This window comes from Vitis riparia, chromosome 8, assembly GCF_004353265.1.
Source record: "Vitis riparia cultivar Riparia Gloire de Montpellier isolate 1030 chromosome 8, EGFV_Vit.rip_1.0, whole genome shotgun sequence".
In the NCBI taxonomy this organism is placed as follows: domain Eukaryota; kingdom Viridiplantae; phylum Streptophyta; class Magnoliopsida; order Vitales; family Vitaceae; genus Vitis; species Vitis riparia.
The window spans coordinates 19,267,011-19,330,167 of record NC_048438.1 but is presented as its reverse complement, the minus strand read 5'-3'; the positions used below and the strand labels follow the sequence as shown (position 1 = coordinate 19,330,167).

Genomic DNA, 63,157 nt, shown 5'->3' with positions numbered 1-63,157 from the left:
AAATATATTATGACAAAAGGTGATTTCAACAGGTCGTAAGAATCAATTTCTTGTTTCATAATATTTGAGAATAATTTTTTGCAAAATAAGAGTATTATTGGATAAAAAAGTATGCGTTTGATAAAATTAATCATTTGAAATGATATATAATGAATTATTTGATAAATAATTCTTTTAAAAATCACTTCTAAAAATAAAATAAAAAAATACTCTCAAATGAGCTTAAATTATTCCATGATAAAAAAAATAAAAAATAAAAAATGACTAACAACATTTGTACAAAAATCATTCTGAAAGTCTAAGTCTAACCTGTTTTTATAAATTATATATGAATTAAAAGAATGAAATTAACCCTTACTATTAATTTTAAATGGATCCACTCGCTTAAAGCTCTTCCCCAAACTTAAGCTTAAATGAGTTGCATTTTTTATGTTCCTTTTTAGCTACTATTCCTATAGTTAGAATGGCTAGATTTTGGCATTAATTTATTTAAAAAATGAGTTGTGCATTTTAATCTAATATTCTTTCTCTAAATTCCTTAAATTATACCATAATAGTTCTTGTCCTTAAATGCCCATATTTTTTCATTAATTTATTGCAGAAAAAAGTGTTGTACTTTTTTTGTCTAACAGTTGAAAAAAATAATTAGTAAAATATCATATTTTGGAAAATATTTTTAATTTTAGAAAATATTTTTAAAATTATCATAGTTTTAGCCATATAAAAAAAGTAATACAATAGAATAAATGAGTTTTCCCTTTTCATATCATTTCTTATAAATATATTCTTAAAAGCAAGATAATTTCCAAAAAAAAATTCTACAATTTCCCAAAAAAAAAAAAAAAAATCACAAAAATTATTTCTTTGAAGAGACATTTGCTTCTTAAAATTTAGCTATCCAAAATCTTTTTTTCAAGAGACATTTTCCTCAAAATTTTTTAAGAAAATAAATTTTTTTATTGTTGTAACTAATAATATATTTTTAAAATCATTGAATTATTTGAAACTTGTATATCATGGAATTAATTAATTTTATTTAAATTAGATATTAATTCTACAATTTCCCAAAAAAAAAAATCACAAAAATTATTTCTTTGAAGAGACATTTGCTTCTTAAAATTTAGCTATCCAAAATCTTTTTTTCAAGAGACATTTTCCTCGAATTTTTTTAAGAAAATAATTTTTTTATTGTTGTAACTAATAATATATTTTTATACTTATTGAATTATTTGAAACTTGTATATTATGGAATTAATTAATTTTATTTAAATTCGATATTGATTAAAAAATATTTTAGATGTCTTTAAAATTAATTTAATTAATTATTTCTAAAAAGAAAAACTAATTTAATTTTCTATTATTTTTTTCCTTTTAAAGACAAATAATAAATACCAATTGCTATTAGTTTTATTGAAATTGTAAAAAAATCCAATAAATATAAGAAAAGATTATTAATTCTTTTTGAAGATAAAATTAAATAGGGAAGAAAAAAGTATCCTTTCAATTGAAATTTAATTTTTTTATCTAAAAAATGTTTTTTAATAATGTAAAAAAATAAATAGAAAAATTAAAATACTTAATTGATTTTTAAAATAAAATTTAAAATTAAGTGAATGTTATTATGAAAATTGTTGTATATAGTAAAATTTTACATTTTATTATAAATATATAATTTATAATTATGTACATTTTTTAGAAAATAATTCACATGTTGTATTTTCCCAATAGATATGCAATGTTATCATTTTTAATTAAAAAAAAAATCATTTATAAAACAAATTCAATCTCCAAATTAAGTACCACAAAGTTATAGATTTCATACACGAAAAAAAATACTAGTGCATAGGTAACTCACCAAGACTAATGAAGCCTTTAATTGTGGCTCCCATGAAATTAATAAACCATAATTTCATAATAAATTGATCACTCCACTAAAGTCAATCAATTACACTCCACTAATCAAATATAGCTACATGAAGCCGATAATTATCCCATGACTTACTAATCCTTGTTTTTGTTCCCCATGAACCTAATTTAATTGGCATGTGATATCTACTAACAAATTATATCTTTAACCTTTGAATTATAAATTCACATTTGTCATAATCGATGTCGTTACATCTTAGAAGGATAAAGTATCAATTCCACTAATTAAATGAAATTACCCTATCCAATAATTTACCTTGATAATGCATCTTAGAATTATTCAAAGGGGGTATATTATCTATTATGGTATATTATGATGTCATCTTGATTATAGAGGGGTTACATACTCAGTCATTCAGTAATCACCTAAGATCACAAAAATATATAACCTCTATGTTGGTCTCACTCATATATGATACAAAGTGATCACTAACCCAAACATTAGCTTAAATACCCCTTAAGGTTAGGAACTCTTATAAGACGGTAATTAAGATAACAAGTCACTCATATAGCAATATATTTTTCCTTCCCAATAATTCCTTGATTCGGTAGATTATGGCACTAGCAAAACAATAACATAGATTCAATTTCATCATAAACTTCCTTAACCAAACAACTTCTTTAGCAATTTCATATTTGACTTTCTTTCATTGTGGAGTCAATAACGATTACTTACTCCAACTAAGTGGCAAGGATTTTGAATAATTAGTATTTCACTTTGGCCATTTCACTTAATTAGTATTTGACTTTGCCAAACGTTACCTAAAATTCGAATTTTTCCCTAAATAGGACCTAATTATGCCCACATCATGGCATTAAAACAGTTTTTAAAAATTGCAAAAACAATTTTTTGAAACAAAAAAAATGAAACAGCAAAGCACATGTTTTGATTTAGAAATATGCTTTGCAATTTGCATAAAACAAAACTGTGGCCATGCTTATGTGGTGCCATGACAATGGGGACCCTGTAGACACTGTGGTGCCACGTCAATGTTGTGTCACATGTGGACATCGATTTCATTAATTTGATATTTTAAAAAGTAAAAGAAAATAAATAAAAAGCCTTAAATTTAAACCAACAGAAAAAGGGAAAGTAAAGAAAAAAATAAAAATTATTTATTAATGAAAAAAAAAAAAAAGAGGGATGAAAAGCAGGGAGGTGGATGGTTGGCAAAAGAAGAGAGAGTGATATAAATGCGGAGAGAGAGTGCTATAAATGCGGGGAGCGATAAAAACTAGGTTTACCAACGTAACCGACCATCATCTACAAGGCTGACTTCTTCCCCTTCTCCACCAGCCCGATCCATGCTCCCTCCTGTTGGCTACTCCTTTCTCTCTCTTTCCCTCTCTCCAAACGCCCACCCAAATACCAACAAAACACATACAACCTAACCTCTGTCACCCTCTCTTTCTGTGCGATTTCAGTCTGACCACCTCTTGAGTCGGTTGATGGCGGTGCGTTTCAACATTTTCAGAAATTTGAACAATGCCGACAACCTTTCATCTGGGGATGCGTAAAAAGTTAAGGCGAATAGTGGTTTTTGTTTTGGTTTCGATTTATTGATTGATTGAGAACGGAGGATGGTGATTGGGATTGGCTTAGAGTCCTGTGATACAATTCAAGGGTTGTCCGGGGTGTTATTGTTGTTGGGTTTGTGATAGAGAAAAGGGTTGCTTTTTCAAATGTCTGAATTGGTAGCCCGTACTGGTCGGCATCAGCAGCGCTATGAGGATGGTTGCCGCCTGGTTGCCGGGTAATTTTTTCTTTCTCTTTTTCTTTTTTCTCTTTCCTTCTCAATTTGGACTCCTTTTTTCTTATCAATTAAGATGCAAATGTGATTGTTTATATGTGAGATTTGGGAATGTTGTAGGTTTTTTTTTCCTCTGTAAATGGATCTTTTAAGCAAGCTTTTACATTGATATTCGATTTTGGTTTTTCAGCCTGCGATACCCAACTAAGCACTACCAGCACATATGCTCTTTTTTTTTTTCTTTTTTTTTCCTGTCTGCATTTTCTTAAGAAAATGCTGTTGATATCTTTTGGGTATTCCAAAGGACAAAGACTTCGCCAAAGAAATGAATCAAACGAGCGTAGGGATTAAATTTTGTATGGGTAAATCATAGGTCTCGAATATTTGAATAACAATTGAAATGAATGTGAATCATAATTTAGATGAAAGGTCTAAAGGAAAGATATTGGAAGGATTTTTTTTTGGAGTATTTTACTGAATCTATCTCAATTACTGTAACTTACGAAGTTAAAATTGGAGAAGATTAGTGTTTGGGAAGCTAGAGATGGTTGGTATATGGCATGCCTATATTCCATTATACATGTTGGATGGTTTCACCTCAATTTAAGGCAACCTGACCCCCTAAAAGGGGAATAACCACAACCCATGTTCCTCTCTTTCTGGGAGTTTAGCAACTTATGTATGCCTCCTAGTTTTTATTATATTAGAAAACAAAATTGCCTTGCTTTTGAGAAAGACCAAAGAAAAGAGGGAAAAAAAACTAATTTATGTTTTTTTGAATTGGTTTTGTTATATGTAATCAGAAGAGGCTGTAGTTACTGAGTATTTATTTTAGGTATGTAATTTTTTTCACACAAAACACAACAGAAAATGCAAGCAACGCAAAAAGCACTTTTCATAATCCCTTGATATCATATTTGTTTGTGTCCACAAGCATGCCAAGTAAAATAATCTCTTTTCTGTATCACAGTGACAATGGTATACCCCGTTACTCATCGATAAACTGTAAGGACATCCATGTGCCTCACTTCCCAATATTATTTGGTGTAGAAACTAGCCCTTCTTGGAAAGGTTTTTCAACATGTATGGCACAATGTAAGATAGCATGAAACTGTTCATGATTAGAAATTTTAGCCTCAAAATGTTGTAGAAAACATGTCTCTCTGTCAAATTTCCAAATTCCAAGAAAAATGTTATAAGTAATTCTTCTTTGTGCAAAAATTATCTATTCCTACCAAAAAAAATTTATATATTTTGCAAGGATTTCTATCAAAATTTTAAACATATACTAGAACTCTCTTCTGTGTGCTCCAAACCTTGATACCTTCTAAGGGCTAGAACTTTGTTGTTTTTCTCGAAAACCCGCATCTGAAACTCCTCCTTCATTTCTTGAAGAAGGAATCACTGCAGTCTTGGTTATTCTCCACTGTGCTTCTGTTAGCGCGGGGCTTTATATTACTCTCTGTCATTACATCTGCACTTCCATGACTTATCTTGATTTTCTTTATCCAATGGTGTGATTTAGCTTAAAATGCAGTTTTACAGTGGCTATATGGTAAGTGTGCCCCATATATTGAGTCCTGGTAAAATTGAAGTGGAATAGAAATATGAATTTTCTCTCCAGTCTTCTCCTCTCATTATCAGCAAATATTGGCCATGCAGATTAGCTTATAAGGGAACCACAGTTGAGTGAAGCCTCAAAATATTGCTGAATCGACCTTTAAGAGCTTTGCCTGGCACTTGCTAACTAGGTCATTGAGATTGCCATTGTCCCAAGATATGAGAGAGCATCATTCAAGTAGTTTACTAACGTGGGATTCATACTCCTTAGAAACTTGGATCAATTTTCCTTTGAGAATGATCATATCCTACTGCTGGCTTTACTTATCAAAAAAAAAAAATATATATCCTACTGCTGGCAGTGATTCTTTGCCCTCATAGTTGATAAGACCCTAGAATGTTTGTCATGAAGATAGTTTGTGCTTCCTTTTTTAACCAGGATATTCTTTCCTATAGAGTTTTTCTATGTTAAGTTCAATAGTCATGAGCTTGTAGCTTTAGTCTAGTCTTGTATACTGCTAATTAAGCTCTAACTAGCCATAAAATTTTAAAATCTAACTGAAAATTTTGTTGTAGGTGTATTCCTTTTAAGTATAGAAATTCTGTTGAAAGCAATGGTGCTGCATCTCAGAAGATCGTTGAGGTGCTAATGATCAACTCAACTAGTGGCCCTGGCCTTCTCTTTCCAAAGGTAAAAAATCTGAAAATTGTGTTTATATTTTACTTATGGTGTGTATATTGTTATTATTTTCATCTCTTTTTCTAATCATAGTTTTCTAATTTGGACGATTCCTGTAACTGTATAATTGTCTAAATTGTAGTCTTTTTCCTTAAAAATTTGAAATGAATTCTATGTATTCACTTGAATTAAACTTGTAATTTTTTTTAATGGATGCTTGTCTGAAATCCTATTATGAAAGTGGCGTGTTAATGATATGCATAATGCACAGTAAGTGTTGATTATAACTGAGAGTCATCGATTGGGACATGCATGCTTAATATTCATTTTTCATTTTTCTCCAGAAAAAAGAATCAGAGTTAATAAGATGTTGTTTCTATTCATGTCTTTGCCACTTATTTTCATCATAGGGTGGCTGGGAAAATGATGAAACTGTTGAGGAGGCAGCACTACGTGAAGCTTTGGAAGAGGCTGGAGTTCGGGGTGATTTAAAGGTAGGAATTTATAATTTTGTTTTATTCTATCAATGAGTTTAACTTCCTAAATGTTATGACATTTTAGAATAATTTTTTTTTTAAACAAGCACAAGATTCAATATTTTCTCAACATTTAATCTTAATGTAATATTCTTGCTTTCTTAGAGGCTTAGCGATAGCAACTCTTTTACTCTAGTTTAGTAAACTCCCTTTCTTAAGCGTTCGTGAGCACCGTCGGGTGCTCACTCACTTATTAATGGGAGAAGAACAACAAGAGAAGAGGTTATTATAGTTTATGGTACAGGTGACAATCGTGAGTGAGTGCCTAAAGGGTTTATTATTTATGTGCTGTGTATGTGTATGTACAGGCAGTCAACCACAAACATAGTTCGAAATTCATGCTCATAAGCTAAGAAGTAATGTAATGATCTTAATGCCAATCAATCATCGAATTCTTAGAATCCATGTTTTTATTTTCTGAGCAAATAAAGGTGGTCGTTTTTGCAAGTATCCAAGTTGTTTTCAACAATTGGTTTCATGTGAACAAGTGTCTTGACACACCAACCCTAAAAAATTACCATTCTATAGACTACAGTGTGATGTGCTTTTTTTTTTTTGGTCTTAAATCTAATAGATCTTAATTTAGCTTAACTTTAAATATAATTTAGTAGTGTCAAGTATTAAGTTGTTTGTTTTCTTTAGGCAAATCGGTTTAAGACTTGAACCATTTTTAAAGTTTGTTTTTTAACTCATCACTTTTTCTAAGACAATTTTGTCTTAATAAAAAAAGTGATTTTTTTCAATTTATTATTATTATGATTATTATTTTACTTTTATCTTAAAACAACTTGCTTTAAGACTTAGTCAAAAACCAAATAAAAGTCGTAGTTTGTCTTAATTTATCATCATTATTACTTTTTCCCAGTGCTGGTAGTTTGGGTGTGATTGGGTGCCTTTTGGCTTTTATTTGTGCTGTAAACGTTTTTTTTACTTTGACCATGCTAATGAACTCTACAAAGAAATGGAAATAAAGGTGGATGGTTTCTAGCAAGTGTCCAGGTGGGCATAGTCAAACAACAGGCTCCATATTAATAAATGCCAGACATGCCAATTCTAAAAAAGTAGTGTCCTACATAGTTTGTTTATTATTCATCATCATTGATTTGTTATCGTGGTGGTTGTGGTGGTTTGGGGTTGGGGTTGGGGTGATTGATATTTGAATTTACTCAACGGTTCTAATGAGCGGTAGAGAAATGGAAAACAATTTAGTTTTGCATTCATGATAATTTTTCAATGCAGACAAAAGTTGCAATGAGGTTGTTCTGGAATTTGTTTTGGCTTTTTTATCCCCATTTCTCTTGGAATTTTTTTTTTCATCTTCACTACTGGATTGTTTTTTTAATGCCATTGTGATGCAGTTCCCACACAATGTGATTTACCTCTTAGATTTTCTTTAGCTCATGAAAGGTGTTATGGTTTTCAGCATTTCCTGGGGTGCTACCTGTTTAAGAGCAAAACCCTCCAAGATGAGTCTTGTCCTGAAGGATTGTGCAAAGCTGCCATGTTTGCTTTGCTCGTAAAAGAGGAGCTCCCATCTTGGCCAGAACAAAGCACTCGCGAGAGAAGTTGGCTAACGATTCCTGAAGCTATTGAGTGTTGCCGACATCCATGGATGCGAAAGGCCCTTGAGGAAGGTTTCTCCAAGTGGCATGATGATCACTTAAAAATTAACGGTAAGGAAGAGGACATTCACATTTCTTAACCTCTTTCTTCCCTGAGAAAGGCACCTGTCTCAAGTTGACATGGTACCTTTACCCTTTTTGACTCTTCAGTAGGAGGTAAGGTCTTCCTCTTTAGGTCGTATTTCTCTGCTTGTTTCCCCTGACATTCATTTCTAGTCTCGTTACTGACTTATTGAACATGTTTCAAGTTATAATGAAAAAAAATTAAAAGAAATTCTCATATATCTTCTCCTATAGCCAGCAAAGGTGTAAACGCCTTTACTTATAAGATCACTGATTTTGGTGATCAAACCGAATGGAACTCACCCACATGGCCCGGGTTACGGGCGCATGCCCCCATTTCTTTACAGTGGTTGCAACGTCTGTATGTGTGTGTTTTCTCAAGGAGCAGGGGCATCCCAATGTGCAGCCACTTTTTTTGTTTGTATGCTTCAATTATTGGAGCCGGATGAAACAGGAATGACCTGCAAAAACAGGCACGGGACAAGGATGCTCTTGTCTCTGTTTTCAGCAATTCTCCAGTACCATGTCTGCTTTTTCTTCTGTCCTTCTTTCCCTTTCCTCTTAAAAGTTTTGATCAGAAAAAAAAAAAAAAAGAAACGAAAATCAAAATATACAGCACTTTAATTGAACCTGACAAGCAAAGTTAGTCCAGATATTAATTTACCTGTTGAAATGAAATTCAAAACGCTGTACGGTTACGCCTGTGTTCTACTTCCCACGTCTCCATAAATACATAGGAGCTTTCATACGTCTCTGAGCTCCCGAGAATTTATACCATTTTTCATTTCTGTAAGACAAGGGGGAGGACAAATGGGGGACCCAGGCCTCTTGTTTTTGGCTCACTTCTCCGTATAGTTGTGGGGAATAGAAAAGGAAGAAGAGGGAGAGGGAGGGGGACCCCCCCCTTCACATCATCTCTTTAAATTTTAGTCTCCGGATGCATGGATACATTCGCCCTCAGGTCTCCATCATGCTCCCATGCTCCTCCAACCTTCAAATGAAATTGGCCATGGCTGACTTCTAGCTGTACAGGTGGACACCCTCCAACCATATTTTTATATGCAATATACCTGTCACAACGGTTCTCATTCCTGCTTGATTGGGAACCTATCCCACACATAAATTGATCCATTCTTACTTTCACAATGTGGACATGACTGCTGCTTGCGGTAGATTGTTCCTACTTCTTTTTACTTGGATTTGAATGCACGGCATCCTCTACATTCACATATTTTCTGAAATGATTAAAGCGCAATCTTTTGGCCGTTTCTTTAGATTTTCATAGGGACTATGAGTCTATGAGTTTAGAATGGGACGTCTATCCTTCATATTGTTGCTGATGATCAATAATTTCAATGTAACCAGCTAAAATTCTATGAAGTGGACACTGGAAAGTATTAAAAAAAGACAAAATTTCAAATTGGAAAATCTTTTATCTTTTTTATCATTGACCCCAAAGTTATGGGGTGTCTAGTAAAATATAATATTTATTACTTAATAAATTAAATTAATTTTAAATTCAATTCTAGTTAAGTTATAGATTTAAAACTTTTTATTCAATTCTTATTTTAAATATTAAGATTGTTTAATAAAATTTAATTTTTAAACTATCAAATTGACATATTTATCTTTATAAATTATAATTAGGACAAATGATATCAAGTAATAATAGAGGTCATAGAATTACAAAAAAAAATTGTAGAGGTAATTAAGATAAACAAGAATAATTTAAAAAAAAAATGAAATTAAGAACAAATTAATTATTTAAAATTATTTTTTACTTTAAGTCATACTATTAAGTTATTTTACTAAACATACTTAATTTATTTAATGATTTGAATTGAATTATTAAGTCACTTTATATTATTAAGTTTAAACAATTTTCCTTTTTTCTTTTTTAAATCAATAATTGCTTTCTAACTTTAAAAAAAATATATATTTAATAATTTTATGACAAAAAAAGTGTATTTTTATAATTTGTTTGTGTAAACAATTTTCTTTTTTCCTTTTGTAAATCAACAATTGCTTTCTAACTTTAAAAAATATATATAATTAATAATTTTTTGACAAAAAGGTGTCTTTTTATAATTTGTTTGTTTAAACAATTTTCTTTTTTCCTTTTTTAAATCAACAATTGCTTTCTAACTTTTTTTAAAAAAATTATTTAATAATTTTTTGACAAGAAAAATAGTATATTTATAATTTGTTTCAACAGGTTGTTTTTAAAATAAATCTTAAATATTTTTATTTATTTATTAAGTGTTAAAATAAACCTAACAGGTTACTTCTAGGATTTAAAAAAAAGTTAAATATTTTGTTATTTTTATTTAGTAAAAAATTATAAAAATAAATAATAAATAAACAGAAAATAAAAATAAATAAACTATTTAAAAGCAACTTGCTTTTAAGTAAAAAGTTAAAAAAACAAATGCATCTTAATTTTTTTTTAAATATTCCTAATGCTCACTAAAAGTTCTCTCATAAATGTGTGGTAGTCTGCATCTCTCACAACGGTTATGGAGCCAAGCATGAGGGGGTATTAGGGCATGATATACATCTTAAACCATAAAATCCAAGTAGGCAGAAAATTGAAATAATTCAACATTTATCAACAAACTTATCCCCAATTTGAAGCAGCATCTCCCAAAAATTCAATTATCTCCCGTAACAAAATGTTTGTTTTGCTTGAGTTTTATTTGATAATTGTTTTCAAAAACAGTTTTTGAAAACAATTTTTTAAAAATCATCCTCTAATATTTTTTATAACAAAAGTTTATTTTAAAACCTAAAATATAACCTATTTTTAAAAATCCAGTACTTCATTTTTAATTATTTTACATATTTTTATAATTATTTCTTAAAATAGTCTAAAAAAATAAGTGAAAACAACTAAAAATAATTCAAAAATGTTTTTTGAAAACATCATATTTTATGTTTTTAATAATAGAAAACAAAAAATAATTTTTTGTTTTTAATAATAGAAAACAAAAAATAGTTTTCTAATTATCAAACATGTTTTTCGATTTTATTTTGAAGAATAGATAATTGTTTTAAAAAATAACTATCAAATAGACATTTAGTATCTATTTGATAACTATTTTCTTCGAGAACTGTTTTCTATTCACCAAAACCAAAAAAACAAAAAAACAAAATTTTCATGTTTTTTATTTTCAATAACTAGAATAGAAAACCATTCTTGAAAACATGAACAAACACATAATTAGTATCTCTAATTCGACCAATATTTTTCTTAATTATGTCATTTCAATAACTTATGCTTTTTCTTCTTCTTTTTTTAATCCAATGTTAGATGTCATGTCATATAGAAGCTCTTTTTTTTTTTCTTGGCCTTTTGTCTAGCAAGCCACTGTTTTAAATCAAATATTTAATATTATCCTAGAAATATTCATGATTACTTTGAGAAAGAAAATTCTGACAATTGATGAGATTAGAAAAATCTTAGATTATAAATCCTCAATTAAAACGTTTAAAATTATCACCTCATTCTTTTCAAACCCAAACAAATGAACTCGGAAAATGTCTGGTTATGTCTATGGTCAAGAATGATAAGACCACGTTATGTGGCTGCAAGGTATGGCTTGTTCGTATCTGGAAAACAAAGCGAGTCAGGTAGAAAACCGTGGGATACACTCATTGTTTATTTTTGTGCATACCTCTAATACTTTTTATAAAAAAGTTTATTTTAAAACCTAAAATATAACCTATTTTTAAAAATCTAGTACTTCATTTTTAACTATTCTACATATTTCTATAATTATTTCTTAAAAGAATTTAAAAAATAAGTAAAAATAACTAAAAATAATTCAAAAATGTTTTATGAAAACATCATATTTTATGTTTTTAAGAATATAAAACAAAAATTAAATTTTTTGTTTTTAATAATAGAAAACAAAAAATAGTTTTCTAATTACCAAACGTGTTTTCCTATTTTATTTTGAAGAATAGATAATTGTTTTAAAAAATAATTATCAAATAAACATTTAAGATTTATTTGGTAACTATTTTTTAGAACGGTTTTCTATTCACCAGAACCAAAAAAACAAAAAAACTTGTTTAGTAATCAAAAATTGTTTTATGTTTCTATTTTATATTCTTAAAAATAGAAAAAATGGTATTTTTAAATAACATTTTTTGGTTATTTTCTATTATTTTTTGAGGATTATTTTTAAAAAATAATTTTATAAATATGTAGAATGATTAAAAACAAAGCAATAGATATAAAATTTATATTAAAAACAGGTTGAAAATAGTTTTTAAGAACAATTTTTTGTGTTTTCATTAAAAAAAAAATTATGTTTGAGAACTGAATTATGTAAAGCAGTTTTTATTCTCAAAAACAAAAAAAAATGTTTGATTGAGCTAATAAAAAAAGTTTTTTAGAATAAGTAAAACAAAAAAAAAACATATTTGAAAGTTAATTTTTTTTAATTAATAAAATGTTTTATTTTATTGACTTGATATTATAAATATATAAATAATTTTCACATGTACAATTCATTTAAATTTTTTTTAAAAATATTTCATTATGAAATTTTTACACCAGTTATAATTTTATTAAACAAATGATGATTTTATAACCATTTATAACTATATTAATTTCAATAATTTAAAGAAGAAGAAAGGGCTTGTGAGTGGGGGTGTGGTAGTTGGGTGGAGTTCACATTTATGGAAATATAAAAAGCAGTTAAAAAACACAAAAATAAGAAAGAAAAAAATACAAAAAACAATATATTATTTGAACAATGAAAACATAATTTTATTGTAATAAAAAAATGGTTTTTGAGAAGATGAAAACACATAAAAAAACAAAAATACATATTTTTCCCCAAACAATTTTTTTGCGTTTTTTGTTTTCAAGAACTAGAATAGAAAACAGTTCAGGAACAAACATGTACTTAGTATCTCTAATTTGACCTATATTTTTCTTAATTATGTCATTTCTCACGAACTTTGTACTCACCAAATTACCCCAAACTTATGCTTTTTCTACTTTTTTTTTTTTAATCCAATGTTAGATGTCATGTCACACGGAAGCTCTTTTTTTTTTCTTGGCCTTTTGTCTAGCAAGCCACTGTTTTAGATCAAATATTTAATATTATCCTAGAAATATTCATGATCACTTTGAGAAAGAAAATTCTGACAATGGATGAGATTAGAAAAAATCTTAGATTATATAAATCCTCGATTAAAACGTTTAAAAGTATCGATGAGGCTCGATAAACCGTATCACCTCATTCTTTCCAAACCCAAACAAATGAACTCGAAAAATGTCTGGTTATGTTTATGGTCAAGAATGATAAGACCACGTTATGTGGCTGCAAGATATGGCTTGCTCGTATCTGGAAAACAAAACGAGTCAGAAAGAAAACCGTGGGATACAGCAGTAGGCTATGAGATGATTGGTTAATGGTTATGGAGTGAAAATTAAATCCATGCATGCATGTGTACACCCAGACTCACAAAGAGCAGATGTGCCGTGTTTACGTGTCAAGTATCGGCCAGTTGAGCACGGACTCTCAGACACGGCAGCTAGTCTGACACAGACCAGCTAGTTGGTAGCTAGGCTTTGTGTTCATCCCCAATTCTCCGTGTATCTTAAGACTTTCAAGTTGGAGCAAGATGCTTCCTTCAAATCAATTCGTTGTCCGTCATTACAAGCCAAAGCTGCCGATAATGAAACCTGGAAAGTTTTTAAAAAGACAAAAACGTGATAAAGGTTTTATCTTCTTATCCCGTAGTAGTGCAAGTTGGGAAGCCATGCATACGCTGCCTTACGATAAAGCTAAGATTACAAATCTGGTACGTATCGTATGTATACAAACATTAATTTCGTCTCTTGGTATAATACTAATTCTTAATCGTGTTCATGAATCTAGGGTGAAATTGGGAATTACAACATACCATGAAAAATGAAATGATTTTTGTGGTATATACTTCCCAAGTATCAGGCATGAATGAATCCCTTCATTTTTTTATTTTTTTATTTTTTTATTTTTTTTTACAGCAAATGAATTTTATCATCCTATATGTTGCATTTTCTTGAAGGAGAAAAGAAAATGCCTTTTGATTATGCAGTCATCTTTGGTGACGGCTCCATAGTTAATGCCTGTAGAAATTCTTCATTTAAATGATATGAAACTTGAAATAGAAAAGATAATAATGAAACCATTCCATTTCCATGGGAGATAGATAGGCCCAAATGCACATTCATAGATTTACTCGACATCTTCATCTTCCATAGCTTCGTAATCATATCTTCCATTTGGGGCATGGGAAAATGATTTCAACCACAAATTTTCCCTTACTTTACTAAACCACATTTTCCACACAGCTTATGTTCCTCAGTTCTCACATCGTCTCAACCAGGGTTGTGTGTTGGTGTCAGGGATAGGTTATTCCAGTTAGGGGGAATCACTCTTTTGGACCTTCAAATTTGCACTCGTCTTTAGATAGGCAGATGAGTAGGTTCCGGCCAGACTGCGTTCTGCACTTTGAACCAGTTCTTTCGGCTAACCCCGAGCAAGAGCGCAAAATCAAGGGTTCCCAAACACAATCCGGATCTTGGATGTCAGGGAGAAGAGAAAAGAAAAGAAAAGAAAAGAAACCAACATTTTTTTTTTCCTTAAATTAGTACAAGGACCAAACATGAATACAGACAACGGTTATAAGCATCATACTTGTAGGGGTAGGCATAAGAAAGCTTACTCAATTTACACTGTCTTAAAGGCTCCTCAGCACATTAACTTGAGGAGATTCATACCACAAAGTGGACTGCAATAGGCCGGTGAAATTCTCCAGTAGCTGAGGCGTGAAGACATCATCCAACTGCTCCATCGGAACATCAGACATCTGAGGTGTCTCATCACCACGGTCCACTGGAGGGACGTCCAGTTCAAGTTCATTCTCATTGTTAGCAACATCAGGAACCTTTTGATTGCCACCGACATCGTGGATCTCTTCAAACACGGTGGGGTCTGATATGTCGGCGTCTTGGCCAGTCAGTTCTTGCACCAAAGCCCTGAATTCTGACTCTTTGACCTTCACCATTCTGGGGTTGCCGATGTACACTACTTTGAATGGTTTGGTTGTTGTCTTCTTCGCTTTCGCCTTTCCGCTTGCTTTCCTTTGATCAACACTCAGTGCTTTATCCATGCCTAGCTCTGAGATTAAGGATAAAAAAGAAAAGAAAAAGGAAAGATGAGGTCACAACAGGGTTCTCACTGGTACATTAAAAAAGGGTTTTGCTTCTTGTAGAGATGTTAAGGAGATGGCTTGGAGCCAAAAGAAAATCAAGGAGGTTTCCGGGAAAAAGAAAGATAAGAGAGCGAATGATGAAAAAGGCTGGACGTCTTAATAGAGCAAATGGAAACTGGCAAGACACGACAGAAAGATAAGCGCGCCTCTCACGCTCCAAGGGCGCGTTTCGAACAAATTTCAATCATATAAATATTTTCCAAGACGAGTAATTGGCAACTATACTTTCCTTAGCTGTATTTTAATCTGCGTCACCATAGGTCAAGACGATTGGCGTGGAAACTGCTCATCACGCTCCAAACCAGCAGGTGAGATAAGGGGTTTTGCTGATGCCATTGCTATGGATGAATCAATAATTTAATACGTGGCACCAGCCAGCGGCGTTCTGCAATTTTCATGACGTCTTCGGACCATCGTGTGATGACGCCATTAAATGTAAGAGAGCCTATCGGTGAAATCGGCTTGATCAGCTGGGCCTGGGGAATAGGTCGGAGTCGGCGGTGAGTAGCACTCCAGTGGTGCTGAGCGATACCGAGGATCCTGGTGCCGCGGGACACCGAATACGACAGGTTTCATAATACCAACCGTTGAAACAGTAGATATTTTGCCCTTTCCCTTTTTATATGAATTTTACGATGCACGTGACTTAATGTGTTCTCCGACGGGTCATTCAATATCATGTTTTTCCTCTTCCAAATCATGGAACGTTAAAGCTTAGGCGGCGATTAGATATTTTTCGGTCTTTTATTTTTAAAACTATTATAAAAAATAAATTTCGAGACTTAGATAATTAAAAGAAATGCATATTTATATAATATTAATTATTTTCTCCCATTTATGAAATATTATATATTTTTTAAAATAATCACAAAGTTGAGAATTAATTTTGAAGAATTGTTTTATAAAATATATTTATGTTTTTATTTTTTAAATTTTGTTTTGTCTTTTAGTTGCAAGTGGGTGATAGAATATACACATGAATATAGTATATGCATTGAATCAGAAAGCACCACAGGCCTAACTGAATATTCAGTGGATCACTGCCACGAAATTTACATGGCTTTGAAAATCTCAGTCGCTAACTAAGCAGATAATGTTTTGTTGACTAATGACCAAAACCTTGCACACAAAATATGAGTAGGAAAAGGAAGCCGTTGGTCTATAGGACTAGTCAAAAAACGCTCCCTTATTTTTCCAATCTCGCGACTGTTGAATAATTTTCAACAAAGACTTTAGAAAACTTTTTATTGACTTAATAACGTTGCTATCATGCCAATAAAAATAATTACAAAATTTATGAATTCTTTAGTGATATAATAAAATTTGTTTATGATAAAAAAAAAAAAAAAAAACTCTTTTGAGTTACTTTTTGAAATGCTCAAAAAAATTTAATTCATTTTTTTATTAAATAATTTTATCATTTTAAGCCACAAATAAAATTACAAATACAAAAATCATTATTTTACTGCAGTTTTAATCTTCATTTTTACAAAAATAAAAATAAAAATAAGATATCATTTTTTTTTTTAAATTATATATATATTATTTCTTTTGTTTTCGAGAAAAAAAATTTTCATTCTTCACTTTATTATTTTCGGGAAGACACAAACAGAAAGAAAAAAAATAAAACTTTTTTTTTATATAATGATGGTTTTGAACACCCAAGTCCGAGCCCAACTGCCTCCACTTCCATTCATTTTTTATTTTATTATTATAAATCTTCTCCTATATTGTTTACAATCATTTTTAATAGCTTTTTTTAATCTTTAATAAAGGTATAATTCTTTATTTAAATAATATTAAAATGATTGATGAGGTGTTCGCAGTACAAATTGATCATGAATAAATGAATGATTGATATAATAAAGCATTTTGGTGAAAAGATCTGCACGTGCATTGACCATTTTCACGATGGAAAAAAGAACACGTAGTTTTTCCGTCGCTCCATGGAATAATTAATTAAAATAAAAGAATTTCTACTATGTGAACATCCTCATGGACTTGTCGTGGACGCAACAAATGGGAACCTTTTTTAAGATGGAAAAAAGAACACGTAGTTGTCCCGCTGCTCCATGGAATAATTAATTAAAATAAAAGAATTTCTACTATGTGAACATCCTCATGGACTTGTCGTGGACCCAACGAATGGGAGACACCGATGGGCCCATGAACGGCCAATGTTTCATTATTAGTGAATATTTGAGAGTCCATTTAATTATTTATTTGATATATATATGATATGTAATGATACGTATTTTTTTATTCTTATGACATTAAAATATATCTAATTTATATAAAACGTAAAAAAAATAAAACTTTTTCCACACACTTTGTAAGGATTAAAAATTGGTTATCCCATCATTTGTAATAATCCATAATTAATTATACAGGTATTGTTTGTTTTTTATCCAAAATAATAATTTTAAAACGTATTTACATGACTTAAAGTTTATTTGATTGTGATTTTAGAAAACATTTTTAATATAATTAAAAAAGATAGATGTTTGATAAAATTTAATAAACACTTCTAAAAATATAAAAAATCATTTTTAGTGTTTAAACATCACTTGTTTAATTTTATTTTATTTTTTACAAATATTAAAAGTTTGTGATTTAAAAAAATATTTTTAACATTTAAATCATTCTATTACTTGAATAATAAAATATTATAAATATTAGAAATATTTTTAAAAATTATTATCAAATGAACTTTTAATATATGACTCTTCTAAAAATATTTTTACTAAATAAATTTTTATATAAAACATCAATTCACTTATCCGATGTGTTATACATATAACACTTTAAAAATAAATAAATAATTGATTAAACAATTGTTTAAGTGGCTACCTTAAATGTTGCGTGAAATATTTTCATTATGTTATTTTAAAATTTTGAAATTTAGGAGTTCATGAATAATTCATATTTTAAAGGTAAAATAAAACAGTTAACGTTGTAACAGGATTTATAAATTAATGTGATATATCATATAACACGAAAGTTACTTGTCAAATATTAGAGGCCGTGGCCCGTGGCTGCTAAATAAATAAAAGGGAGGAGGAGTGGCCCACGCTGAAAATAATCAAAATTCTCATCTGCCCTCCTACGAAGCATTAAATTCCAGAGCAATAAAAAGGAGTGAGGCCAATACAAGGGGCCCACCTCTCTTGGATAAGCTCCACCAGCTGTCATTTCAATCCAAAACTGAAATACCTGCATCCATACCTTATGATTTTATACATGTTTCCATCATTAGTCTTTTCAAATTGTATTATTTTAGTGTGTTAGGAATTAGGACATATTTTTTATTTTTTATTTTGAATAACATATATATATATATATTATTATAAATATTATTCCTCTTAAAGACTTAATAAAATTTTAATGATTTTTAAAAATTGATTAAAAATTGGAGTTACTCAAAATTTTTAAAGACATAAAATAAGTTGATAAAAAGTGGAAAAAAATAAAAAATTAAATTAAATTAATAATCTTTTTTTCATATCTCACCTCAAACCCGTTTAACTCGTGTAATATTTTTATATAAAAATTAAATAATTAAAAAATATGTGAGTTACATATTTTATATATATATATTTATTGTAAAATTAAATATGAAAATTTTATTTTTCTTTTGAGTTTGTTTAAGAAAAAGTAAAAGCTATTAGATTATGTTTGGTTTCAACAAATATTAAAAAAAAATTATTATTTTTCATGTTTGATTGTATTATGAAAAAATTATAAAAATAAAATATAATTAAAATTTATTAGAAATTAATGTATCTTTTAATTATTTAATTTTTATATAAATTAATTAAAATAAGTGAAATAAACTTTAAATAATATATAAATATAATTTATTGACTTTAAATTTTTTTAGCATCAAAACATAGGGTTATAGTAAATTCACTTGAATGAATTTGTTAAAACTACTAATAAGTTAATCAAAAAGAAAAATAGAAAAAAAATGACATTAACTTTTAAATATTATTATCTTATTTTCAACTTCAAGTCAAAATTAAAAAAAAAACATAAAATCTTAAATGATATTTTTTTTTCAGGTAAATAAAAAAAGTTATAATATAAGGTATTTATTGTATTTTATTGAATAAAAAAAATATTGGATTTTTTCTATAAATATAAAAGTAACGCATTAATATCAAACAATAATTAATTCAAATCGATCACCATAACTAAATCAAAACTTTTGATAAAAAATTTATTTTATAATCCTTCATTTTAAAACCTATATATAGATACTTAAAATTGAAAATAATATTTATGTCAAAAATTGATTAATTTTTTTTAAAAAAAGTGTTAGATTTTTAATTTTAAGGATTATTTAATATCTTTTAACTAAATATTTATTACATTAATGACGTGGGTACGTTATAAAAATCAAATATTAAAAAAACATGTACAACTAATTTATGGCTAATATAATGAATTAAAAATTATGAATAAAGTAGAAAGGACAATCCACTGTAAAGGCGTGATAAGTTTAGCTGTAGCCTGACCCGCATACGGAGGAAACACGTGTACGATACGGATTTGGTGTCTTATGGAGTTCAATTCCGGAATCTTATCCCACATCTTGAATCTATTTTATTCATTGTCATCAATTTTTCCGACTTTAACCGTTTTTTTATCGATTTTTTTCCTTGAAAAAATCGAGTTCCACACATTCACGTAAAAATAATCATAAAATAATTTTTTTTTAAAAATAATTCAAGTTTTATATAAGTTAATGTAATACCTAAAATAATCAAATATAATACCTAGAAAGATTAAAGATAATACATATATAGTAATATTTGAATTATTAAAGGCAACATATTTAATAAAAAAATCATATAAAATATTAATTATTTTTAAATTATTAATCAAAATTTGTATTTTATAAATTTTAATTTTTATTTCATAGTTTTTTTTTACATATAACACACTTTTCCCTTTTTCTTTTCATCTATTAGACTTAGATTTAGAAATCGGCATAAATATATTTTTTTTAATACGTAATATTTTTATAATTGACACTAAACTCATATGAAGATTTTTTAAAATGTATATTTTATCATTATAATTATCATATTATTTAAATATTTTTTAATTAAAATAAGTAACTTTCATTATAAGTGGATTAAGAAGTTGACAGGAGTTACTTATTTGACTATTTTTTTTCAAACCAATTATTTACATAATAGTTACATTTAATTCCCGAAAATTTTAAGGGAAAAAAAACAAAAAATCAAAAAATAAAAATTTTAAGTTTTTATAATTGAATTTGTTTATTAAATTTTGTTTGAATTGAGTTTTAATATATGAATGAAAGCAAAAACTCATTATTATGCAAACCAACTGATCTTATTGTATCTTGATGATTGTCCTCTACAATATTATGATTCACCTACCCAGTACATCTCTAAAGAAGCATTGCTTTCCTATCAATTTTCTCTTGTACCAAACACAACAACGGAATTGAAATCGAGGTTCCAAACAACTTTAAAAGCAATAACTAATAATCTTTATAATAATAATAATGATGATGATGATGTACACGATGTACAATAGAAACCTACAATGAATTGTAAAAGAAAGGTCAACGAATAAGACAATCAAATAATTAAAAATAAAAATTAATTAAATTTTTAGGATTTTTTACCAAATTTGGTATTATATTAAATTATTAATTTTTAAAAGAATTTAAATTTGTAAAATTTAATTTCAATATGTATTGCCGATCTTTCATGTGTATTAGTTGCTTCTCGAGAATATTCCAGTGAAGCCCATAGAATTGGAGTGTTATTATTGGAAGATGAGTCATTGTCTATTTCGGGACTCGCACGCTTTATATTAAATATCATTAGGTTTTGCCGTCTTGGACTATTCACGTACCTTCAGCATTCACTTCTTCGCAAAACCCATTTTATATATATAAAGATATCTCAACTTCTATCGGTTTCTCCGTCTTCATCTCAATTCTATTTCTACCTACTGCTTTCAAGTATGAAGAAGACCAACGTCGTGGAAACGACGTCGTTAGCAGTCGGCTGCAAGGGCTGATTTTGTATGGATCATCATCATCATCTTCGATCGTGGGTTGAGCTCTTCTCTAATCAATCTCCACTAAGTTTCTGCGCCACTGTAATTCTGCCACGTCTCATGTAAACAAGTGGGTCCCAGCACTTCTGAGTGGGTCGCAGCCGTGAAATTGCACGATTCCTTACGTGAGGCTGACGTGCTTGTTACGTATCTTTTTTGATACCTGTTTGGGCTGGTTTGTGAGTGAAATGGGCTGCACGGCGAACAAAACAAATGGGCCAGCTCTACCAGGCTCGACCCAAGGTTGGTTTCCATCATGACTTTTGAGTCCATACACAGAGCCTCAGGGAGTGTTTTGTAACTGTATTTTTTATTTTATTTTTAAATTTAAAATATTTTTTAAGAATAATTTTTGGGAACTGTTGTTTGAATTTTACATAACAAAAGTCTATTTGAAAATATAATTTATTTTAATGTGTGTTTTAATATTTTTAAATATATTTTAAGAATAATTTTTATATCTAATGTTTTATTTTTAATCATTTTATATATTTACATAATTATTTTTTAGAACAATTAGCAGAAAACAACTTAAATATATTTTATGAAAACACCATGTTTTCTATTAATAGAAAATATAAAATATTTTTTTTATTGTCAAATGTTTTTTTTATTTTTTTATGCTTTTTATTGTGAAGAATAAAAAATTATCATAAAAAATAGTTTTCAAATAGATCCTTATTATTCAATGCGCAAATAAAACATTTTAAGTAGATTATTCCGATGAAAATAAAAAATTACTTTCGAAACTGTTTTCCTTTTAATAATTTCACAAGATTTTTTCAACTATGTTTGATTTTGAAAAGTATTAAGAAAATAAATTTTAATGAAAATAGTTTTTTCTATTTGATTTCATTATAAAAAAATAAAGAAAATAAAATATAATTAAAAATCTATATATTGTAAAATTATTTAATCTTTATATAATAAAAAAATAAAATAAATATGAAAATAATCTATTGATTTTAAATTTATTTTTTATTTTTCTTTAACTTTTCTTATCTCACATTTTTTGAGAACCAAACGCCTTGAAATATTTAGCAAACCATTTTCTTTTCGAATTGCCGGAATCCAGAAAACCGCAAGCCCATGCAACGTGAGTAGACCCAGTGATCTGGGCTTGGGCTTAATGTTCTCATTTATTTATGAGGCTTTCCCCGCAAGCTGGGTTTTGTTGTAATGTATTACCATGCCCAGCCAGGCCCGGCCCAGCCCAGACCAGCCCATGCCCAATTCATATTTAAGAAAAGGGAAAATCCTATAAAATTCTTTTATCTTCTACCATATAAAAAAATAAAATAAAATTGAAAATTACAAACAATAATGTTATGATAGTCGATTAGAATAACGTGAAACTTGGCAGCGAAGCCAGTAAGCTGTTTCCCACTGGAATTCAATTTTGACTTTTGTTCTAAGAGGGTCAGAAATGTAATTTTGAATTAAAAGAGCATCTGCAAACTTCTCTGAAGGCGGCGCTGAGAATCAGGACCTTCTCATCAGTCATCACTCACTTTTTCAATTATACGAAAACAGCCCCCAAACTTCCCCGAACTACAAAATTGCCCCTCCTTCAAACCCAACCGAGGTTCAAACTTCAAAGTCGCCACAAGCTCAGTGGCTCTCTTACAAATGTTGACAAGTGTAATGGCTTGTATTTCATTTACCTCCCTCTGCTGACTCATATTATCATATGTACCCCCGACCTTCTGCCCATATTTACTTTCATGACAGAGTTGCTAAATTTCATTTACCTCCCTCCGCTTACTCATATTATCATATGTACCCCTGACCTACTTCCTGAGGTTGACTGGGCATGGATAAAATTCAGAAGTCAAATTATGATTCACACTATCTAAACTTCGTGGGATGAAAATGTTAATCTTATAAACATATTGACAAGATTTGTTAGAAAAATCAATTGGGAGGGTTGAATGATTCAAATTTCCTTCCAATTCTTCAATATTTTATCATCATCATATTTCCAAATTAAGAAGATGTGATTTTGATGGGGTGGTTAGAGGAAAATTTAATAATAAAGGGGAGAGAAATGAAAATAGGAAAAAAAGTAATAGTTAAAAGGGGGTAAGAAAGAAGAAGAAGAGTATAAAAATGATGGCTTTGAAAAATGGAAAAAGTGGAGTGGAAAAAGACTTGTGGAAGGGATTGGAATGATCTGAACGTCACGCCACTTTCTCCATTTACCCTTTAAAGAAAGAAAAGAGCTCAAAATCCAAGGTGGGTGAATTGAAATTTTGCTGAAGTTGGAGAGAGATATGTAATTAATCTTGAAATAATATAATTTATGCTCACTCGCACAATCATCTGTCCAAAGTCAAGAAAAGGGAAAAAAAAAATAAAAAAATTCAATTTGTTCTTCAAAATCTCCACAATTAGGGGTTTCTTTCAATTTCCGCTTCTGGGTATTTCTCAATTCTGGTAGAATTAGGGTTTCCAATACTGATTGATGAACTAGGGTTTTTTCTGTTCTGTACTTCCTTTTTTATCTTCTCACTTCGATTTTGAATTTTATTGGGTTGGTTGGTGGGTTAGGTATTTGACGAAAGACTTGGGGTTTAGAGGGGTTTCGTGGTTTTCTTGGTAGGATGTACGGACAACAATAATTTTTGCCTATTTTGAAAGGTTATTTTTGGGGGTTCTGATTTGGTTTCTGTGTTTTCTTTTTGTTGCTGTTGTTTGCTGTCTGTGAATTTGTAAATTCTTTGTAACTGTAAGGAATTGGAGTTGATGAAGTGAACTGGTTAGAGAGGGGCTGGTGGTTTGTGATTTAGGCGTTCCTGGGTACGGAATATTTTGGTTTTCTGAAGGGGTTAAAGGGGTCTTTTTCTTCTTCGGTTTTGTTCAAAGAGTGGAGAATAAGGTGGTGATGATGTTGATTAATGGGTAGTAGAACAGTGAAGGTTGGTGCGGAAGATGTTAGCAAAGTCACGCCCGGGATGCCGAGCTTCATTCCTCAGATACCCATATCCAATTCCATGTAAATTTCATTTTTCTGATCTCGTATCGTCTTTTTGCCATTGAATAGAGGTTTTGGTTGTTGTTTATTATACTTGCTTTTAAATTTTCTCATGTGAGAATGGTACTTTTGCTCTGAGGGCTCAGCTATGGGTTTTTTTTAGCTTATGGTTTGCTGTAAGAAAACCATCCACAATCTTAAGAACATTGAAATATTTGTCATATGGATGTTTTTCTCGTGGTTTTATAGTCATATTGAAGTATCCGTTCATGCCTGAAAAATACTTATGTGCTGTGAGTTTGAACCTCATGTTCTGCCATTGAGTAGGAAAATTAAGAAAAGAAAATATCTAGAATATAGTATTTTTTTTTTTTAAATAATAATAGTTTGGAACCTAAGAAAACAGAACCCTCAACTCAGCTGACCTTAACTAGTTGTGGTGAGGTTTGATTTCGGTTAAATGAAATAATGATGGGCCTCCTTCATGTATTATGAAGTTAATATGTTGATAATTAGGGAAGAATGGATGCTAGAACAATTGCAAAGCTTGAGGTTGTGTCATTTAGAAGAGCGTGTTTGGTCACTGTATAAGTGCTGAAAATTTTTAGCTGACATAATTGGCTTGATATATCCTTATTGTTGCTGCTTAAATTATTCAATCAAAAGCAGCCTTAGGCCAGTACAATTATTTCAGGGCAGAGTTCAAAACCCTGGCCATACAAGCCAGGTAGCAGGGTATACTGCAGTGGGACTTGTTATCCCCTAGATCTTTTTGTATGGAAGAGTTGAAGTCTGTTTATATAATATATGGTTCCAACAGGGGACTAGCCATCTATGCTATAATGTGACTTTTCTCTATCTCCCATTGAAATATTACTGTAATTAAGGTTGGTCACAGGCCTTTTTTTTTTAGCTAAATGCTTTGCTTTGATTGCCCTTTGAGGGCCTTTGAATATCAATTTAGACCCTTTTTACAACGTATTTTGGCACCTTGTGGTTCACATCAAAGTATTTTTTGTTAGAAGAGAATCAAATAATTTTTTTTAATTGATAGAAATATGGTGCACCCTGCAATTCTGGAAAGGCTGAATAGCCCACATTTCTTATAAAAATAGCTTTTCCAAAGAATTTTTGAGTCTTGTTGCTTGAATAATTAAACATGCATGGGAGGTGCATATGCATTAACGTCATACATATATTATTGATGTAGGATTTCTAATCTTACGGCGTAATGGATCTTATTTTTTATCACAACCTTTAATGTGTACCATTAGTTGTTCGCCAGAAAACTTGTTTTTTTCTCTTGATACCTTTACTACTTCAGGAAATATATTTTCCTTTCAGTAAATAAAAAGATGGAACGTGTTCAAGCATCAATAGATGAAACATGTAAAAGCATAAATTCGTTAAATAAGATCAATAAAATTTCTAATAGGTCACCTACAAAAGCATAAGGTTCCTACCCACATGTCACAGGTGTTGATCCTCCCCCCAATATCTTCCTCAAGTGCATGCATTAAAAAAATTGGTTCTTCACTTAATGATTTACTAGATATTCTTCCTGCCATTATTCATTTTATAGTGGATAATTTCTAAATTAGAATAAAACTCTTGGTAATGGATTTATGTAAGGGCATGACAAAATGTAATCTCTTCATTTGATGTATAGTACATTATCTGGTGAAAAAAATTTCCGTGATTGGGAAGTCCTGCTTTAACACAATGGCATTCTTTTTTACGACTCCTTATACTTGCCTTTTCAGTTTTTCTTTCTGCATTAGGAAAATTGATTTACTGACTGGCTTTTGACATTTGTAAGCCTTGGAACTTATTTGTGCTCATGACTTCTGGGTTTCAGTGGCACAGAGGGAAACAATATTCGCTCTCGAATTTCAGATTTTGGGGCGCTGGAGCAGTCCCTTGGATTTCGTATAGAGGATGCTGTTGATCTTAGTAGAAGTATGTATTTAAATCTTAATTTTGAATGGGGGAATTGAATGCTGGTTGTTCAATCTGTGCTTTCTTGGTGGATTTTGTTGAGTTTTTTGAACTTTTATGTGACGTTAGCTATATCTTACGTACTGAACTTGAGTCTTTATTCTTCATCTTAATCAATTTCTTTGAGTTGTAGTGTGGGTCCCATCGAATTGTGTGCCCATAACCTTTTTTATTTCATATTGGTTGATAAGCCTAATAATGAACTTTCTATGCACCAATATTGTTATTCGATAGAATTCAGTCCCTTAGTGCAAGGTGCGGATAGCATGACCACTAGCATGACCACTACTATATAGCCCTTGAGTTCTAGCCCAAGGAGTAAAGGGTTGGGGAGGGTTTGTGGGAGGTTCTAGGTTCAAGTCCCAATGGGGACAAAAATTTACCTATCAAATAAAAAAAAGAAAAAAAAAAAGAAAAAGAAAAACAAGACCACTACTATATAGACACTTTAATCACTAACTGCAAGGTGCTAATGACATAATTAATAAATAACACTATGTACTTGTTTAAAATTTCATGTTGTACAGTTGTACTCACTGATATCTTCAAGCAATGATTTTGTTTTATTCAAAATAAATAATTAGATTGTGCAACCCTTTTTTTGGGGGTGATGGTGAGGAGTGGGGTGTTGGTGTTTGGGTTTGTTCTGGTTTTGGGGTTTTGAATTGGGTCTTTTGGAGAAGGGGGAGGTCATGATTGGGGGTCTAAGGTACTAATGATATCTCACATTTTCTTGTCTGATCCTTTGTGTGTTTTTTTCAATTATTATTATTAGATTCTGTATTCAATTCAGCAAAGCCGAGTAGCCAGGCACCAAGTACCGACCTCCAATTTGGCGCTTTAAATAAGGTGAATTAAATCTTCCCTTAATGGTTCTGTGCAATTCAGTAACTTGCTTACTCTGATATAAAATCATCTGCTGCTGTTGTGATATCTCAGACATCAACAGTACAAAAAGAACCACAACAAAATATAGCTTCTGTTTCTGGTAGTCATCGTGAGAACTGGGGAGAGTCCAATATGGCAGATGCCAGTCCTAGGACTGATACCTCAACAGATGTGGACACGGATGACAAGAATCAAAGGGTGATGTCTCTTGCTTTTATCATTCAATGTCTTGCTGCAAAAGGAAAAAAAAAGAAGTTGATTTTGGAGATTTTATTGATCTATGGTGTTCTAATGATGTGGCTGATGCTCCATGTATTGTTTTAGATTTCAAACCTATTGGCAGTTTTTGTTGTTACCTATAAGAAAATTTTCAAATAGACATCTTCTCTTTTCTGTTGGAATATTTGGTTGCTCTTAAATGTTGTTTATTAAATTTAGTGCTTTTCATTTGCAGTTTGAAATGGGTCAATCAGCTGCTCTTGTGGCCTCTGATTCGAGTGACAGATCAAAAGAAAAAGCCGGTGATCAGAAGGTTAAAATTTAAATTAGTTATATTTAGATGATACAGCTTAGCATAATAATGTTCTTAATTTGTTCCTTTGATCAATATTCTTCAGACATTACGCCGGCTTGCTCAAAATCGTGAAGCTGCCAGAAAAAGCCGATTAAGGAAAAAGGTAGGTCCTGTTATGAAATGAGTTCACCTTTGATGTAGACATCATTTTCACTGTTATGTTGCACAAACTGAGTTTCTAAGTGTTGGATAGTGTTTTTTTTTGGTTATGGTTTATTCTGTCTCATTTTCACTGTTATGTTACACAAACCTGGGAGTGCATTGTGTGCACTAAATCCCTTTTTTCGGTTTCTTTCTTTAGGCATATGTGCAACAGCTGGAGAATAGTCGGATGAAGCTGACCCAACTTGAACAAGAGCTCCAGCGAGCCCGCCAGCAGGTTTGGTTGTGTTAGCTCTTTAGTTACGTTCACCTGTTACTATATTTTATATTTTGCATTTTTCAATTTTCATCCTAACAGATATATGTGCCTTTTTTTTCATACACTTCTGTTGATTTCTCTTCACTGTAGGGCATATTCATTTCAAGCTCAGGAGACCAATCCCATTCAATGAGTGGAAATGGTAAACCTACTTCTTTTATTTGTCCTTCATTTGTTTGTAATCCATGCACTTACAGTTTGGGGAAATTGAGCATGGTAGCAAAGCCACTAGACTTTGGAATGAGTTGTTAACTTTGTTGCATGAGGTCCATAAAAAGTTAACTTCTGTTTGCTAGTTATACCATGTGTAAACTACTGACAACATATAATGGTTGGATTAGAAGTTAAATCATAAGACCAACCAAGCCAAGCGGAGCCTGATGCTTGGCTTGGCTTGATGCAGCACCATCTCCAGGAGAACCTCCACTAGTGATTTTAAAATTATAATCTTTTGGACATAAGACATACACACATTCATATTATTTTTGGGCCAGTTTGTTGCCATTACTATTTAATTGTTTGGTACATAAAGTTGAATATGTAATTTTTGAATCAAAGTAAAAACAAAACAATTCGCCTTATTAGATTTAGACACATGTCCATATCCCTTTGACATGGAGGTTTAACAGGTAACAGTTGGCTGTGTCCTTCTTTGTAGAAAACAGAGTGCAATTGACCAATATAATCAGTTCTTATGTGAAATGGGGAAATTCATTGATCATGCAGGTTTAACGTCAACTGATCACAAGACAGTGGGACACTTCAAATTTTCTTTCATCTGTATATGACATTTATGTTCTTTCCATCTGTTCTTCCTGATCTAGATGAGCAGGGCCAAAATGTTGCCCTTTGCTAGATGGATCAATTAGACTCCCTTCCCATGAATATTTTATCGGTGATCTAGTCACTTACCATAAGAATATAAAGGTTTATTTTTATTGCTAACTAATATAGAGGAACGTGCTGTGAATGCACAAAGAATCTTTTTTTTTTTTTTTTTGATAGGCAAACACACAAAAAGCATATATTAGAAAATGGCACCTTGAGGCTGACCCAAAAGCATACAAGGAGTATACAAGAGGTGCCAAAGGGCACAAAAAGAAGAGGAAATACAAAACCAACTTAGTCCATAAAAAAAACTGAGTAAAGGAAGAGGACCATCATTTACAACCGACTTAGTCCACAACCAAAGGTTACATACAAAAGAATTTTTCAACCTATGAATCGAAAGCTCTTCATTATCAAAAGTAATCCTATTTCTTTCCTTCCTAACCGCCCAAAAAATACACAAAGGGGCTGCCTTCCACACCCTTCTTACCCAAGTTAAAGCCACGCCAACCACTAAGGGTATTTCTAACCGAAAAAGGAAGGACCCAAGTAACACCCAAAAGAGCAAACAATAACTCCCATAACACTCTTGCCTTGGAGCAGTGAATATGATCAATTGATTCTTCTTCCTCACAACAAAGGAAGCATCTGTTAGCTAGAAACCGACCCCTCTTTTTGAGTTGATCCAAAGTTAGCACCTTACCCCAAGAAGCTTCCCAAGCAAAGGATTCCAAATAATGCTGTTCAAGAAATGAACAACTCTTCTTGAATGCACAAAGAATCTTAATGTGGTGTAATGACATTATTATCCTTTGTTGAATTATCGATTTTACTAAAAGCTTAAGCTTGTAGGATTTGGGTCTACAATATGTATATATTGTACTCTTTAACACCCTCCCTCTTGTACGGTCCTATATCCTCACGTGTAGAGACACTTAGGTTCTTTTGCAAACAACTACAATCAGGCTTTTTTAGATTTATGCGTAGGCTCAATCAATTGGGGAAATAAACATGCAATAAGGTTCAAACACATGACCTCCCGCCAAACGAGGCTTTAATATTATGATGAATTACTAACTTTCCTAAAAGTTTGAGCTTGTAAGATTTGAATCCACAGTGTATATTTTACTCTCATAACAACTGTTTTTTTTTCCTTGATGGATATTTTACCATCTTAACAACTTTTTTCATGGAAAACAAGATAAGAGCATTTACAGGAATCAAGAGAAAATTATGCTCCTTTCCAATTAACATAGAGAATGAAGAAAATGTTTTATTTGAGTTGGGACACTTGCTCAGAAACACATTTAGAGCCTCTTAACTTACAGTTTCTGGAATGCACAAAACACTAGTTTGTTGAACTATGGCTGGAGACAAGTGCTATGGTCCATATGTTTCTTATCTTTATATATCAAAAGATGTTGGATTGGTTTCCCATGGAAAATAAGATGTAATGATGCAGGTGCCTTTTATTTTAATTTTTATCAAAAAGTAAAGCGATGGCTTGTTAAAAGAAAAGGCACCTGCATCATTCCCCATTAACTCATCCTCCAAGAGAAAAACAACACAAGTCTGGTGCTCTACTGTTGGTCTTACCTCACAGGTCAATTATGTTGGTGAGAATGCTTTGCAATTGATATGTAAGGCGTTGTAAAATGTGGCTTCCTGAGAGAGGAGCAGGCGGTTAACGATTTTTAAGCATCATATGTGATCCTAATGGTCTAGGCAGCAAATTACACTCATCTAGACTTGTTAAGTTTCATTACCCTTGGGGCATTCGATAAGACCATTTTATGTTGCATGCATTTTGATGATGATTGATCACCATGTTTGGGGCTAGTTGCAATAACTTTCTTGGTTTTTAGGCATGGTGTATAATCAAGAGAAAGCTTTTATTTTTATTTTTTCCTGTTTTTGGTTAGTAAACTTGATTTTATATTTATTTTTGGACATTGACATAGTACTAACCCATATGCTTATTATTGATTTTTCTATTTATTTTGTGACTGGTTTTAAGCATTAACTTAGCATTAAGTCGTATGCTTATTACCTATTGTTCTGTGCAAACTCAGTAATATAATTTATCTTGGTTGTCTTGTTTTGGCTGTGAGAGCGTCACTAATGTTTTTGGCTGTCACGGCCCCCATCGGTTATCTGCATATTCTTATGTTCTCTGTGTTTTTTTTTGTTTTTTTTTTATTTTTAATTTTAATTTTTAAAATTTATTTATTTATTTCTTTGGAATTAATGTCTCTTCTTTCATATGATTTCATTTCCAGAAAGATTCATAGAATGAGGAATGTCTTTTTGATTGCATTCTTCTGCAGGGGCCTTGGCATTTGATGTAGAATATGCTCGGTGGCTAGAAGAGCACAACAGGCAAATAAATGAACTGCGATCGGCTGTCAATTCACATGCAAGTGACACTGAACTTCGCACAATTGTGGACAATGTTACAGCACATTTTGACGACATTTTCAGGTTGAAAGGCATTGCAGCCAAGGCTGATGTCTTCCACATCCTGTCAGGAATGTGGAAGACACCTGCAGAACGGTGTTTTATGTGGATTGGTGGTTTCCGTTCATCTGAAGTCCTCAAGGTGAGAATTGTTTCCTGATGATTCCATCTATTTTACTGTTTACCTTAAAAATAACATCTACTATATGTTCCCTGGATTAAATTGGGATTTTGGTTAAATGTTTGTGTGTGTTAATGATGGAAATGCAGTAGTGGAGGAAGGGGGTGGGAATGTGTGCAGGGTTTTTTTTGGAGTTTGGTTTGGAAGATTGGGAATCTCTGCTTTGTTAAATTAATGATTGTGAACTGAAGATATTTGGCATTCAAGGTGTTACTTTCTGAGATGGGAATATGGATTGGATGGTGGATTGTGGTTAGTAGGCCCTATAATTGACTTTGCAATGAATTGTTAGAAGTACAATGTGGTGTCAATGGTTTTTTGATCAATATTTGGAGGGTGATTACTGGAATAAGGAAATGCATTTTTGGAATTTTTTGCTGACATTCTCATTAGATCACTATTTATGCGATAGGAGTATGTTTGGACTTTAAAAGGTGCTCTCAGACCCTCCACTTTGTTCTGATAGAATTGAGTTCTGAGATGTACTAGCACTGACATGTTCTTAGCATGTAAACTTTTCATCTTCCATTCTGCTCTATAAGCGGTTGAATGGTTTGATGTGATAGTGCTCTTATTTTATGCAATCATTATATGGAAAAGCTTGTTGGTGTATTGTATAATTATCATGTATGTCCCAACTAAGTTGTTTGGCTAGGTTTGCCAAGGGATTGGGACAGTTAATGATACAGACCTGTTTAATCTGGTCATTTATGGGCTCCATTATGCGATCAGATAATCAAAAACAGCTGGATTTGGGTTTGAACTCTATATTTTATAATCCTTTTGCGTTTTATTTGTATCCTAATTTTTCCCCAGGTTAGGAAGTTAAACTTGGCTGCTGATGCATTTTTGTTGTCACTCTCTTCTAGCTAATATTCCCCACGGCATATAAGTTCTTGCATGTGTTTTTTAATTAAGGTATGAGTGTACGTCTAACATTGTAAATCTTACAAATTTAAGATTTCCATATAGTCTCAAGGAAAAAAAGGATTAACATCTTGCAAACATGTCTAAAAATGGTAAATATTCTAATGCAACAAAATACATATATTTTGTTTTAGATCTGGTCTGGTTAGGTTCAACCTGTCCCAAGTTTGAACTGCATGCGTGGGATTTAAATAACAGTGAAGAGGAGGATGCTTGTGTTTTTAAAAATCTGTTTCCTTCTTATCGGTAGGTATTGTGAGACAAGACAGACACTCCATAAATTATGTGAAAATTAGAAAAGAAGTGTGTTGAATTTATCTTCTTCTTCTTATATGTACCAAAATAACTGTGGCCCTGTTGGTATTTAGAAGTCTTTCCAAGTGACTCCAGGTTGAGTGGTTAGGATTTCAAGCCAGCTGTGGGATAGCATGCATTTAATAAAGTTTAGATTTTCAGAATTTCTTATGCATGGCAAAGAAGCAGCATATGCTATTGGTAGTCATGAAAGGATTGTGGCTAATGAATGTTTGACTATGAGAGTGCAGTCAATCAAATGATTCCTCCAAAAAAAGGTAAAATAAGTGAAGAAAGGTTTTTGATGTCCAGTGAGGAATAACAAGAGAATGAAGTTCTCTTATCATAACTTGAGGAGCAGAAGAAAGGGAGGTTTTGATATATTGGGCAAACTAATCCTATATGGAGATATGATCAAATGAGGTATTGAGATGTGAATAAAAATAGATCCTCCTTGGGAAAAAGAAGTAAGATTCAATGATAAAGCATTTTATTGAAAATTCAATGGACTGTAAATAAATGTGTTTATTATGAATAATTCTATTTGCATATTTGTATGTGTATTAATTAAAATGTAAGTATTATTATTATTAAGTATTTTATTTGAGTTGCCTTGTATTTTTCAGTAAAGAATTTTATCAAAAGCAAAGCTTTTTAAAAAAAACTTAGGCTGAAAAAGCATCTAGTTTCATTTCTGGCAGTGTGTTTCACAGATATGTGGGTGGTAGTAAAAGTATCTATTATCTGTCCTTCAACCGTTAAACAAACGACAAATTTAGTGCTTGTTTGAACATGCTTGTTTTCTATTTTTAAAAGTAGAAAATGATAGTAATTCCTGGACAAATGCAAGAACTTTTTTGAGACTTACCGTAAAAAGATAATGACTTTTAGAAACTATTTAAAAAAAATTTGAATTGCATTGTGCATCAAAAAGATAATGACTGTTAGAACATGCTTAATCATTTGCTTTTGTGCATTATTCTATATGGTCTTGTTTTTGAATAGCATTGTCATTGATACAGCTTCTTGTAAACCAATTGGAGCCTCTAACGGAGCAACAGTTGATGAGCATCTACAACTTGCAGCAGTCATCCCAACAGGCGGAGGATGCTCTCTCCCAAGGGATGGAGGCCTTGCAACAATCTCTGGCTGAGACGTTAACCAGTGGCTCACCTGGCCCATCTGGATCATCAGGGAATGTGGCAAACTATATGGGCCAGATGGCCATGGCAATGGGTAAGCTAGGGACTCTTGAGGGATTTCTTCGTCAGGTAATCTCCCTTTTAGTTTAGTGGAAGTTGTAAGGAATGAAAACTTGAATGCATCAGCAGTGGTGGCAAATAAAATTATTTATTTATTTTTTGCTATCAAAATGTGGTATCTTCTTTGTTTTTAAAAGTGTGTAGCATTTAAAAGTTAGTGTTTTTTACCACTGGATGCCAGTGGGCATGTTTCTGTTCTTTTGGGACCTCTGGTTCAGGACAAATCCTGGTTGTGCAAAAAATATATTGTGAATTTACTGAAGAAAATGTTTCCTACAAAGTGCCTTTTTTAAAGACAACCTTTTGCATATTCACCATCATAAACTTCATCAAACCTTCTCAGGGATATCAAATCTTCTCGTTGTTTCAGCAATTGTGTACGTGGGTTATATTGGGCCACTGGATAACTTATGCCTTTTTCTATTGTGAAGAGCAGTAAAATTTACGATATAAATTTTTCCTGTCTTTTTTCTTAGTCTTTTTTTTTGGACAATTATCAGGCTGATAATCTGCGCCAGCAGACGCTACAGCAGATGCACCGTATATTGACAACCCGGCAGTCTGCACGTGCTCTTCTTGCAATAAATGACTACTTCTCCCGACTTCGAGCCCTCAGCTCTCTGTGGCTTGCACGGCCACGGGAGTGATGTTGTATGAGTATCAGGATCGTTTTTAGAAATATGGCCTCCTGCTAGGGAATCAAAAGGCTCACTTCCAACTTCGGAGTCCTTTTGGGACCTATACATGGTGCAGGGAGGCTTTAGTGGTGGTTTCAGCTCCATCTACACATGTAACATGAGATATGTTCACTGGGTAGTTGTATGCTTGTTTCATATGTTCAGTTAGGTGTTGTATTTTTATTTCTTATGTCTCAGACAACAGTGCCAATAATGTGATCATGTTTAATCTTTATTAAAACTAAAAAGGAAAAATTGTAGCAGAAGTTGGGTTGATAATTTAGATTGCAGTTATTGATTTGTATACCGTAGACCAGGTAAATATTTTTATTAGTTGTTTGGAATTTTTTGCTTTTGATGTAAGAAAACTAGCCTCATTATTAATGTCAAATTCCAAATTTGTTCTCATGATGCATTGAAGCCAAAATAAATTTGCAGGACAATGCGGTTTGAAGAGTGAACCTATTCAAATTCCAAATGTGGGCTTAACGTTGTCCTCCTTGGCCCTTATACCTGAGCCTTATACGCGCTTGGATGTAGCCGAGGGGTGACCATGGCTGAGAGCGGCACAGCCTTTTGCAGCACCAGCCCAAAGGCCTCATCCATGTTGAGCTCATCCCCCTTTGGGAGCTTCCAGTCAAATGAATGTACCAGCGTTCCCAAGGCATACGTTACAACCTCAATTCCCATTCTTATGCCTGCGCACATCCTTCGCCCTGCCCCGAATGGTAGGAGCTCAAAGTCATTCCCCCATGGGCTGATTCTTGCATTCTTTTCTCTCAAAAACCTTTCTGGCTTGAACTCCTGTGGATTTTCCCACACTTCTGGGTCGCGCCCGATTGCCCATACATTGACAAAGAGCCTAGTGTCTTCAGGTATGTAGTAACCATCGACCTCACAGGCATTGGCTGACACCCTTGGAATATTGAGTGGCACTGATGGGTGCTTTCGAAATGTTTCCTTGCAAATTGCTTCCAGGTAGGGGAGTTTTGGAACATCCGACTCTTGAAGCAAGCGATTCTTTCCAATGACTCGGTCCATCTCTGCATGTGCGCGCTTGAGCATGGTGGGGTTCTTTAAAATCTCTGCTAGCGCCCATTCAATGGTGCCCGATGATGTATCAGTGCCAGCAATAAATAAATTCTGGACAATGTTTCAAAACAGCCATAATAGTATCAGTAGGCTACTCGATGCAAATGCAAAGAAGTTTTTATGCTAAGCACATGTGAATCAAAGCTTACCAAGAGAAGGGCTTTGATATTGACCATGGACAGCTTCACGCCGCCGAATACTCTTGTTCGGTCATAACAACATCGAGGATATCTGGGTTTCCCAGGCGCTCATGGGCAGTTGCCGAGTGCTCCTCGATCATCTTTGTGAGTAATGCATCAAACTTGTTGTGCAAAAGCTTCATTTTCCCCTCAATTCCCTGCAGGTCCATCCACGCAATCGATGGTATGAAATCACCAACATTAAACAACCCTGCCAATCTCATAAGCTCAACCACCATTTCCTTGAAGTCATTAGACTCCGACCCCTGTGTCTCAAACACTCGACGACTCAGACTTTTCTGCCCAATTATATTTGCAAGAGCGCATGACACCATCTCAGGCACCACCACGGGCTCGCCCCGCCTGCTCAACTCACACATGGCTTGGATCATGTGTCCAATCTCGGCTCCCCTGATGGCACCCCAATCTTTGAAAGACTTGGCACCCAGCATATGCAAACTGGTCAGCTTCCTTAGCAAGTTCCACCGTGGCCCAATGTCTGCAAACACAAAATCTTGTGCTTCATACGCGATGTGGGTGGCACCTGCATTCGGTGGACGGTTGGAGAAATTTAAGTCCAAAGTTTTCAAAAAAGCTCGAGCCGAATCTGGCTTCGATGCAACCACCACGTCACATGTGCCCAGCTTTAGGTACATGATGGCTCCATACTTTTGAGCCAACTGGGCAAGTGCCACATGCGGCATGGCCCCTAGGAGCGGCAAGCAACCGACCACTGGCCACCCTCTGGGTCCTGGCGGCAGCCGCGACTAGACCTAGACATGGAGGTTATGCGTTTAACAAAAAATTTTGTCACTAGAAAGACCAGAGCTGTGAAGAGGAGCTCATCAATCTGTACCATTGTGTCTACTGCCATCCCTCTGTTACTTAGCGTTAGATATTGCTCGGGTGACCAGGTGAAAGCACCTTAGAAATAGATGTATCAGTTCATTATGGTTTTTAAAATACCTGGAGGACTATGAAACTCAGAGAGCCAGAATTTTAGGTGTATCACGTGTTCATTTGATTCTACCTACCTGTTTTTAGATGTACCACGAGACTTTGATCTACCGGAACTTCTTTTGTCCCTTTTTTTTTCTTGGTCTATTTTCCTGTGATCTATGAATTTTAAGTTGGTTGTTATTAAATATAATAAATCAAACATTATCATAATAGGACATATATTATTAAATGTAACATCGCACATATTGCGTTGTCTGCCAAAGGTAATCTTAGTAATTTATTTTATGTTAATGAAATTAGTCGGTAAATTTGATAATTACTTCATATTTTTCTTTTTTAAAAATCTTATATTTTTATTTAGAATTTGAATTTATGATTTTTTTTCAATATATAAAACATTTATTTTTATTTTAAAATTAGTACTTTCTACTCTATCTTTTTGTAAAACTTTTGCTAATAAAAAGAAGGGTTCCATACACATTGCCCTATTAATTCCTTAAATTTAAAATAGAACATATTGATATCAATACTTTTGTAACTATCCGCTCCTAACCGTATAGATATTGTTCACTTTTGACTCAAAGAGACCCTCACGGTTTTAAAACACGTCTATAAGGTTACGAGGAATCTATACTTATATAGCGCTATGAATTTTCCCTCTTATCCAATGTGGGATGTTATAACTTTACTTTTTTTTCATTAGACAAGAGACGTTAATTAAGGATAGATTTGTAAATTCCCAAACTCAAAAAGACCCAAATAGCTATTTTCGAATAAAAATAAGGGACAATTGTGTTTTGGACCTAGTTGGACCCAAAAATTAAGCTTTGGTCCATATAAGTTCACTATTTAAACCTAAAACCTAAGGCTATGTTTGGTTCCCGGAAAATTTGAGGGAAAATGCGAGGGAAAGAAAATACAAAGGAAAAGTAGAAGGAAAGAAAAAGCGAAGGAAAATAAAAAAATAGATTAAAAATTGATAAATTATTTTTTTGTTACTTCAAACTCATTTTATTTATTTTAACTCATCAATATAAAGATTAAATAATTTAAGAATATATAAGTTTTTAATTAGTTTTAATTATATTTGATTTTCTTTGATATTTTTTTATAGGACAACCAAACATGAGAAATCATTTTCCTTAGCATTTTTTTTCTTTCCTTTGTATTTTCCGGGAACCAAACATAGCCTAAAGGAATTGTGAAAATTGAGAAAAATTATATGAATTTTTTTATGTTTTCAAAAATGACATTTATTGACTATAAAAAAAGAAAGTAAAAAAACATTAATTTAAATTTTATTCTTTTTGTAAACGTCAATAAAATTTAATTTAATTTAGTGATTTGGAAAAAAATACACCCTTTTTCCAAAAACTAAAAATAAATTATTATTATTATTATTATTATTATTATTGAAAAATCAACATCTTGGAAAATATATATATTTAAAATTATGTATGTAAAAAATAACTAAAAATATGTCAAAATGATTTTTTAAAATGATATATTTTTAGAATATGTTTTTTTTTAAAAAAAAAAATAGCTTTCTAAAAATAATAAATTTTCAGAATAATTATTAAAAAAAATTAAGATTAAAAATTTTGTCAAATATTATGGTAGAAAATACTCAAAATAGTATTGAAGGGTATATTGGTCTCTTCACATTTTATATCATTCCCATCAATTACTCAAAATAGTATTAAAGGGTATATTAATTTCTTCACATTTTATATCATTCCCATCAATTATACAATTTTTATAGGTCAAATTTTAATATTTGGCTTTTTGGATTTGAGAATTTACAAACCTACCCTTAAGTAGTCAATCACGTACACAGCACGTGACATTTATGTCCAGTAAAATTAATATCATTCAAGACAAAGGTGGAGTGGTTGTAATTAAGAGGTTGAAAATGTGTTGGATTTTAAATCTAAGAGGCAGTGTGCAAAACAAGGGATTTGTGGACGTGCAAAGGGTATTAAATCCTAAAAACAACATCAAATACTATTGTTTTTAGAGATGGTATGGTAAAGTTTTCGTGATTTAAGGATGGTGTTGTCCGTTGGTTATGAAAAAAGAGTTATAAAAATGAAGAAAAATTAAATCATTACGCTGGCGAGAGTAACGGAGAGGAAGGGCCAGTGAAGCGACCAAATCACGCAACCCCGGTCACCAGACTCACCACCCAGGTAACCCTAACCCTCTCTTCCTTCTTCTTCTCGTTCTTCTCACCTTAAAACCCTAATCAATCTCCCACACAGTAATTCCTGAAGAAAATTAAATTAAATTTCTGAAATAAAAATCCGAAGAGCAGGGTTTTTTTCTTTTTTCTTTTTTCCAAAACTGGATCATTTCATTATTTCCATTTGGCTAAAGAAATATCAATGGAGGATTTGAGGTGGTGTTTTTTGGTGAATCGAAGGAAACTATTTTGGGTTCGGACGCGGGAATTCCCGGAAATTGGAGTTTGGTTTTCCTCACTCTTTTTTTTTTTTTTTTTTTTTTCTGAGAAGCAACGAGAGCCCAAAGATTCCAACTTGCTGTTATATACCGTGATTTCCTTTATATTTTTTTGGGGGTTTGGGGATAGGGTTCTTGATCATGAGCTTATGATTGCAGAATCAGAAGCCAAAAAGCAAGGAAAGATGCCGCATAGAACTCGACCCATGACAGCCCTCTTGGTGTTTACTGGACTCAATGTTGTTTTGGCGTCAACCATTACTCCAGTCTATGATTTCGTCTGCTTCCTTCCATACTGGGAACGAAGGGTATGTATCTTAATTCCATTTTCTTTTTGCAATCGGGATACATATGCTAAAAGGACTATAAATTTTGTTCATATGGGTGAATGATAGCACTTCTAGTATTGCTTGACATCTCCCAGCAAAGGCTAAAATTTAGCTTCTGAGAGGATGGTATGGCTATAGGGAATTGCAAAATGTCAACAGCTTGATCATTATCATTTATTCTTTCTGTCCTTGATTGTTTATGATTCATGACATATGTATAAAAAACATGGAAATTATTCCTATCGGTTTTGTTTATGTGTGTGTGTGTGTTTTAAAAATTTTAATTATCAAATTTAATGATGATAGAGACCTCTAGATTGCTTGTGAGTGGGTTATATTTTGTTCATCCAGGAAGCTCCCTTCACCTAGCCTTGTGGTTGAAGTATGGTGAGCCAGATTACTTTGGACTTAATGATAATGGATGATTAAGGAGCTCTATCGTTCTCTAATTGTTTCCAGCAATTACATTATGTAATAATGTCCAGAGCCAGCAATTTTTTAACCATTTTTTTCCATGGAATCATAGGCTCTCAACATACATTGGGTAAGCAACATTTAAATACCGAGCTGAGTCTTCTAATCCTTCTTCAGAAGGTTTACAAAGTATTTGCACCAAATGGCTGTAGTTCTCTCAGTCCAAATAGGTAGATTTTTAAGTAGATTCAATATTCAAGTTGTTTCTTAAAATCATGTGAATATGGAGATTCATGCATTTAAATTCTTTTTTCCTCCTTTTTTGGAGATATCATTCACACTGATCTTGTAGTGATCTGCCACCATCTACAAAGTCTCTGCAGTTTCATATGGTTTTGGATGGGTAAGTTCAAGTGGTTGATGATGGGTCAGACAATGATCCTGAATAAGAACCTGAAAGGTAATTTTGCCAGCTAAATAAAGAGGCAAAAGAATGGCATGAACTGTTAGAGAATTTTAGACATGTAGCTTAGATTTTGAGTTTTGATTGATAACAGTTGTCTGTGTGGATATAATGCAGTATTTGCTTCCAACGGATAAGTGCGTAGTTTAAGGAGAAGCCCCATGGGTGTTTACCAAAATTATTGTTGTCCAATTTCTTCTTTTTTCCCCTTAAGATAAAGTTCTGGTAATAAAAGTGAACTTTGTATTCAGTGGCAAGTAAACTGGTTAGTTTGATGAGAACTTCTGCTTGCCAATGAACTGTGTCTTTCTAGTCTCTGCTACTAGGACCAAAACTTTACAGCCTTTAGGAACTTAAATATTTTTGAGAATGTACCCCTTAGCTTCTTTCAGATCTAAATTTGCCAAACAGCTCAAAGTAGCCCTAAGGTCCAAATGTTATATTAATGTGTTAAGATATTTTTAGTCTTGTACATGCTTAGCTTAAAAGGAAATTTTCATATTTTGAATTTTGAATTTTTATTGTTATATGGCTATGGCCAATTTGATGTGGACTGCCAGGTCTGAGCACTCCAGCAGTTGAATGATTTTGGGAACCTTCTTGGTCATATGATCAACCTAAGTAGATTAATGCCTGATATTCATGTGTACTACTCTGACATCTGCTCTAGTCCAGATTTCAACATGTTAGTGCATAAGCTATCTCAGCATGTGTCACAAATAATTTATAGTATTATTTGTTGCATAATTTTTCTTAGAAATTTAACTTTTTTTTATAATTACATATTCATTCAACTTGTTGTTCATGCAAGTTTGATCAAATCTCCATCCTCTCTGTGCTCAAATAAGTTATCCTCTCTAATTATCATAAATTAGTGGTTGATGGAGGACCTAAGAGTCTAAAGCAAACTGCAAACTATTAACTGTGAATCAAACAGTGTATATAGAAACTTGGGTATCAGATTGCCCTTATGAGGCATCAACAAATTGAACAAGAATACATGCTATCTAGAGCCATATCTATGTTTGGTTATTCAAACTAAAATTATTCTTAAGCACGCTTCAGAAATAAACATTTTTTTTCTTTTAATCCATATGGAGCAACATTGCTATCTATCGTTTTTTATTTTTTGGGGGAGATTCAAATCTAACCCATTATGATTCTTGCCAAAAAAAAAATCTATATCGTATAATTAAGTTTTTATTTACCCTTATCTCATGTTTATTTGCTTATGTTGTATTTGCTGCAGCGAGAACGACGACGTCAGGAACGTGAGGCATCTTTAGTGCACTCTTAATCAACATAAATGGGCCTCCAGGGTCAGTTGTTCATTTAATATATATTATTATTGGTGTTTTGTGCTATGGTAAATCTGTTTCTTAGTGCTCAAATTTAGAAAGAGATGGATAATAAAGAAAAGAAACCAGCGCATGCTTACCATGGATTATCTAAATTGTAAATAGTCAGTTTTACTGTTTGCAAAATGTAAAATGCCACACTAAAGTTAGCAGGTCTGGGTACATGTGTCACAACTAAACAAATTTTTCTTTGGTGCTACAGTATCATTTTTCATGGTATGTTGTGGTCTCTATTGGGGTTATACTAAGGTACCTTTGAAGGAAGGCTAATGTTGTAATTCTATCATGTCTTCCGCAAAGCGTGGATTATTCATTGTTCTTCGAGTAGAATCAACTCTACTCATGGTAGAAATGAACCCCATTAGAATTATAATTACACCGAATAGGCCTTTCAATTAACATGGATTGTATATATCATATTACCTGTCAAAATATTGTCCAAGTAAAGCACTTGCCCCTCTTGAGCTTTACATTTTTGTGTTTGAGGCAGAAAACAGTTTTTTCAAAGGGAATGGTTACCTTGCTTGGAAATGGGTTAGTGTAAGGCAACACTTCTTTTGTGTTTGCTGTAGCCAACTGTCTATGCTGTGACTTGAAGCATAGGCACTGTACTTAGATCAAAGCTCCTGCATGAATCCTCACATAATAAGTTCATATTCTATATGATTGATGATGATATCTGAGGATGACTCCCTGATAAATTCGTGGATGCTCTTCATAGCACCATTTGAGGGAGCTCAGCAAAATTTGTTTCTTAGGAGCATATGTATGTCTTAAGTAATTTATTCACGGACATGTTACTTGTATGTTAATTTATGCTATTGTGAGAATTTTGTAGGAGTGGGGCTGAAGGTAGGATCTGTCAGAGTGGGCGGACCCAGATGAAAGGCCCAAGAAGAGAGTGAAAATGGGTTGGGCTTTAGTAGGCAGTAGTGGTTGAACCTTGCTGGAAGAAAATCCACTACTTATTTTTGTACAAGTGGAGCCTTGAGTGAGGAAAGCATGACGCTCCCGAAGACCTTTTGCCTTTTCACATTAATACTGTTGATGATCTGAAACGGACAGTTTCTAATGAAATTTTGGTGCCAATAAGCTGTTGACTTTGAGGCTGTTACTGGATTTGGGTTTGGATAAAAACTTGGGTGGTTGGAACTTCTACTCAAATATGATTTGGGTGTGATAATGAAGGATGTATAGGATTCCAAACTTTAATGCTCGACCGGTCCCTTGTGGGTTGGTGGTACTACCACCATGAAGATACTGGCTTAGTTCAAGAATAGTGAAAAGGGAAAAAAAAAGACATTATTATTAATTCAATGGCCTGATCCCAATAATTGATGAGAAAAAATTGAAGTCCTTTCAATTTTTAATATATTTTTTGTAATATATATATATGATTTTAATGACATTATTATTATTTATGGAAAATCTGAAAGTGAAGATGAGACCAAATCTGAAACCCAATTGAAGTGCCAATCATGGAAGGTACGCCGTACGCACAGGCCATGTGTACAGATATTTTAGGTAAAAGGGGGGTGACATGTGACTGCGATATCGAGATTTTCTCAATTATGATACGCGCTCGTGTGAGTGCGCGTGTCGATGGAGCCTTAGAGAATAGAAGATCAGACCCCAGCATCGGTTGGAGTCACGCTTTGTCTCTAAAGCATGTGCCCTCTACGCTTTCCCACTCGCATGTGCACTTGTCCCACTTGCTCGCTCTCCCCCCCTTCCTTTTGCTTGCTTTCTCCGCCATTCGCCAATTCCCCTCCTCTGCTTCTAACATATCATCTGCTTACGTGACGCTTTCTCATTCGCTCAATTCTTATTAACCCTTACTCTTCTTAATCTCATTCAACGGTAATATTTTCACCTTGGGACCACCTCATTTCTAGCCGTTGGATGTGTGGAGAGAAGTGACAGCTTACTGACCAAGTCTTCAATGGTTGATAATTCCAATTTTATCCCACGATTATGTGAGTTTCACAAATAGAATCTTCGTCTCACAGCCGTTAGATCTTGTGACTTAACAATCCGATCACAAGTTATAATCAAACAAAATAATACACTAAATCCTGCCTCTTTTTTCTCTCTCTTCATTTAAACCCCGCCTAAACCCTCCTTAATCCCACCATATATAAATCCCCACGCTTACAAAATACCAATCTCTCTTCCCTGAAAAAATAACGCATACACATGAACAGAGCTTCTCCTCTCTCTATTTTCTCTCTCTAGACATCCGCTGTCTTCTTCTGATTTCTAGGGTTGGAGTGTTGTATGTAATTGTGATTACAGATCCTCTATGGCGAACGTCCACATTAGCAACGGCGAAGCTGGGCCGAGCTCCGACTCGCTCAAGCCCATGGTGCTCACATCATCAACTTCGTTCAAGGCTCGCAAGAAGCCTACCATCTCCAGAGCTGGCTCCGAAGTCGAAGATGTCATCAACCTTTTTGCACGGTTCCGATCCAGTCCGTGTCGAGCTCAATCGCCTCGAGAACGAAGTCAGAGGTAACAGTTCTTTCTTCTTCTATCGTTTATTTTCTAGAGAAATTTCTGTCGATAAAGGGAATTTCTTGTGCAAGCGGTTGTTTTTTGGAGCTTACTGAAGAAACGCAGTGAATTAGTCAAAACCTGTCGGTAAAGTATCAGTGGACACGAAATGTTGCCTTTATTATTATTATTATTATTTTGGAAGCTTTGCGAGAGTTAGGGTTTTATTGTCTTTTGTGGGTTTGATTACTGCTTTTGGTTAAATTGCACTGGTAATCCCTTTTTTGAAGAAGAATGCGATTTAATATTTGTTATTTTTGTCATTTTCATTTGAGAGAATTAGATTGTTTAATCACTGATGGAAAATAGTTCCAGAATAAATTTGCCGGTGAAATCTATTTTTCTAAAAGCTACATTTGTCCTTATGACTGGGAAGGAATACATTTCTTCTCAGTCGGCTCGGAAAACAAAATTATCTCGACACTTAAACCTGTCCTTTTGATTGAACACACAAGACAGGGTCAATGATCCTTTCCTGCTTCTTTTATTAATTTTTTAAATAGAATTCTATGAAGATGACGAATTTTCTCATCTTAGGCTGTTAAAATTTTTTTGATGGTTCTTTTTCTTTTCCTTTTCTTATAATGGTTGTTTTATTTATTTATGGTTTTTCTTTTTGGTTTTATTTATTTTTCACGAGTCTGTTTCCTCTTTACCAATAAAATAATAATTTAAAAAAAAAATTAATTGCTTAATTGCCTCATTAGCTGGAGCTGCCTTCTTTTCCTTTGGCTGTTGTGTTATCAATATCTATTTTCTCCTCTGAGTGCTCCATCTTGCTTGGGCCAAAATGTATGTGAATCAGAGAGAGATGATAATTTTGACTCGAGCACTGCTGAAAATGGTAGATAACTTTCTTGTGAAAAACTGAAAATTATCTAAAAAATGCACACAAGCTGTAGAAAATACTATTAAAATAAAGACAAAAATATAAATAAGAATTAGGATAAACCCAAAAGTAAATTTTGGTCAGTGTGGCAACCAAATGAAAAGGTATATACATGTTGAAATCCTTTTTCCTGACTCTACAAAGAGTAATATTCCTGCCTTAGAGCATTATGATTTATGCTATGATCCAGATAATGCATCAGAACTTCAGCCTCTTTAACCATAATGTAATTGTCACACTTTTGAAGGCTTTCTTTATCTGGGGTTTATCTCAGTACCTTTCTAAGTTTCAAGTCAAGTGTAAAAGGACTGGGTGATGCCTTCTATTTAATCACGAAAAGTCATGCTTTTGGAGGATAGAGTCCTAAGCAAGGGCAGTATGACTGTCTGGGAAATCTCTTTAACATATGCTTTCCAGTGCTAATTACCAAAAGGAACTGATAGAGCATGTTTTTCAAGCCTCCCTTTGCCCTGTTTTTAACTGTGTGGACTCCGCTGCTAAATTGTGCAGTCATATGGATTAAATTCATCCGAGCTGAAGCAGAAGTGAATTTTCTTCAAAACATGTACAAGCTCAGTATTCTATCATGATACACATGCTTATAGTTAATGTACTGAACATGGTTTGTATTTTCAAATCCTTGGGAGGTTAAAACTTAAAGGAAACAAGGCTCTGCAATAGTCCTGACAGTTTTTTTGATTCAAATGTAGAATAGAAGTAATTCAGGGAATTAGTAGATTTTTAAATCTTTTTACCGTATTTGCAGACAAAGATAGGGAACTGGGAGATGCACATGCGGAAATCAAGGCACTGAAATATTCAGAACGCCTCAAAGAGAAAGCAGTTGAAGAGGTACTTTTACTTGCAATACTATGGCTATTGGAAGAGTCATATTTAGCCAACAAGGATTGAAAATAAAGGGAAATTACATTTTATTTAGCTTGTAAATTGGGTTCATACTGAGGACATACCCTAGGGTTTAGATTACAATGCTTTTATGTGGTAAAATAAATAACTGGATTATCTTTGGTCCCTTCCTTTTAGGGTTTGAAGATATTTCCAACTCTTACGTCATGAGTTTCAACCAAAAAAAAAAAAGGGAAGATTTTTTCCTTCAGCCTAAACAGTTTTACTAATTCCAAGTTTATATATATAAGATGGATATCGAGTTTGGAGTCAATTCTTGGGTCCACGTTATGCTTGAAATAGGATTGAACCTAAATTTTGTGATTTTTTTTCCAAAAATGGAAAGTGTATTCCAAGCTTTAGAATATGTGATCAGATATGCCTATTGTTCTTATATGCCTCCTGTTGTCATTCATGCCTGGGAAATGCTTACCTTTCCTATCTACCTTTGCTATACAACCAGTCAATTCCTTGGTGTTTCGACTCCATATAGCTTGCCTTCAACTAGGCCATGTTTTATGTTGCTCAGAGTGGTAATGACTTTATAACAGAGATGCTGCTGCTCTCTTCAAAATGCAGTGCAGCAAGGGTAGAACAGTTACCTTATTGCTTGGCCTATACCCAAAAATTACTTTATTCCTGACTCGCTTGTGTGAATTATGTTGATCCTTTAATCTCTTCGGTCAATCTATGAATTGATCTTCAAGGTTGATTTTCATACTGGTCAGTTATCTTTCCTACCTTTTCCACACTTATTTTATAGGCATTTTGGTACTTTTCCAGTTTAGTTCTCCGGCTTGCATTCATCAACTCCCCTAACACACCTTGGCGCTTGCTTTGCATAACATCATGCAAATCCTATAGAAATACCTCTCTTTCAATTTCACTGGTAAATGGTCAGTCGGTGATTCAGTATTGCTGTGGTTTAGACAATAAATTGTAGTTGGCCATATAGGTCACACTCTTACAGTCTGCTTCAGTGTCAACTGCCCTAAAACATTTCTCTCACACTAGAATGAGGGCTTTGTATTGAATCTAGTGATGCAGTTGTCACATAGTGAAGATTTGAATGTTTAAGTAAACACTTTCACAACTGAACCTGGCTTTTAGGCATTAATGAAGTAGGCCCCATGTCCAGGAATAGTTGGGTTGAACTTCCTTTGTCATACCAAGGAACTCAAGGGGAATATATACATACTATATATGAGAGACAGAGAGAGAGAGATTTATAAGCTGGCTTTCTCATATATTTCTGTTGGTTGATGCCATTTCAGCTAACTGATGAGCTACAAAAAGTAGATGGAAAATTAAAAGCAACTGAAGCACTCTTGGAAAGCAAGGTACAGAATATGGTTATTCATCTTAAGATGTTTTCTCTGTGTGGTAATTAAAAAAATGTTTTCTGTATTCATTGATGGGCTATTATTTTGTAGAACCTTGAGATTAAGAAGATAAATGATGAGAGAAAAGCAGCTCTGGCTGCCCAATTTGCAGCAGAAGCCACACTTCGAAGAGTTCATGCTGCCCAAAAAGATGATGAAATGCCTCCTATTGAAGCATCATCGCCCACTGGAGGCAGAGCTAAAGCTGGCTAGACTGGAGGTATATTTCCATCCTGCCACAAGTATTATTCGTTGCCTGTTTTCACTACCTCCAGTCATGTTGTACTCATACTGTTATGCATTCTTAAACATCAGCCTCTTGCGCCCCAGCACGGCCGTCCCCCCTTCTCCTCCTCATGTGCATTTTTCTAGAAAATTGATGCTTATTTGGTGTTGTCAAGGGTATATGGTCAAGAGCAATAACAGTAATTTTTTAACTAATTGTGCCTGAGCTTTTGGTTTGCTAGGCAGCAAAGTTGCAGGATGACAATAGAGCACTGGATCGACTAACTAAATCTAAGGAGGCTGCTTTACTTGAGGCTGAGAGAACTGTTGAGATTGCTTTGGCAAAAGCATCCTTGGTTGATGATCTGCAAAACAAAAACCAAGAACTCATGAAGCAGATTGAAATATGCCAGGTTTGTCTATTTTTCAAATTCTGCTTTTGCCTATGCTTTTCAAGTATATGAAATAATTTGCTATGGTGTACCAGTGAGTGGTACAGAATTGGGTTTGAAATATATCTATTATAACAGGAGGAGAACAAAATCCTGGACAAAATGCATCGGCAAAAGGTTGCAGAGGTCAAAAAGCTAACACAAACTGTTTGTGAACTTGAAGAGGCTGTTTTGGCTGGGGGAGCTGCAGCAAATGCTGTGCGCGATTACCGGCGGAAAGTGCAAGAAATGAATGTAAGTACTATTATTCTTGCACTCCTATAGTTATTTCAAAATACCTGGTGACCATCCTGAGGATATAACAAGTCTGCAAGCTGCTTCTAACTTCAAGCTCCTGTAGGATGAGAGAAAAATTTTGGACCGGGAACTATCTCGTGCAAAGGTTACTGCAAATCGAGTAGCTGTTGTTGTTGCAAATGAATGGAAAGATGCCAATGACAAAGTGATGCCTGTGAAGCAATGGCTTGAAGAAAGAAAATTTTTTCAGGCATGTTATGCTTTTAATTCAGTCTTTATTTATATGAATATTAGCTAAGTATGATTTCCACGAGTCATTTTCTTGAACATATGTTAACATCAGTTGGAAGTGAAAACTTGTGAGATTGGAGTTAGTGTTAGGAAAAAAGAACAAGAAGAAGGAGAAAAAGGAAGTATAGAAAGGTTTAGCTTTGTCTCAGTTTCTAACTTGACTTTCCTATGCCTTCTCACTTATTTATATTATTAACTAGGATTAAAATATACACCACAAATAACTAATGTGTATTAACTAGTAAACAACATCTAATAAAGTATAGCAAAATGATATAAACTGTAAACAAACAGCAAAATTATGTTTTTCCTTTTCTTTTGGAGGATTACCATTATATCATCTATTATGACCTACACAGATCCTATTTCTGTTGTGATCTATGCAGATCCCATTTCTGTTGTGCTGCAAGTAAGAAAAGTAGCTGATATCATGTTTGCCATACTTTGCTTTTAATTTGCTTAAATGGGGATAAAACTGAAACTAGGATTCTTGAAGTTACTTTTCCAAAAATGGAAAGTCAGATGCACCCAAGCTTGATGAATGAAAAGGTGAATAGTTATTGAGGAGGGGCTCTTTAAAGTTATTCCCAATTGCAAACAAGGTCCTGTTGCCTTATATGATTGACCTGTGTATAAATTTCTCTCAAAACTTGCTTGTGGCCAAGTATCAGAATGATTTTTCTGCCAGTAAGTACTAGGGAAGGTCAAATCATGTCGTGGCCTTCTTATTAGCACATATTGTTAAACTGTTGGTAAAAAGTGTGGATGTTTAAAGCTGGGTGAAATATATTTTCTGTCTCTCTATTATAGTTTTTATATATCTGTAGGGAGAAATGCAACTACTTCGAGATAAACTGGCTGTAGCAGAGCGCACAGCCAAGGCTGAAGCACAGTTAAAAGTGAGGGAATTAACTTATTTTTAGTATTACCTTCTTTTTAGTTATTTTATTAATTTCATGGTAATGGTCCATCCATTGACTTGCTTAGGAGAAATATCAACTACGGTTCAAAGTGCTAGAAGAAAGACTTAGAGCATCTCCAAGTGGTAATTTACGCACAACTTCAGAAGGAAGAAGTATAAGCAATGGGCCGTCACGACGTCAGTCTCTTGGTGGGGCAGAAAACTTGTCAAGATCAGCCTCCAACGGCTTTGCATTGAGGAGAACAGCAAATTCACAATCCGGGTCGATCAGGTCCAACAGTGCCAGTGTGTTATTAAGAAATGCCAAGATCTCATCAAGATCATTTGATGGTGGTAGTAGATCACTAGATAGAGATAAAGTGATTCCAAATGCAGCTAGGAAACATGAAGTGCTCACTGACACCAATGATCAGATCCAAAATGCCAAGACAATTGGTACACATGAGGCAAGCACAAATGGAAATCCGAGTGAGAAAACAAAATCAGAACTTGATGATTCAGTCTCTGGAGTGTTGTATGATATGCTACAGAAAGAGGTTATCACTCTTAGAAGAGCTTGCCATGAGAAAGACCAGAGCCTTAAGGACAAGGATGATGCAATTGAGGTTGGCCATTATCCTTTTTTTTCTATATTGCAGCAGCTGACCCCCCTTCTCTTTCTGTGCCTCTTTTAACACAAAATTATTATGTTGTTGCTGCCACCCAGATGTTGGCAAAGAAGGTCGATACATTAAACAAAGCAATGGGAGTTGAGGCAAAAAGATGCGAAGAGAAGTTGCTGCTATGGAAAAGGAAGTTGCGGCCATGCGTGTTAGCAAGGAGCATGATCCAAGGGCACGACGCCCAAGCGCTCCTAGAGGCTCTCAGTTGCTTTCTGCAAGGTAAACTCCAAATTATATCCTTGGATCAATCCAACGTGGCCGATTTCCTTGTTACAACCCATAAAGCTTGGAAGCATGCAAGCATTATCCAATTGAGAAGAGAATGTAAACTAGAGTATGACTAAGAATATGGTGTGCTTCATTTTCAGGAATGCACGAAACTCATAGGTAATGGATGTGGCTGCGACCCACTGACCCAGATAAAGGCATCTTTTATTTTTCCGCCTCTGCTGTCAATGGGTTGGTACTCTTTTGTTATTATTTTTCTCTTTTCGTTTTTACCTGTATCGGCCAAGTAGTCGACTTGTAAAGAACTGACTTTAGGCTTTCCAGGAATGATCCCACTCCCACTGTTGTATATTTTGTATTGAATATTACTAAAAGTTAATCTCAAATTACGTGTGCCATGAAATTAATATATATATAAACAAGTTGGTCAGTTTTTCCTATTAGTTTTTCTTTTGTTCCTTCGAGAGAACGATAACAAGCTCAATTTGAATAATGTGGATTCATTATTACAATGGGAAAACTGTTTCGCTCATAATTTTATCCGGGTTGATGTCTGAAGATCATCGAGTTTAAGCCTTTGAGAAATAAGGATTTTGAAGCAATGAAAAATTAATCATTGCTGGAGGCATTGTACTTTTTTACTTTCTTTGATAAATTGTTTTAAGAAGGTTAGATGGAGAGAGAAAAAAACGTGGAAAACAAATAATGGAGGGGGCCAGGCGTGTAGGTGAGAGAAGTGAAAGATTTGAGATGATGTTAATTGCTACTTGGCTGGCTTCCGTTTATGCGTGGACCACTCTTTAACAGTGAGACTGATGTAGGACAACGGTATGATTGCCTACACTCAAGGTAGGTGGACTTGGACATCCCTATATGGTTGTATGGGGGACTTTGGGGGTAGGTTATAATAAAAAATAAAGATAAAGAAGAAACACGTAGAAGAAAATCAATAGAGTTTTACCATTGAGGATTGCACATTGTAATGAAAGAAATATAATATTATTCATATTAATTCATTCCTTTGATTTATATTGATTAGCCTATTTATAGGCTTCTTTAAGAAATCTAAAGTCTATTAAGACTCTAATAACCTATTACGATTTTAATTCTAATTACAACATCCAAAGTAGGACTATAATAATCTATCATGACTCAAATTCTAATTATATTATAACTTAACTAGCTAATCCTAATTTGATTCCAATAAATATTAATCCTAATTTAATTTCAAGTAATATTAATCATACTTTAATTACAACTAATACTAATTCTCTTTCTTGATATATATATCTTGAAGATTCATTCTCATCAATTCTCCTTGACTTGAAAAAAACTCAACCTCGAGTTTTAGTGATTTTTCACGATCAATTGAAATTCCGAGCAATGCCTTCCACCATTTCTTTCTTCGTTGTCTCTTTCCCATGGTAAGACAGGATCTGAAGATCTCTTGAACTTATTCAATATCATGCAAGACAAATATTGGACTTCAAAAAACTTTTTGATGTTGTACAACAAGTTGATAATTTTCAAAATAATTATGTGTCTTCAACAAGCTTGTGAAAAGTTGTTTCCTACACTCTTCTTGTAAATTGTTTTGTGGAAGAATAAGATTCTTGAATTCCCTATATTCAAAATAAATTTCAACGGGTTCTTCATGTTTACCACTCATGATAATGTTTGGCCTTGGAAAGTCAAACTTGATTCTTCTAAAACTTCTTTGAGCTCTTCTATTGGTTGATCTAGTCAGTTTCATCACCTCTTGCTTTCTAGATTCATCATTGATGATTTCTTCCTCCTTTCTAGTAACTTGACTTGCTTTTTAGTGATAATATTTTTGAAATTGGGTCTTTCAGTGATACGAAGTCATTATCAAACACCAATTTATTTTGCCAAAACCAGAGCTTCCACACCGCAACTCCAAACACTAATGGCCACTCATATTCTCCTTACTCTCAATTGCTTCTTCAAATTATGTAAAATTATGCATGAGACATTCAGAACTACTCCGGTTTCAAAAATCTCTCTTCACATTCGGACATAACAAAGCTTCCCATACTTTTTTTGCTAACCTGCAGTCACACAACACATGAAGGCATTATTCGACTTTATTCAGGCATCAAACACAATTCAGCGAAGCTGCTATATGTCTTTTGAAGTGATTTTCATTTGTCAGCAACTTGTTGTGCAAAGCCAACCACATAACTTCGACTTGCTTTTTAGTAAGAATATTTGATAACTCTTCTAGTTTCAAGAGTGCTAATTTTTCCTTTGGTTGCTTATGTGGTGGAATTTCCTTTATTGGACAAAGAATCTTTTTACGCCCATTACGCATAAGTGTGTAAGTGTTCTCATATCCATCATGTTGGATCCTTTCCTCAAAAAGCTCTGGTCTTCCAAGCATAATATGGACAACTTTCATAGGCAAAACATCACACCGTGCTGATAACTCAAAATTATTACTGAAATTAAACATCACTAGACAACGAGAACTCAACAAAATAAATGTGTCATTTACCCATGCTATTTGATAAGGATTTGGATGATCTTCTGTCTTTAGATTAAGCTTCTCAACAAGCTCCTCTGAAGCTAGATTGGAACAACTACCTCCATCAATAATCAAAGTACATAGTCTCCCTTAACAAGCAACATGAGTTTGGAAGATGCTGGTACGTCGCCAATCCTCCTTTTCATTTAGCCTTAGTATGTTCACCAATGGATGCATAAAAAAAGTTGTAGCCTTCAACCATGTTTGCATATGTTACTCCACTCCTCAATTACATATGCCTTCATGCCAAGAATTTTCGCTCTGATACCAAAATTGGTGTAGGACAACCCTAGGATGGTTGCCTACACTCAAGGGTAGGTGGAGTAAGGTTTTATTTTTTAGGATGCAAGGAAAGGAACAATGAATAAATTTTATGGTAGAGAAAATTATAAGATAAGAAATAGAGAGAAAGAAGAAACAATGAAGAAAAGATGGAAAACCTTAGAGTTTCATTAAGGCTTTCTAGGAGTCTCACCTAAAAGAAAATCAATGGAGTCTCACCATTGAGGGTTACAACCTTGCAATGAAAGAAAATATAATATTATTCATATCAATTCATCCTTTTACTTTACATTGATTAACCTATTTATAAGTTTCTCTAAGAAATCCAAAGTTTACTAGGATTCTAATAACCTATTATGATTCTAATTCTAATTACAACATCCAAAGTCTTCTAGGACTATAATAACTTATCATGACTCAAATTCTAATTATATTATAACTTAACTAGTTAATCCTAATTTGATTCCAAAAAATATTAATCATACTTTAATTCTAAGTAATATTAATCCTACTTTAATTACAACAAATACCAATTCCCTTTCTTGATATATATATATCTTAAATATTCATCCTCATCAGGGAGACGCTCACCCCACCACCACCTCCTCCTCCTTCTTCACCTGCTCGATTTCCTTATCCATGCTTTTATAACTGCTCATGCTCCCTTCCACCTGCTTAATTCCCTTATCCACGCTTTTATTACTGCTTGATTCACCTGCTCCTCCTCATTCACCCGCTTGATTCCCTTATACACGCTTTTATTACAGTTCATGTTCAAGTCATTTTTGTTTGTTAAATGATTCCAGCTACTACTTGGGTCTACTAATTCCTTGGTGTATATATGAGCTTCTCAGTATAGGAAATTAATCCTGACATTGTAGAATGCCCTTACAAGACATGGAGAAGCGTAGGCAAGGAATTAGGGATCACCTGGTACTAGTTCCATGCCCATTTCAAGGCCACATGAAGCCCATGCTTCACCTGGCCAATCTCCTTCACTCTAAAGGCTTCTCCATCACCATTATTCACTCACAATCCAACTCTCCAAATCCTTCTCACTACCCCCACTTCTTCTTCCGCTGCTTGGGTGACTCCTCCCACATCCAATCTGCCTCTGATGGTGATTTTGTGCCCTTCATATCTGCCCTTAACCAACACTCTCCCACCATATTTCGTGATCTCCTGCTTCGTATGCATTTCCAGGATCCTATCTTGTCCATTATTCACGACTCTGTTATGTACTTCCCTATTACTGTCGCTGATGAACTGGATATTCCAAGGATCGTCTTGCGCACTAGTAGTGCTGCTGCGGGTTTCGCTTTCGCCCTCTCTATCCCTAAACAACAAAGATCACTTCCTTTCCAAGGTATATATATATTGAAAAATATCGAAACGAACCTGACTTGAATGCGTTTTTTTATTTAACTTTCTGATTCAACAACCTTTTTGACTGATCAGAAAATGAATTAGAGGAAGCTTTGGTAGAATTTCCATCCATCAGAGGGAAGGACCTGCCAGTGATCAACACATTTCACAAAGAAGCCCGGGATGAGTTCCTTGCTCGTGTTCATCACGGAACAAGGACAGCCAGTGCAATTGTGTGGAACACTTTCAGGGGTCTCGAGCAAACAACATTGGAGAAAATGGAACTACTCTTCTCTGTCCCAAACTTCCCAATAGGCCCTCTTCACAAACATTCAGGAGCTTCTTTGACCAGCTTTGTGACCGAGGACCATGGCTGCATTGCCTGGCTAGATCAGCAAGCTCCAAGCTCAGTGATTTACGTAAGCGTTGGTAGCCTAATCACAACGAGTGAAAGTGAGCTAGTTGAGATGGCTTGGGGCCTAGCCAACAGTGGCCAACCCTTCCTGTGGGTGGTTCGACCCGGTTTGGTCAATGGCTCATCCAACGCTGCCCAGCTCTTGCCGAAAGAGTTTAAAGAGACCACGAATAAAAGGGGCAGAGTCATTAGTTGGGCGCCTCAAGAAGCAGTGTTGGCACACCGATCATGGGAGGGTTTTGGACACACAGTGGATGGAATTCAACAGTTGAGAGTATTAGTGAGGGGTCCCAATGCTATGCTCTCCGATTGTGGGGACCAAAGAGTGAATGCAAGGTTTGTGAGCCATGTTTGGAGGATAGGCATACAATTAGAGGATGGAGTGGAGAGAGGGAAGATAGAAAAGGCTATTAAAAGGCTCATGGTTGATGAAGAGGGAACGGAGATGAAGAAGAGAGCTATGGGTTTGAAAGACAAGGTGGCATCTTCCTTGAGACAAGGTGGTTCCTCTTCCGAGTTTTTACACAGTTTGGTGGATTTCATCAAGGGAAAATTATGTAAGCCGTAATTTGTTTGTGAAGATAGGCATGGAAATTGCTGATAGCGCTGGGGGATCTTTCTCAATAAAACCCCGTTTCGTTAGGTGTGGTGCGCGCCAGCTGTTGAGTCTGCTCACAATGTCTATTTCAAGACGACTGGCCCTTGACGGAATGAAGTTTGTCTTATATGCTTCTTTGGCAAGTACTTCCCTGTTGCTGAAAATTGGCAACATTGAGTAGTGTCCAGGGATGCTTTTGCTTCTGCTTTGCTTTTCATTTTCAATTAATATATGTCTGTAACATTTAATAATCCTTTTGGGCATGGTCTGGACAGCAAAGGGGCTCACTGCAGTGAGGTCGGTGGATTAAATTCAAATTATGTCTTATCTTCTTTATTGCAAATTTGCTAATTGTCGGGAATTTTTCTTTTTCTTTTTTCACATTTAGTTGTGGGTCTTCGTACACATCGAAGAGTGGATCGATCGCTGCCAACAAAATTTGGTATCACGGTTTTGTATTTAACTTATATTTTATTGTTTTATATTTTAATTTATTTATTTATATTACATCTCATATATTTATATCATCCGTTAAGGGCTAAAATTGCAAGTTGATAACAAATTATTCTAGAATTTTTCTTAATTGTTTTTTTGCAAGGAGAGTAAGTCATTGTTGAGTCCATAATGACTATAGTTAGGATGGATGATACTTGAAAGTGATATTAGTTATTCCATTTGTGATATCTCACGGAGGAAAGTTATCAAAACTTTATAAATATATATATATTTTTAAAGTCGTAAGGATCCCTTTGAATTCAGAGAAGATAATATTAATATGGTTGGATATGGATCGTTATAAATGGTATCAAAGTCAATTATCAACTTCAGTGTAAGAGTTTGTTCACTCCTATGAGAGGTGTTTGTTTATTTGACCTTATAATTTGTCTATATAAGAGAGTGTTTATGTTATCTCATATAGAATAAAGAAAAAAGTTTTTAACATTATACAAGTATAAATCTATCTTAATCTTGTAAAGTGTTCATTTGAACTCAGAACATACTTACACAATTTATATTATATCATTAGCCCTTTATACCCTTAATTTCATTTATTTTTAAAATTCTAAAAATATATGGAGAAATTGTATTTGGATGTATCATTGTTGAATCCATAATGATTATCATTTTCATGGAAGGTAATCAAAAGTGATGTTAGTCGTAGCCTTTTATACCTTTAATTTATTTTATTTTTTAAATTAAAATAAAATATATAGAAATTGGTTTTGCATCCATCAAACCTCTTTTTACATTCACCCTTTTACTAAACCTTTTTAAGGTAAAAATATCTCATATCGAAATTCTTAAATTATCTTTAAGTACAAAATATATCAAGTTTCGTTCCTTTTTATTTGATATCTCACATCGAATATAGGAAAAAATTTATAACACTTTATAAGTCATTTTTAACTTTATAAATATATTTTAAAGTCGTGAGATTTCCTTTGGACTCAAAATTAGTAATATCAATATGATTGGGTGCGAGTCATTAAAAATAGCATCAAAGTCAATCATTGACCTCGGTTTGGGAGTTTGTTCACTCTTGTGAGAAGTGTTTGTTTATTTAATCTCACAATTTGTCTATATAAGGGGTGTTTATGTTATCCCACATCAAATATGGGAGAAAGTTCTTAACACTATATAAGTATAAGTTCATCTTAATTTTATAAATACGTTTAAAAGCTGTAGGAGAGAAATTTTATCTGGATGTGTCGTTGTTGAGTCCATAATGACTATCATTTTTCTGGAAGGTAATAGAAAGTGATACTAGTCATAGTGTTTTATACCTCTAATTTCTTTTATTTTTTTAATTTAAAAAAATATAGAGAAATTGTTTTTGCATCCATCAAACCTCTTATTGCATTCATCCTTTTAATGAAATTTTTTAAGATAAAAATATCTCTTACTGAAATCTTTAAATTATCTTTGAAGTACAAAAATTTATCAAGTTTAATTCCTTTATTGTTTGATTAATCTCTTTTAATTTCTTTATAATCTTAACAAAATTTAGCAAAGAGTTGTGTTTTTAATCAATGGATGAGCAAGTAATTATCTCTAATGATGGTACTATAGATGCAGAGACATATTTAAAAATAAAATAAAAATTGCATTTGTTATTGCATTTTGAAGTTGAAAGAAGGAGATGTTGCAAATAGTGTTCGAAGTTGTAAGGTCGAACGTTTTATAATTATTTGATGTTGTACTTTCAAATATCTTAAAAATGTTCAAAACTATACTTTTAGACATTTCTTTATTGTTTAAACTTCAATCAGATGCAATATTGCAAATGGTATTTAGAGTTATAAGGTCAAATTTTTTACAATTATCCGATGTTGTACTTTCGAACATCTTAAGAATGTTTGAATTTGTAAGTTTAGATATCATGGGATGAGGTTTATTTTATTATTTTTATCATTTTATTATTATTTATTCTTATTTTACTTTTTCACAAGTTCTCACTTCTAAATTATTTTTAATTTATTTCTAATTGTTTTTTAATTATTTTTACAAAAATGATTTTTGTTAAATAAACTTCAAAGAAAATGATTTTATATTAGGCTATTCTTGGTTCTTAGAAAAGTTGAAGGAAAATGCAAAAGAAAGAAAATTGAGAGGAAAAATATAAAAAAAGAAAAAAAGAAGGAAAATAAAAAATAGATTTAAATTAAAAAAATGTTTTTTATATATTTCTTCAACCTTATTTCACCTTTTTTTTTCATTATATAAAGAGTATATAATTTAAAATTTTATAAATATTTAATTAATTTTAATTATATTTAATTTTCTTTCATAATTTCTATAGTGAAACTAAATATAAGAAATCATTTTCTTTAATATTTTTTTCTTAATACTTTTTGGAAACAAACATAATCATAATTTTTTTCTTACCATACATTTGTAATGCTTAATATAAAATTTAATAAGAACCTAATTTTTAATTTTGACTATAAATGGTATTTTTTTCTAGATCATAAGTACGTTGGTTAAATTTAAAAAAAATTATGATATTTTAGTGACTGATTAATATTATGGAATTAAAAATAGGGTTGAAATTTGAGATTATAAATAATATTAAAATATAAAGAAAATAAGCTTATCATTAAATTAATAGATTAAATAATTTATTAATAATCTCCTCCGGCTTTTCAAACTTTACAGGTGAAGCCCAAATGCCGAAACACAGAGTTTCAAAAAACAAAAGCTCAACTTCAAACAGATTTCTAAAAACTGAAGCCCAAAGCCCAAAGCCCAAAGCCCATAAATAGGAAGCAATCACCTGAAGAGGGGTTGTTTGTTTCTGTTGAGGGCCTAATAAACCCAACGACATAGGCAGAGGGAAGCGGGAGAGCTGAGCTGGAGCAATCAAAGAAACACGACTGTTTCTTTTAACGTTTTAAAATGGCTATGAGACCGCCTTACCTTCGTCTCAGAATGGTGGTCTCTTGTTTCTACACATACCATTCCATGCATTCTCTCGGTCACCCATTCTCTTTTTTCAAACCTACGATCTTTCCTCGTAGGCTCTGTTTGGTTTCCAAGAAAGTGGTCTAGGTCTCTCTTTTTGTTGATTTATCTTTGGTTTACAAGAATCAGGAGTGAAATAAAATGGGTTCTTGATTTATGTTTAGTTTTTCTTTTTCAAACCTACGTTTTGATCTTTTCTCTCCGGCTCTGTTTGGTTTCCAAGAAAGTGGTCTAGGTATCTCTCTTTTTCTTGATTTATCTTTGGTTTACAAGAATCAGGAGTGAAGTAAAGTGCGTTCTTAATTTATGTTTAGTTTTTCTTTTTCAAACCTATGTTTTGATCTTTTTGCCTCTGGTTCTGTTTGGTTTCCACGAAAGTGGTCTAGGTCTAATATGCACTGTGTTTTCTTTCCTTCTTATTGGTTTCTGACTGGTTTTCCAAGAAATTGAAGGAAAATGAACTCTCTGCTCTTTCTTTTTCTTGGTTTATCTTTGGCTTACAAGACTTCTTGATTTACGTTTGATTTCTCTTTTTCAAACCTCCATTTTAATCTTTCCTCTTCGGTTCTGTTTGGTTTCCAAGAAAGTGGTCTAGGTCTAATGTGGATCGTGTTTTCGTTCTTTTTCTTTTTCTTGATTTATCTTTGGTTTACAAGAAACAGAAGTGAAGGAATGTAGGTTATTGATTTCTGTTTGGTACTTAGGTTTCTCTTTTTCAAACCTACGTTGTGATCTTTCCTCTTTTGCAATGCACAGTATTTCTTTCTTGTTCTCGGTGTCTGTTTGGTTTACAAGAAGCAGGAATGAAGTACATCGTGTTCTTGACCTCTGTTTGGTTTCCAAGAAAACGATATCTCTTACTTGCTGTTTATCATGTTTTTATTTTTCAAAAAAATTAGGTTTAGGGATTGAACCGGTGATTCACATCTCAGACAATTGTTCTTGTTCTTCAATTTCTTTAGGGTTTGTTTCCTATTGAGAAGGATCTCGAGTCATTTTCTGATCCAGGATAGTACAAGCTCTAAAAGCTCCACGGTTTGAACAGATTCTACTTTTCCTGTTAAGCTATCTGTTTATTTTCGTCCGTTTCTTTTGAAAAATAATTATCAAATAGGATTATAAAAGATAGAGCAACAAAGAAGCATGGATGATAACCAAAAATTTAATAATATTTTTTTTAATTATTTTCACTTATTTTCTAAAAATTATTTAAAAAATAATTACAATAATAATTAAAAATAATATATTAAGTATAAAAGTTATTTTAAAAAATAAAAAAATACAAGTTAAGGTTACCAAAGCCCATACACCAAGCCCAAATTCGAAGACACTGAGTTTCAAAAAATAAAAGCCCAACATCTGTAGGGTTTTTGAAAACCAAAGCCCAGAAAAAGAAAAAAAGGGGAAAACATAGATGTATATCTGAGAAAACAAAGCACCTCAAAAAGGGATTATCTGTTTCTTTTATAGCCCAATAAACCCAAATACAGAGACAGGAGAAGAGGCGGGAGAGCTGAGCTGAAGAGATCAAGAAACACAACCCTATCTTCTCTTTGATTTTGGCTTTCAATCCTCGTATGGCGTTGCGGCTGAGACCGCCTTATCTTCCTCTCAGAATGATGGCCTCTCGTTTTTACACCCACTCGTCCATGCATTCTCTCACTTCTTCTGTTCTCTTTTTCAAACCTAGGTTTCGATCTTTTCTCTTCGGCTCTGTTTAAATTCCGAGAAAGTGGTCTAGTATGAGTTACTTTCTTGCTTTCTGTTTGTGTGCCAAGAAAGTAAATGGAAATGAACTCTTTGGTCTTTCTTTTTCTTGATTTATCTTCGTTTTACAATAGAGCGGAGAGAAGTAGAGTGTGTTTCTGTTTAGTTTCCAAGAAAGTGAAGGAAAATGATGGGTCTTGCTTGATACCCTCATTTTTAAAACTTTTTATTTTATTTTATGACAGAAGGATCAGGAAAAGGAAAATGAACGAATTCATGAATCTTGCTTATTATGTTTCTATTTTCAAAAAAAAAAAAAAAAGTTCTGTTAGCGTTTCGGCAACCAAACGGGTTTAGGATTTGAATCAGTGATACACGTCTCAGACGATTGTTCTTGTTCTTCTTCTTTTAGGGTTGGTTTTCAATTGAGAAGGGTCTCGAATCATTTTTTGATTCGGAATGCTGCTTCGCCGAGGGCTTTTATGTCGTCCAGCATTGCTACTGACGCTTTTCAGGAAAGTACAAGTTCTAAAGCTTACGGGTCTGAACAGATTCAGGTAAAACAGTTCATGTATCCTTTCCCATTAAGCTATTTGTTTATTTTGGTCGTTGTCTTTCGAAAATCATCTTAAATTGTCTGAAGTCGTTTTGGTGGTTTCAATTGAATTTCATTTACTTGTTTATTGATTGTAAGTTATTATTCTCCTTTTTCCTTATTTATTTATTTTTTATTTTTTATCAGTTCTTGAAATTATCTCTTTGGGATAAAGTTCTCGTTTATTTCATTACTATTAAGAGAAATTATATAGAAGTGTTTTTGGCAGTAGTTATAATGTTATATAATTAAATGATATATTGCAAATAGCATGAATATTTGGCGATTTCCTGTGGCGAATTCCTGCGCAAAACCCCGAGGAAAACTTGGCATTTGGAAAACTTTGCACAGGATAAATTGTTATCCCATCTTTCTCGGAAGGTTCTTTTACCAATCCAGTGAGGGCATCCTCAATGCACTGATTAGAATAATAATGTCAAGACTCAATCTATCACTCTTCCCAGTACTAAATCCCCTCAGATTTCTCAATCAAAACCCCATTTGAAAAGGACATTCTTAACAGTGAAGGGTCAATGCAATCTTGCGTTCTTTCTTAACAGATAAATGAAAACAGTCATTAGTACAAATCCTTCTGCCAATTCTTATACTTCACAAACTGGTACCATCTATTTGGTAGCATAGAAAATTGGGAAAATGAAAAGAAAGAAAATTTGGGGTTTTAGCATTGGGTGGAAGGGGGTAGTACATGTTGCAGAATGTCCAAATCTTACTGCAAAGGGAAAGTATTGAGCTGTGTCTACAACTAACACTTTTGAGTTGGCTTATCTTTTAGAGACAGCACACTTGCCTATCAAAAAAAAAAAAAAAAAAAAAAAACCTTTTAGACAGCACATTGTCTCAATCTTTTGATGGGTTCAATAAGCAGGAATTGCATAAAACACTTTGCATAATTTCTGTTATATCTTCACTATCATGAAAATAGAGAAGGATTTTTAAAAGTAAAAATGAAAAAAGTTCTCCATTATTAACCATTACATTAATACACATCAAAATAACAGAGATAATGTGGTTTTGCATGGAGCTTTTCTGAAATCACATTTCTTAGCTGTATTTGTCAGCATGTTATACAATGCACAGGGCTTATAATTTTTTCAAAATGGCTTGAAATTTCTTTATTTTATTTTTTGGTTCACGAGGTCTTTATTAACTTAGTCCTAGATTGTTGCTCTG

The 63,157-nt window shown here is 33.1% G+C and overlaps 4 protein-coding genes, 1 long non-coding RNA gene and 3 pseudogenes across 5 annotated transcripts in view; 6 read left to right on the top strand and 2 right to left on the bottom strand.

Annotated features, from left to right (window-relative positions):
- Positions 1-3,158: 3,158 nt before the first annotated feature.
- On the top strand, positions 3,159-8,648 carry LOC117919849 (nudix hydrolase 16, mitochondrial-like). The gene is made up of 4 exons (XM_034837127.1): positions 3,159-3,680; positions 5,814-5,928; positions 6,327-6,410; positions 7,876-8,648. Exons 1-4 carry the CDS (start codon positions 3,610-3,612, stop codon positions 8,152-8,154), a joined length of 549 nt encoding a protein of 182 aa, XP_034693018.1. The 5' UTR covers positions 3,159-3,609; the 3' UTR covers positions 8,155-8,648.
- A 5,655-nt stretch (positions 8,649-14,303) lies between these two features.
- On the bottom strand, positions 14,304-15,479 carry LOC117919814 (sigma factor binding protein 2, chloroplastic). Its single transcript, XM_034837077.1, has one exon. It carries the CDS (start codon positions 15,308-15,310, stop codon positions 14,879-14,881), a length of 432 nt encoding a protein of 143 aa, XP_034692968.1. The 5' UTR covers positions 15,311-15,479; the 3' UTR covers positions 14,304-14,878.
- Positions 15,480-23,781: 8,302 nt separating this feature from the next.
- LOC117919858 (transcription factor TGA2.2-like) lies at positions 23,782-35,299 on the top strand. The gene is made up of 11 exons (XM_034837134.1): positions 23,782-24,509; positions 26,347-26,447; positions 27,262-27,335; positions 27,426-27,572; positions 27,829-27,906; positions 27,992-28,051; positions 28,250-28,327; positions 28,460-28,511; positions 31,525-31,796; positions 34,079-34,327; positions 34,819-35,299. Exons 1-11 carry the CDS (start codon positions 24,412-24,414, stop codon positions 34,963-34,965), a joined length of 1,356 nt encoding a protein of 451 aa, XP_034693025.1. The 5' UTR covers positions 23,782-24,411; the 3' UTR covers positions 34,966-35,299.
- A 56-nt stretch (positions 35,300-35,355) lies between these two features.
- Positions 35,356-37,236, bottom strand: LOC117919857 (annotated as a pseudogene).
- A 1,968-nt stretch (positions 37,237-39,204) lies between these two features.
- LOC117920561 lies at positions 39,205-43,414 on the top strand. The gene is made up of 4 exons (XR_004652263.1): positions 39,205-39,415; positions 39,846-39,994; positions 42,142-42,211; positions 43,089-43,414. It is a non-coding gene; the product is annotated as an uncharacterized LOC117920561 (long non-coding RNA).
- Positions 43,415-44,380: 966 nt separating this feature from the next.
- LOC117920560 lies at positions 44,381-51,320 on the top strand (annotated as a pseudogene).
- Positions 51,321-54,693: 3,373 nt separating this feature from the next.
- On the top strand, positions 54,694-56,538 carry LOC117920144 (annotated as a pseudogene).
- A 4,530-nt stretch (positions 56,539-61,068) lies between these two features.
- LOC117921093 (DNA gyrase subunit B, chloroplastic/mitochondrial-like) overlaps positions 61,069-63,157 on the top strand; it is a 16,796-nt gene continuing 14,707 nt past the window's right edge. Inside the window, exons 1-2 of the mRNA XM_034838890.1 lie at positions 61,069-61,354; positions 61,784-61,928. Of these exons, the coding sequence (XP_034694781.1) occupies positions 61,242-61,354; positions 61,784-61,928 (258 nt within the window). The 5' untranslated portion in view covers positions 61,069-61,241. The remainder of the gene's footprint in view (positions 61,355-61,783; positions 61,929-63,157) is intronic.

Coding starts and splice junctions, on each gene's coding strand:
- LOC117919849 (XM_034837127.1), top strand. CDS start 3,610: ATGTCTGAATTGGTAGCCCGTACTGGTCGGCATCAGCAGCGCTATGAG. Junction 5,929..6,326: donor CTGGCCTTCTCTTTCCAAAG/GTAAAAAATCTG, acceptor TTTTCATCATAG/GGTGGCTGGGAAAATGATGA. Junction 6,411..7,875: donor GAGTTCGGGGTGATTTAAAG/GTAGGAATTTAT, acceptor TATGGTTTTCAG/CATTTCCTGGGGTGCTACCT.
- LOC117919814 (XM_034837077.1), bottom strand. CDS start 15,310: ATGGATAAAGCACTGAGTGTTGATCAAAGGAAAGCAAGCGGAAAGGCG.
- LOC117919858 (XM_034837134.1), top strand. CDS start 24,412: ATGGGTAGTAGAACAGTGAAGGTTGGTGCGGAAGATGTTAGCAAAGTC. Junction 27,907..27,991: donor AAAAAGCCGGTGATCAGAAG/GTTAAAATTTAA, acceptor AATATTCTTCAG/ACATTACGCCGGCTTGCTCA. Junction 34,328..34,818: donor TTGAGGGATTTCTTCGTCAG/GTAATCTCCCTT, acceptor GACAATTATCAG/GCTGATAATCTGCGCCAGCA.